Here is a 72,089-nt window from a genome sequence, read left to right on the forward strand (position 1 = left end):
GGGATTATGAGCTTGATGGACATGGAGGGAAGATTTCCAGAGGAGATGAGGTCAGTGACAGTCTTGGAAACAATGGCTTGATCTTTGGTAGTGGGGTCATGGTCCAGGGGGAGGTAGGAGGAGATGTCAGAGTTGGCATTCAGCCTTCACACAGTAGAGGTTGATTTGCCAAACAACAACAGCACCACCCTTGTCAGCAGGTTTAATGACAATGTTAGGGTTGGATCGGCGAGAACAGAGTGCTGCAAGTTCAGAAGGAGGTTGGTTGGAGTGAGTGAGGGGAGCAGAGAAATTGAGACGGCCGATGTCACACCAGCAGCTCGCAATGAAAAGATCTAGAGAGAGTGAGAGGCCAGAGGGAGAGGTCCAGGTAGAGCGTGAATTCTGAAAGTGGGAGAAAGAGTCCACTGTGCAGAGGGAAGACTCCTGGCCAAAGAAGTGGGCAGGGAGACAAAGGCAATGGAAAAAGAGCTCAACATCATTGAGGTGGGGGCGTAAGGGGATGAAGCTCAGGCTTTTGCTGAGGACTTGCCGTTCAGCATCAGAGAGGGGAAGGCCAGAGCGGATAGTGAAAACACGGCAGGGAGTGAGATTGGAAGAAGGGATGGTGTCAGAAGAAAGTGAAGGGGAAGAAGGTTCCGGAGGGGCATTGGTGTCCAAGAGTTGTTGAAGCTTGTGATCCCTGACAGCTGAAAGGAAGAAAAAAAGTTTCTTATTGAAGCACCAGATGAGGCAAAGGATGAAATGGAACTGTGGACCAGTACAGCTCTGAGATAGAGTGAGTCGGTGCTGCTGAAGAGAGAGGTCGAGAGTGTTCATGTGGCAACGCATGGCGTTGAGCGTGGATCTCAGGATGCGGTGAGAGCAGTGGTTCAACATTGAGTTCAACAGTTTCAGACTACAACCTCTGCCTGTATTTTTTCAGGCAGCCGGTGTTGATGATTCTGCCATCCCCATTTGTAACATTTAACCACTCCTGCCTTCCACCCAATCACAGACCGTCCCTTTTATTCTTTCCTCCCCTCCGCCTTCCCCTGCCTCTGCACCTGCTTAAAGTCTGTTACATCTCTAACTTTTTCCAGTTCTGACGAAGGGTCACAGACCTGAAATGTTAACTCTGTTTCTCTCTCCACGGATGCTGCCTGACCTGCTGAGTATTTCCAGCATTTTCTGTTGTTATTGAATACACTGTGTATGAAACAAAGCTGATTTATTCAATATTTATACAGAATATTAATCTCCAGCCCAGGTATAGGGGTTATTAAGATCAGCAGAAACACACTCTAACTGCCAGAATGAACATGGTTCAGTGCTCAATGTAATCCCAGTAAATCCTGTTCTATTCACTAATGTGGCCTTTCAATGGTTTTTACCCAGCATTCCCCGCGGGGGAGAATGTGCCGCACCCAGACTACAGGAGCCCAGGGCGCAGGCGCGGGACCGCCTGGCTTTGGAGCATGCGCGGTGCGTGTCACCCAGCAGGTAGTTGATGTAGATCAGGTTCTGATAAATTATTGAGAAACGGCCGGACGGAGCGCAGTAATAGACCGGCAAGTGGGCGGGGAGGCTTCATAAACAGCTAATGTAGGTCGGAATCCCCGAATAATAATCCGAAAGTCCCGCGTTTGCAGCTTCGATGCTTCTCCCGGTCACAGGCCCAGGATAACTACCGTCATCTTGATTCAGTGAGTAGCAACGCGCATGCGCAGACATTTTGGTCAGGAACAAAGAGTGGGCGGGGCTTCAGTGTCTGTTCCCAACCGGGTCCTAGTGCCCGGGATAGTAAATCATTCACTCCGTTATTTGATTCTCACTCGCCATACTTCGGATTTCTCACCATCTCTCCTGAAGGCGCTGGTAAAAGCAGAGCATACTGTTAACATCCCACACAATTGTAACAGAAGAGCCCAGAGCTGGGCCCCCCCTTGTACAGTCCCAGGGTTGGAATCCCTATCTACAGTCCCAGGGGTAGAATCCCCATGTACAGTCCCAGGGCTGGAATCCCCATGTACAGTCCCAGGGGTAGAATCCCCGTGTACAGTCCCAGGGTTGGAATCCCCATGTACAGTCCCAGGGCTGGAATCCCCATGTACAGTCCCAGGGCTGGAATCCCCATGTACAGTCCCAGGGGTAGAATCCCCATGTACAGTCCCAGGGTTGGAATCCCCATGTACAGTCCCAGGGTTGGAATCCCCATGTACAGTCCCAGGGTTGGAATCCCCATGTACAGTCCCAGGGTTGGAATCCCCATGTACAGTCCCAGGGCTGGAATCCCCATGTACAGTCCCAGGGCTGGAATCCCCATGTACAGTCCCAGGGCTGGAATCCCCATGTACAGTCCCAGGGGTAGAATCCCCATGTACAGTCCCAGGGTTGGAATCCCCATGTACAGTCCCAGGGTTAGAATCCCCATGTACAGTCCCAGGGCTGGAATCCCCATGTACAGTCCCAGGGTTAGAATCCCCATGTACCGTCCCAGTGTTAGAATCCCCACGTACAGTCCCAGGGTTGGAATCCCCACGTACAGTCCCAGGGTTGGAATCCCCATGTACAGTCCCAGGGTTGGAATCCCCCTGTACAGTCCCAGGTTTAGAATCCCCCTGTACAGTCCCAGGGTTGGAATCCCCACGTACAGTCCCAGGGTTGGAGTCCCCATGTACAGTCCCAGGGTTGGAGTCCCCATGTACAGTCCCAGGGTTGGAGTCCCCATGTACAGTCCCAGGGTTGGAGTCCCCATGTACAGTCCCAGGGTTGGAGTCCCCATGTACAATCCCCGGGTTAGAATCACCATTTACATTCCCAGGGTTGGAATCCCCATGTACAGTCCCAGGGTTGGAGTCCCCATGTACAGTCCCAGGGTTGGAGTCCCCATGTACAATCCCCGGGTTAGAATCACCATTTACATTCCCAGGGTTGGAATCCCCATGTACAGTCCCAGGGTTGGAATCCCCCAGCAACACCGAGTGTGGTTCTCAGGCCCTGAGTCAGAGCTGGCAGGCCCGGGGCAACACAATTCAATTCAATTTTATTCGTCATTGTGCAGTACACAGTCTGCTGCATATATGAAATGTTGATTTTTACGAGTCCTCCCAACACCGAGTCGGAACGGCGATACATGCCCAAGTCAGGATAGTGTGTGACTTGGAGGGGAGCTGGGAGGTGATGGTGTGCCCATGCACCTGCTGCCCTTCTCCTTCTAGGTGGTGGAGGTCGCGTGTTTGGGAGGTTCCGTCAAAATTCTAGTCGAGTTGCAGATGTATAAAGTCACTCTCCTTCACTCCTCCCCCTCCCGCCTCGTTCGCTCTCCTCCCATAGAGGCCAGAGTCTTGTGTAGGCCCAGACCGGGTGGCGGGTTCCCTTCCCTGAAGGACATTAGTGAACCAGTTGGGTTTTTACGACAATCCGGCAGCTTTCATGGTCACTTTATTCTAGTGCCGGCCCCACAAATTCCCAGATTCATTCAGCTCAATTTCACAACCTGTCTGTGTTTTTGTGAGTTTTCTCTCACCCTCCCTTTTTCCTGTTTTAAATTCATTTTACAGGGTGTTAGAAGGGGAGGATTTGCAGACGGGAAACTCAAACGAAACATCACTTCAAGATCTGACAGAGTCACTCGATTCATCAGGACCTTTGAGCATGGAATCAGAAAGCACCGTTCAGAGCGAGGAGAAACCGTACACGTGTTCTGTGTGTGGACGAGGCTTCAGCCGATCCTCTGGCCTGTCGAGACACGAGCGCAGTCACACCAGGGAGGGGCCGTTTACCTGCACTGTGTGTGGGAAGGGATTCACCCAGTCATGCAATCTGCTGCAGCATAGGCGAGTTCATACTGACGAGAGACCTGTTGAATGTCAGGACTGTGGGAAGTGCTATAAAAGTTGCGGGGAACTGACACACCATGAACGTGTTCAAACTGATGAGAGACCGTTCAAGTGCTCTCACTGCGGGACTGGGTTCGGGCGATCATCTAACCTCATTGCACACCAGCGCACTCACACTGGGGAGAGGCCGTTCACCTGCTCTGAGTGTGGGAAGCGATTCACTCATTCATCCAACCTGCTGACACACCAGCGAGTTCACACAGGGGAGAGGCCATTCACCTGCTCCGTGTGTGAGAAGGGATTCACTCGTTCATCCCACCTGCTGATACACCAGCGCACTCACACTGGGGAGAGACCGTTCACCTGCTCCAAGTGTGGGAAGGGATTCACTCAGTCATCCGACCTTCTGACACACCAGCGAGTTCACACTGGGGAGAGACCATTCACCTGCTCTGAGTGTGGGAAGGGATTCACTCAGGCATCCAACCTGCTGATACACCAGCGCACTCACACTGAGGAGAGGCCGTTCACCTGCTCTGAGTGTGGGAAAGGATTCACTCAGTCATCCCACCTGCTGACGCACCAGCGAGTTCACACTGGGGAGAGGCCGTTCACCTGCTCTGAGTGTGGGAAGGGATTCACTCAGTCATCCAGCCTACTGAGACACCAGCAAGTTCACACTGGGGAGTGACCGTTCACCTGCTCAGTGTGTGGGAAGGGATTCACTCAGTCATCCCACCTGCTGAGACGCCAGGTGTCAAACTGCGATCTGTTCCTGACTGAAAGTGAAACGGCAGGGTTAAGCTTCCAGTCTAAAAATGACTGTTAATTATTCTATGAAGGTTTAATGTGTTCGTAGAATCATAGAATGGTTACAGCACAGAAGGTGGCCATTCGGCCCGTTGAACCCGTGCCAGCTCTCTGCAAGAGCACTTCAGCTAGTCCCACTCCCCCACCCTTCCCTCGTAGCCCTGCAAATTTTTGTCTTTCAGGTACTCATCCAATTCCCTTTTGAAAGCCACGATTGAATTTGCCTCCACCACCCTTTCAGGCAGTGAATTCCAAATCCTAACCACTCACTGCGTAAAAAGTTTTTCCCCGTGTCACCTTTGTTTCTTCTGCCAATCACCTTAAATCTGTGTCCTCTGGTTCTCGACACTTCCACCAATGGGAACAGTTTCTCTCTATCTACTCTGTACAGACCCCTCATGATTTTGAGCACCTCTATCAAATCTACTCTCAATCTTCTCTGCTCTAAGGAGAACAACCCCAGCTTCTCCAGTCTATCCACGTAACTGAAGTCCCTCATTCCTGGAATCATTCTTGTAAATCTTTTCTGCACCCTCTCTAAACCTTCACATCCTTCCTAAAGTGCGGTGCCCAGAATTGGACACAATATTGCAGTTGAGGCCGAACCAGTGTTTTATAAAGGTTCATCATAACTTCCTTGCTTTTGTACTCTATGCCTCTACTTATAAAGCCCAGGATCCCGTAAGCTTTTTTAACCACTTTCTCAACCTGCCCTGCCGCCGTCAACGATTTGTGCACATAAACCCCCAGGTCTCTCTCTTCATGCACCCCCTTTAGGATTCTACCCTTTAGTTTATATTGCCTCTCCTCGTTCTTCCTACCAAAATGTATCACTTCGCATTTTTCTGCGTTAAATTTCATCTGCCACATGTCCGTCCATTCCACCAGCCTGTCTATGTCCTCTTGAAGTCTGTCACTATCCTCCTCACTGTTCACTATACTTCCAAGTTTTGTGTCATCTGCAAATTTTGAAATTGTGCTCTGTACACCCACGTCCAAGTCATTAATATATATCAAGAAAAGCAGTGGTCCTAGAACCGACCCCTGGGGAACACCACTGTTTAACTTCCTCCAGTCTGAAAAACAACCGTTCACCACTACTCTCTCTTTCCTGTCACTTAGCCAATTTCCTATCCATGCTGCCACTGTTCCTTTTATTCCATGGGCTTCAACTTTGCTGGCAAGCCTATTATGTGGCACTTTGTCAAACGCCTTTTGGAAATCCATGTACACCACATCAACTGCATTGCCCTCATCAACCCTCTGTTACCTCATGAAAAAACTTGATCAAGTTGGTTAAACACGATTTGCCTTTAACAAATCCATGCTAGCTTTCCTTAATTAAACTACACTTGTCCAAGTGACTCTTAATTTTGTCCTGGATTATCATTTCTAAAAGATTCCCCACCATCGAGGTTAAACTGACTGGCCTGTAGTTGCTGGGTTTATCCTTACACCCTTTTTTGAACAATGGTGTAACATTTGCAATTCTCCAGTCCTCCGGCATCTCCACCGTATCCAAGGAGGATTGGAATATTATGGCCAGTACCTCTGCAATTTTCACCCTTACCTTCTTCAGCATCCTGGGATGCATCCCATCTGGTCCTGATGACTTAGCTAGTTTAAGTACAGCCTTTCTAGTACCTCCTCTTTATCAATTTTTCTCCCATCCAGTATCTCAACTACCTCCTCTTTCACTGTGACTTGGCAGCATCTTCTTCCTTGGTAAAGACAGATGCAAAGTACTCATTTAGTACCTCAGCCATGTCATCTGCCTCCATGCATAGGTCTCCTTTTGGTCCCTGATCAGCCCCACCTCTCCTCTTGCTACCCATTTATTATTTATTATATGCTATAGAAGACTTTTGGATTCCCTTTATGTTAGCTGCCAGTCCATTCTCTTACTCTCTCTGCCCCTCTTATTTCCTTTTTCACTTCCCCTCTGAACGTTCTATATTCAGCCTGGTTCTTGCTTGTATTCTCAATCTTACAACCTTACATCTGTCATACTCCCCCTTTTTCTGCTTCATCTGCAGATGGAATCCCCGCCGAGGCACTAAAGCATGGCGGAGAAGCACTACTGGTACGAATTCATGAACTCGTTTCTCTTATCTGGAAAGAGGAGAGCATGCCAGGGGATCTCAGAGACGCCGTAATTGTGACCATCTTCAAGAAAGGTGACAAGTCCGATTGCGGTAATTACAGAGGAGTTTCCCTGCTATCTGCCACAGGGCAAGTCATCGCAAGAATCCTCCTCAATCGCCTTCTCCCAGTGGCCGAAGAGCTCCTCCCAGAGTCGCAATGCAGATTCCGCCCACTAAGGGGCACAATGAACATGATCTTCACTGCACGTCAATTACAAGAGAAATGCAGGGAACAGCACCAGCCACTGTACATGGCCTTCTTTGATCTCACAAAGGCCTTCGACACTGTCAACCGTGAGGGATTATGGAGTGTCCTCAAATTCGGCTGCCCTCAAAAGTTTGTCACTATCCTCCGCCTGCTTCATGACGACATGCAAGCCATGATCCTGACCAACGGTTCCACCACAGACCCAATTCACGTACGAATCGGGGTCAAGCAAGGCTGTGTCATCGCACCAACGCTATTCTCAATCTTCCTTGCTGCAATGTTCCATCTCACCCTCAGTAAGCTCCCCACTGGAGTGGAGCTAATTTACAGAACAAACGGGAAACTGTTCAACCTCCGTCGCCTCCAATCCAGATCCAAGGTCATCCCATCCTCTGTCATCGAATTACAGTATGCAGACGACGCTTGCATCTGCGCTCACTCGGAGGTCGAACTCCAAACCATCGTAAACACCTTCACCGAAGCATACGAGAGCATGGGCCTTACACTAAACATCCGTAAGACAAAGGTCCTCTACCAACCTGCCCCCGCCACACAGTGTTGCCCCTCGATTATCAAAATCCACGACAAGGCCTTGGACAACGTGGACCACTTTCCATACCTTGGGAGCCTACTGTCAAAGGCAGATGTCGACGACGAAGTCCAACACCGCCTTCAGTGTGCCAGTGCAGCCTTCGGTCGCCTGAGGAAGAGAGTGTTTGAAGACCAGGACCTCAAACCCGGCACTAAGCTCATGGTCTACAGGGCAGCAGTGATACCTGCCCTCCTGTATGCCTCAGAGACATGGACCATGTACAGCAGGCACTTCAAAGCACTGGAGAGGTACCACCAACGCTGCCTCCGCAAGATCCTGCAAATCCATTGGCAGGATAGGCGCACCAACGTCAGTGTTCTTGCTCAGGCCAACATCCCCAGCATCGAAGCTCTGACCACGCTCAATCAGCTCCGATGGACGGGTCACGTTGTCCGCATGCCCGATACGAGACTCCCAAAACGAGCGCTCTATTCGGAGCTCCGGCACTGCAAGAGAGCCCCAGGTGGGCAGAGGAAACGCTTCAAGGACACCCTCAAAGCCTCCTTGAAAAAGTGAAACATCCCCACTGACACCTGGAAATCCCTGGCCCAAGACCGCACAAAGTGGAGGAGAAGCATCCGGGAAGGCGCCGCACACCTCGATTCTCTTCGCCGGGAGCAAGCGGAAGCCAAGCGCAGGCAGCGCAAGGAGTGCACGTCAACCCAAGCAACCCACCCACCCGCCCCTTCACCGTCTGCCCCACCTGTGACAGAGACTGTAGGTCCCGCATTGGACTCGTCAGTCACCTGAAAACTCATTTTTAATGTGGAAGCAAGTCATCCTCGGTTCCGAGGGACTGCCTTAGAGAAGAAGAAGACATCTGTCATACTCCCCCTTTTTCTGCTTCATCTTACTCCCTATCTCTTTCATCATCCAGGGAGTTCTGGCTTTGGTTGCCCTACCTTTCCCCCTCGTGGGAATGTACATCGACTGTACCCGAACCATCTCTTTTAAAGGCAGCCCATTGTTCCAGTACAGTTTTGTCTGCCAATCTTTGATTTCAATTTACCCGGGCCAGATCCATTCTCAACTCACTGAAATTGGCCCTCCTCCAATTAAGTATTTTTACTCTAGATTGCTCCTTGTGCTTTTCCATAGCTAATCTAAACCTTATGATACTATGATCACTGTTCCCTAAATGTTCCCCTCCTGACACTTGCTCCACTTGACCCACCTCATTCTCCAGAACCAGATCCAGCAATGCCTCCTCCCTCGTTGGGCCAGAAACGTACTGATCAAGAAAGTTCTCCTAAGCACACTTCAGAAATTCTTCCCCCTCTCTGCTCTTTACACTATTACGATCCCAGTCTATATTAGGATAGTTGAAGCCCCCCATTATCACTACTCTATAGTTCTTGCACCTCTGTGTAATTTCCCTGCAAATTTGCTCCTCTATATCTTTCCCACTATTTGGTGGTCTATAGAACACACCTAGCAGTGTAATGGCACCTTATTGTTTCTCAACTCTAACCAAATAGATTCTGTCCTTGACTCCTCCAGGACATCCTCTCTCTTATATCTTATAGAATCATAGAGTCATAACGGCACAGAATGAGGTCATTCGGCCCATCGGATCCGTGCCGGCTCTCTGTACAGCAACCCAGTCAGTCACATTCCCCCGCTCTATCCCCGTAGCCCTGCAAGTTTATTTCCCTCAAGTGTCTATCCAGTCTCCCCTTGAAAACATCGAGTGTCTCCGCTTCCACCACTTCTGTCGGCAGCGAGTTCCAGGTCCTCACATCCCCCTGTATTTCTTGCCCAAAACCTTAAATCTGTGTCCCCTAGTCCTTGTACCATCAACTAGTGGGTACAGCCTTTCCCCATCTAGCCTATCCAAACACGTCATAATCTTGTACACCTCTAACAAGTCACCCATCAACCTCCTTTGCTCTAACGAAAACAAATCCATCTTCTCCAACCTGACCTTGTAACTAAGATCCCCATCCCTGGAACCATTCTGGTAAATCTCCTCTGCAGCTTCTCAAGGGCCTTCACATCCTTCCTAAAGAGTGTTGACCAGAACTGGACACAGTACTTCAGTTGTGGCCTAACCAGTGCTTTATAAAGGTTCAGCATAACTTCTCTACTTTTGTACTCAATCCCTCTATTTATGAAGCCCAAGATCCCATATGCTTTGTTAACCACTCTCTCAATATGTCCTGCCACCTTCAGGGACCTATGCACATGAACTCCCAGGTCTCCCTGTCCCTGCACACTCTTTAAAACTGTGCCATTAAGTGTATATTGCCTCTCCCTGTTCTTTCTGCCAAAATGCATCACATCACACTTCTCTGTATTAAATTCCATCTGCCACTTGTCTGTCCATTCTGCTAGCCTTTCTATGTCCTGCTGCAGTCGATTGATATCATCATCACTGTTTGCCACACCCCCAAGTTTGGTGTCATCAACAAATTTAGAAATTCTACTCTGTATTCCAATAGCCGGGTCATTTGATATATATATATATATATCAAAGAATGCAGTGGCCCCAGCACTGACCCTTGGGGAACACCACTGTCTACCATCCTCCAATCTGAAAAACAGCCATTTACCACAACTCACTGTTTTCTGTCCTTAAGCCAATTCCTTATCCAAGCTGCCACTGACCCACCTATTCCATGAGTCTCCATTTTGTTAACCAGCCTTCTATGTGGTACTTTGTCAAACGCCTTCCTAAAATCCATGTAGACAACATCCATTGCATTCCCTTCATCAATCCTCCCTGTTACTTCATCAAAAAAATCAATTCGATTAGTCAAACACGATCTGCCGTTTACAAATCCGTGTTGGCTATCCTTAATTAGCTTAAACCTCTCCAAGTGCCCGTTATATCCAGGAATATTTAGGACCCAATCCTGCCCTTTTTTGAGCCAGGTCTCCGTTATCTCCATGACACCATATTTCCATGTGGCTATCTGCGCCTGCAGCTCACCAACCTTATTTACCACACTTCGTGTGTTTACACACATGCACTGTAAACCTATCTTAGACCTTCTTGTATTCTCTTAGTCTGATCCCATCTATTACCTTACTCTGTCTTACTATAATGCTATCTGTCTCTCCCAATCCTTTGTTTCTCCTTTCTAATGCTACATCCTGGTGCCCATCCCCCGCCAAATTAATTTAAACCCTCCCCAACAGCACTAACTTCCCGACTCTTCAGCCAGGGGGGAAAAACCTCTCAATCCCCCCTCAGAATTATGTTTCAATGAGATCACCTCTCATTCTTCTAAATTCCAGAGAGTATAGGCCCAATCTACTCAATCTCTCCTCATAGGACAAGCCTCTCATCCCAGGGATCAATCTAGTGAACCTTCGTTGCACCGCCTCTAAGGCATGTCTGTCCTTCCTCAGATAAGGAGACAAAAGCTCCAGGTGTGGTCTCACCAAGGCCCTGTACAATTGTAGCAAGACTTCCTCACTCTTGTACTCCAGCCCCCTTGCAATAAAGGCCAACATGCCATTTGCCTTCCTAATTACTTGCTGTACCTTCATGCTATCTTTGTGTGTTTCTGTACGAGGACACCTAAATCTCTCTGAACTCCAACATTTAATAGTTTCTCACCGTATAAAAAGTATTCTGTTTTTCTCTAGTTCCTAACAAAGTGAATAACCTCACATTTCTCCACATTATACTGCATCTGCCACCTTATTGCCCACTCACTTAACCGGTCTATATCCCTTTGCAGGCTCTTTGTGTCCTCCTCACAGCTTACTGTCCCACCTAGCTTTGTATCATCAGCAAACTTGGATACATTGCACTCGGTCCCTTCATCAAAGTCATTGATACAGATTGTAAATAGCTGAGGCCCAAGCACTGATCCTTGCAGCACCCCACTAGTTACAGCCTGCCAAACGGAAAATGACCCACTTATCCCCACTCCCTGATTTCTGCCCATTAACCAATCCTCTATCCATGCTAATATATTACCCCCAACCCCATGAGCCCAAATCTTGTGTAGCAACTTTTTATGTGGCACCTTATCGAATGCCTTTTGGAAATCCAAATATACTACATCCACTGGTTCCCCTTTATCCTCAAAAAACTCTAATAAATTTGTTAAACACGATTTACCTTATAAAACCATGTTGACTCTGCCTAATCATGTTATTATTTTCTCAGTGTCCTGTTACCGCTTCCTTAACAGTGGATTCCAGCATTTTCCCGATGACATGTCAGGTTAACTGGCCTGTAGTTCCCTGTTTTCTCTCTCCTTTCTTGAATAGCGGTGTTACATTTGCTACCTTCCAATCTGCTGGGGCTGTTCTAGAATCTGGGGAATTTTAGAAGACCACAACCAATGCATCCACTGTCTCTGCAGCCACCTCTTTTAGAACCCTCAGATGTAGGCCGTCAGGTCATTGGGATTTGTCAGATTTTAGTCCCATTAGTTTCTCAAGTACTTTTTCTCTACTGATATTAATTACTTTAAGTTCCTCACTCTTATTAGCCCCTTGGTTCCCCACTATTTTGGGTCTGCTTTTTGTGTCTTCCACTATGAAGACAGATATACAATATTTGTTTAAAATCTCTGCCATTTTCTTGTTCCCCAATATAATTTCTCTTGTCTCAGCCTCTAAGGGACCAATGCTTACTTTTGCTTCTCTCTTCCTTTTTACTTGTAGAAGCACTTACAATCTGTTTTCATATTTCTTGCTAGTTTACTCTCATTCTATTTTCACATTCTTGAAGAGGACTAATTTGCAATGATATGGGAAAAAGCTGGAGTGTGGGACTACACAGGATAGGAGCAGGAGTAGGCCATACGGCCCCTTGATCCTGCTCCGCCATTCAATAAGATCATGGCTGATCTTTGAACTCGACTCCACTTTCCCACCCGCTCCGTATATCCCTTGATTCCCTTAATATCCCAAAATCTATTGATCTCAGCCATGAATATACTCAACGACTGGGCATCGACGGCCTTCTGGGGCAGAGAATTCCAAAGATTCACAACCCTCTCATCTCAGCCCTAAATGGCCTCCCCTTATCCTGAGACAATGCTCCCTAGTTCTAGACTCTCCAGCCCGGGGAAGCAGCCTCTCAGCATCTACCCTGTCAAGCCCTCTCAGAATCTTGTATGTTTCAATGAGATCAGCTCTCATTCTTCTAAACTCCAGAGAGTATCGGCCCAATCTACTCAATCTCTCATCAAAGAACAAGCCTCTCACCCCAGGAATCAATCTAGTCAACCATCGTTGCACCCTCTCTAAGGCCTGTATATCCTTCCTTAGGTACAGAGACCAAAACTGTCCACAGAACTCCAGGTGTGGTCTCACCAAAGCCCCGTACAATTGTAGTAAGACTTCCTTACTCTTCTATTCCAACACCCTTGCAATAAAGGCCAACATGCCATTTGCCTTCCTAATTACTTGCTGTACCTGCAGGCTAACTCTCTGTGATTTGTGTACAAGGAAACCCAAATCCCTCTGAACAACATTTGATAATTTCTCACCATTTAAAAAATATTCTGTTTTTCTATTCTTCCTACCAAAGTGAATAACCTCACATTTCTCCACATTATACTCCATCTGCCACCTTCTGTGTGATGGTGAGGCGATCACTGGACAATAAAGTGCAGAGACTGGTGGGTGGCTGCTCATTATCCTCGGTGTGATTTAATCCCCTTTCCCACTGAACACTGCGGACAGACAGGCTCACCTTGGGAACGGAATGGTCATTGTGACATCACTTTCTAAACAACAGCCCACAAGACAATGGGTTATCAATAAATGTTAAAGGGACTCAACCCTCGGAAGTTACACTGTGAATAAAGGAAATAAAATGCTGATCAATAATGTCTGAAGATAATGATTTCTCTGTGTGGAATGTGCTTGCACACATTAAGAATGACGAGCTTTGTACACACACAGCAAACACTGTGAGGCTCTTTTCAGTTGTTGCTCTAAACCCGCTGAGAGCTGGTGCACCCGGTGGGCATTAGGACCCTGCGGCCGCCCATCCGGCGGTGCTGCGAGGTCACGATTCCAGGCTCTGTCTCACCCAATCAGTGGGTCCCGCCAAAGCTCAATAGAAAATACTGCAGCAAAAACAATCCTGACCATTCACAAACTGGGAGTAATCGGCACAGCACAACACAAGTGTGAATTAGTAAACTTTAACACACAGAGTCTGTCACTAATTAGTGCAAAGTGCAGGGCACTATTGCTCACCTTCAGTCCTGTCCCTCAATCCCAGCTCATCTCTGGGGGATTGTTACAAGGTTCACCCCGTCCTTTCAACACAGATATTACCCACATAATCCCACATCAATTAGACATTGCATGCAGCTTCTGACAGTTATTAACAAGACTAGACCGATGCTTCAAACCATTAAATAAATCAATCATCCCATCTCATCCCAGTGGATAAAACCTCAGATGGTTCCTCAGTAAGGATTCCTCTGGTTCCTCAGCATATATGTGTCAGGATACTGAAACCCAGCTTTCTCACAGTCCACTCCTGGAGGCCCCACTCCCTGAGCCTACAACCTTCAGCAGGGTCAGTGGTGGAGTTCCGCAGTGGGAGTGATCGCTCCCCGTGGATGTTCCGGGTCGTGTATTTTTAGTTATCCTGGTGTCTAACATGCACACACCAATAAAACAGGGAATTCCTGGAAACACGCTGCAGGTTCTTCTTTATCTGGAGATCAAATGTCTGTTGTATAATTGTACCAGCAGTTAACAAGCTCCTGTGAACTCCTCCCTCTGCTATTTTAATGCAGACTTTAACCAATTTATTTTAAACAGATTTAATTTAAATGAGCTAAAATGGTAGACTCAGGACTGTCACACACACATATTAAATCCTCGTGGAATAATTACCAGTCATTTTTAGACTGGAAACTTAACCCTGCCGTTTCACTTTCAGTCAGGAACAGATCGCAGTTTGACATCAATCTCTGATTTGACAGCACGTTTCCAGCATTCACCATTGTTCTTCCTGACTCTAAACACAGTTGTAAAGGAGCCTTCTGTTCCATGCCTAGGAGCTGTGACCCATGGAAGAGCGCGGCTGGGACACATTCCTTAGCGGCCTCAAGATTAAAGGGATATAGGTCTGCAAAGGGATATAGATAGACTAAGTGAGTGGGCAGTAAGGTGACAGATGGAGTATAATATAGGAAAATGTGAGATTATTCACTTTGGTAGGAAGAATAGAAAAACAATATTTTTTAAATGGTGAGAAACTTTCAAATGTTGGGTGTTCAGAGCGATTTGGGTGTCCTCGTGCAAGAAACACAGAAAGCTAGCATGCAGGTACAGCAAGCAATAAGGAAGGCAAATGGTATGTTGGCCTTTATTGCAAGGGGATTGGAGTATAAGAGTGAGGAAGTCTTGCTACAATTGTACAGGGCCTTGGTGAGACCACACCTGGAGTACTGTGCACAGTTTTGTTCTCCTTATCTAAGGAAGGATATACTTGCCTTGGAGGCGGTGCAACAAAAGTTGACTAGATTGATTCCTGGGATGAGAGGGTTGTCCTATGATGAGAGATTGTGTAGAATGGGCCTATACTCTCTGGAGTTTAGAAGAATGAGAGGTGATCTCATTGAAACATACAAGATTCTGAAGGGGATTGACAGGGTAGATGCTGAGAGGTTGTTTCCCCTGGCTGGAGTGTCGAGAACTAGGGGGCACAGTCTCAGGATAAGGGGTCGGCCATTTAGGACTGAGATGAGGAGGAATTTCTTCACTCAGAGGGTTGTGAATCTTTGGAATTCTCTGCCCCAGAGGGCTGTGAATGCTGAGTCTTTGAGTATATTCAAGGCTGAGATAGGTAGATTTTTGGACTCTAGGGGAATCAAGGGATATGGAGACCGGGCGGGAAAGTGGAGTTGAGGTGGATGATCAGCCATGATCTTATTGAATGGTGGAGCAGGCTCGAGGGGCCGTGTGACCTACTCCTGCTCCTAATTCTTATGATCTTTTCTTATGTTCTTAATCTGCCCGGCAACTTTCCTTTCAGTGAAGAGAGACGAGAAAGACCAAAGTGCCATTTGGCCCTCTCAGTGTGGCCCTGACGGACTGTGTCCAGGCTGTAGTTCTGTTCCCGCCGTACAATCCTCCCCCAGATTGACCTTTCTGAGCTCCAGCCAGGTGATGCTAAACACTCAGGTGGGAACGAAAAAATCCACAACAATTTATTTGACATATATCCAGAAATTTAAACTCCAGCATAGTTACAGGGGTTATTAACATCAGCAGAAACAAATCCTAGCTGTCAGAATGAACATGATTCATTCCGGGGTGTAATTAACAGCAGCAAAAACAGCAGAATCCAACCTCTGCAGTCACTTGTGAACTCGCTGGTGTCTCAGCAGGTGGGATAGCTGAGTGAATCCCTTCCCACACTCAGAGCAAGTGAATGGTCTCTCCCCAGTGTGAAGTCTCTGGTGTGTCAGCAAGTTGGATGACCGACTGAATCCCTTCCCACACTCAGAGCAGGTGAACGGTCTCTCCCCGGTGTGAACTCGCTGGTGGGTCAGCAGGGTGGATGACTGAGTAAATCCCTTCCCACACTCAGAGCAGGTGAACGGTCTCTCCCCGGTGTGTACTCGCTGGTGTCTCAGCAGGTTGGATGACTGAGTGAATCCCTTCCCACAGTTGGAGCAGGTGAACGGCCTCTCCCCAGTGTGAGTGCGCTGGTGTACAGTGAGCTCAGATGATCGCCTGAACCCAGTCCCGCAGTGAAAGCACCTGAACGGTCTCTCATCAGTGTGAACACGTTGATGACACATCAGTTCCCCGGAACTTTTATAACACTTTCCACAGACCGGGCATTTAAAAGGTCTCTTGTCGGTGTGCACTCGCTGGTGTATCAACAGGTCGGATGATGAAGTGAATCCCTTCCCACACTCAGAGCAGGTGAACGGCCTCTCCCCGGTGTGAACTCGCTGGTGTGTCAGCAGGTTGGATGAACACGTGAATCCCTTCCCACACTCAGAGCAGCTGAACGGCCTCTCCCCGGTGTGAACTCGCTGGTGTGTCAGCAGGGTGGATGACTGAGTAAATCCCTTCCCACACTTGGAGCAGGTGAACGGACTCTCCCCAGTGTGAACTCGCTGGTGATTCAGCAGGTGGGATGACTGAATGAATCCCTTCCCACACTCAGAGCAGGTGAACGGCCTCTCCCCAGTGTGAAGTCGCTGGTGTTTCAGCAGGTGGGATGACTGAATGAATCCCTTCCCACACTCAGAGCAGGTGAACGGTCTCTCCCCAGTGTGAACTCGCTGGTGTGTCAGCAGATGGGATGAATTAGTGAATCCCTTCCCACACTCGGAGCAGGTGAATGGCCTCTCCCCGGTGTGACTGCACTTGTGTCTCGACAGGCCATAGGATCGGCCGAATACTCGTCCATACACAGAACACGTGTACGGTTTCTCCCCGCTCTGAACGGTGCTTTCTGCTTCCATGCTCAAACGTCCTGATGAATTGAGCGACTCAGTCAGATATTGAAGTGATGTTTGGTTTGAGTTTCCCGTCTGCAATTCCTCCCCTTCGAACACCCTGTAAAATGAATTTGAAACAGGAAAAAGGGAGGGTAAGAGAGAACCCACAAAAACACAAAGGCCGGTTGTGAAATTGAGCCGAGAGAATCTGGGAATTTGTGGGGCCGGCACTAGAAAAAAGTGACGATGAAAACCCAACTGGTTCACTAATGTCCTTCAGGGAAGGGAACCCGCCACCTGGTCTGGGCCTACACAAGACTCTGGCCTCTATGGAAGGAGAGAGAGCGAGGTGAGGGGGGGAGGGGTGAAGGAGGGCGACTTTATACATCTGCAACTTGACCAGAAGTTTGACAGCACCTCCCAAACACGCGACCTCCACCAACTAGAAGGACAAGGGCCGCAGGTGCATGGGAACACCATCACCTCCCAGTTCCCCTCCAAGTCACACACTATCCTGACTTGGGCATATATTGACGTTCCTATATCGTCGCTGGGTGAAAATACTGGAACTCCTCACCTAACAGCATTCTGAGAGTACCTTCACCTCACGGACTGCAGAGGTTCAAGAAGAAGGCCCAGCATTACCTTCTCAGCGGGCAACTGGGGACTGGCAATATCTACTGGCCCTGCTCGTGACACCCACAACAAATGAATTTTAAAAATCTGTACCTATAAAATGGATTGAAAGCCTCGACAGAAATACTTGTTCCTAAAACGATAATCTTCTACACTGTGCGGACAATGTCTGTTTAGTAACTTAATCTCCCCTGGAATCCACATCCCTTCACAGTCCCACATTGGAAATTGTTGGGTCCCACTGGGCTCAGAAGTACTGGGGGTTAAACCCAGCAGCTTCTCCCCCCTCTCGACTCCAGCTCAAACTGATGCAACAAGAAAGCCCAACACAGGAGGCCAGGGACCGAGTTCCACATCCACCGCCCACCCTGATGCAAACTGGCTCTGAATTGCTCCCTCTGCTGTATAAATGCAAGTTGTTGTGTTTCTTGTCTGGGGGAGGCGCTGCGCCGTGGGGTTAATGGTGCCGGGGTCCTGGCCGCACGTCCGCCGGCTCTGACTCGGGGCCTGAGACCCGCACTCGGTGTTGCTGAGGGATTCCAACCCTGGGGCTGTACATGGGGATTCCAGCCCTGGGACTGTACATGGGGATTCTAACCCTGGGACTGTACATGGGGATTGCAACCCTGGGACTGTACAAGGGGTTTCCAACCCTGGGGCTGTACATGGGGATTCTAACCCTGGGACTGCACATGGGGGTTCTAACCCTGGGACTGCACATGGGGATTCCAACCCTGGGACTATACATGGGGATTCTAACCCTGGGACTGCACATGGCGATTCTAACCCTGGGACTGTACATGGCAATTCTAACCCTGGGACTGCACATCGGGAATCCAACCCTGGGACTGTACATGGGGATTCCAACCCTGGGACTGCACATGGGGATTCTAACACTGGGACTGTACATGGGGATTCGAACCTTGGGACTGTACATGGGGATTCCAACCCTGGGACTGTACATGGGGATTCCAACCCTGGGACTGTAAATGGTGATTCCAACCCTGGGACTGTACATGGGGATTCCAACCCTGGGACTGTACATGGAGATTCCATCCCTGGGACTGTACATGGGGATTCCAACCCTGTGACTGTACACGGGGATTCTAACCCTGGGTCTGTACATGGGGATTCCAACCCTCGGACTGTACATTGGAATTGCAACCCTGGGACTGTACATGGAGATTCCAGCCCTGCGACTGTACATGGGGATTCTAACCCTGGGACTGCACATGGGGATTCCAACCCTGGGACTGTACATGGGGATTCTAACCCTGGGATTGTGCATGGCGATTCTAACCCCGGGACTGTACATGGAAATTCCAAACCTGGGACTGTACATGGAGATTCCAACCCTGGGACTGTACATGGGGATTCCGACCCTGGGACTGTACATGGGGATTCCAACCCTGGGAATGTACATGTGGATTCCAACCGTGGGACTGTACACGGGGATTCCAACCCTGGGAGTGTAAATGGGGATTCTAACCCTGGGACTGTAAATGGGGATTCTAACCCTGGGACTGTACATGGGGATTCCAACCCTGGGACTGTACATGGGGATTCTAACCCAGGGACTGTACATGGGGATTCCAAACCTGGGACTGGACATGGGGATTCCAACCCTGGGACTGTACATGGGGATTCTAACCCAGGGACTGTACATGGGGATTCCAACTCTGGGACTGTACAAGGGGATTGCAACCCTGGGACTGTACAAGGGGATTCCAACCCTGGGACTGTACATGGGGATTCCAACCCTCGGACTGTACATGGGGATTCCAACCCTGGGACTGTACATGGGGATTCCAACACTAGGACTGTACATGGGGATTCCAACCCTGGGACTGTACATGGGGATTCCAACACTGGGACTGTACATGAGGATTCTAACCCTGGGACTGTACATGGCGATTCCAACCCTGGGACTGTACATGGGGATTCTAACCCTGTGACTGTACATGGCGATTCCAACCCTGAGACTGTACATGGGGATTCCAACACTGGGATGGTACATGGGGATTCTAACCCTGGGAATTTACATGGGGATTCCAACCCTGGGACTGTACATGGGGATTCCAACCCTGGGACTGTACATGGGGATTCCAACCCTGGGACTGTACATGGGGATTCTAACCCTGGGACTGTACATGGCGATTCCAACCCTGGGACTGTACATGGGGATTCCAACCCTGGGACTGTACATGGCGATTCCAACCCTGGGACTGTACATGGAGATTCCAACTCTGGGACTGTACAAGGGGATTCCAACCCTGGGACTGTACAAGGGGATTCCAACCCTGGGACTGTACATGGGTATTCCAACCGTGGGACTGTACAAGGGGATACCAACCCTGGGACTGTACAAGGGGATTCCAACTCTGGGACTGTACATGGGGATTCCAACCCTGGGACTGTACATGGGGATTCCAACCCTGGGACTGTACATGGGGATTCCAACCCTGGGACTGTACAAGGGGATTCCAACCCTGGGACTGTACAAGGGGATTCCAACCCTGGGACTGTACATGGGTATTCCAACCGTGGGACTGTACAAGGGGATACCAACCCTGGGACTGTACAAGGGGATTCCAACTCTGGGACTGTACATGGGGATTCCAACCCTGGGACTGTACATGGGGATTCCAACCCTGGGACTGTACATGGGGATTCCAACCCTGGGACTGTACATGGGGATTCCAACCCTGGGACTGTACATGGGGATTCCAACACTGGGACTGTACATGGGGATTCTAACCCTGGGACTGTACATGGCGATTCCAACCCTAGGACTGTACATGGGGATTCCAACCCTGGGACTGTACATGGGGATTCCAACCCTGGGACTGTACATGGGGATTCCAACCCTGCGACTGTACATGGGGATTCCAACCCTGGGACTGTACATGGGGATTCCAACACTGGGACTGTACATGGGGATTCCAACACTGGGACTGTACATGGGGATTCCAACCCTGGGACTGTACATGGGGATTCCAACCCTGGGACTGTACATGGGGATTCCAACACTGGGACTGTACATGGGGATTCCAACCCTGGGACTGTACATGGGGATTCCAACACTGGGACTGTACATGGGGATTCTAACCCTGGGACTGGCTAACCGGGTAAAGGCTGTTCCCAGTAGTTGATGGTACAAGGACGAGGGGACACAGATTCAGGTTTTGGGCAAAAGATACAGGGGGATGTGAGGAAAAACATTTTTACAAAGTGAGTGGTGAGGACCTGGAACTCGCTGCCAATGGAAGTGGTGGAAGCAGAGACACTTAATGTTTTCAAGGGGAAACTGGATGGGCACTTGAGGGAAATAAACTTGCAGGGCTACGGGGACAGAGCGGGGGAATGGGACTGATTGGATTGCTCTACAGAGAGCCGGCACGGACTCGATGGGCCGAATGGCCTGCTCTGTGCCATCATGACGCCCTCTCCTCCCCTGAAGGTGCTGACTCTGGCTGGGTTCAGTTCTACACTCACTGGTTCCCTGCCCTCTCCTCCCCTGAAGGTGCTGACTCTGGCTGGGTTCAGTTCTACACTCACTGGTTCCCCTCCCTCTCCTCCACTGAAGGTGCTGACTCTGGCTGGGTTCAGTTCTGCACTCACTGGTTCCCCTCCCTCTCCTCCCCTGAAGGTGCTGACCCTGGCTGGGTTCAGTTCTACACTCACTGGTTCCCCTCCCTCTCCTCCCCTGAAGGTGCTGACTCTGACTGAGTTCAGTTCCAGACTCACTGGGAAATGAAGCTCCGCCCACTAGTTGTTCCTTTACAAAGATGGCCGCGCATGCGCTCTATCACATTACCAAGATAGGTGGCGACGCACAAACCCTCAGCTGTCCTTTACAAAGATGGCGCCCGTTAACCTGGGCCTGTTCCTGGGGAAAAGCTCCCGAACTGGAAACGCGGAACCTGAAGCTTCTCATTTGGGGCTTGCGGCCTACACCAGGTGCTTATGAAGTCCATCCGCCGGGTATATTACCTTCCTGCGCCCCGCTGATTCATAATCAGCATAAATCGCGTCCACAACTTTTGTGCGCTTGTAGCATTCGCTGTTCTGGATCACAGTGGCACTGCGCATGCGCCAAACGGCACAGGCACTGCGCATGCGTACTGGACTCCTCCAGTGTGAGGAGAGCACATTCTCTCCCGCAGCGCATTCTGGCGAAGAACCCCGCCATTGAACGACCAAATTAGTGAATGGAGAATGAGTTTCTGTGACCCCATTGAGAGAAAATTCATCAATAATTCACACTGAAACCCAACTGCACGGGCACTCTGCCATGGTTCAGTCCTGGATGTGATTAATAACAGATTCCAAACCCCTGCAGTCACGTGTGAACTCACTGGACTCTCAGCAGGCGGGGTGAATTTCTTCCCAGACACAGGATATTGAAACAGGCTCTCTCCAGTATCAATGCGCTGATCGTGTATCAGCCGCTTTGAACTTTGAAAGCTTTTCTCGCAGTCAGAGTATTTAAAGCAACAATTCTCAATGTGGACACTCTGGAGTATCAACAGGTGGGACAATGGAGTGAATCCCTTCCCACACGTGAAGTATCTAAACGGTCTCTTTGTGGTGTGACTGTGCTGGTGTGTCAGTAAATGGGATGATCGATTGAATCACTTTCCACATACAGAGCAGTGAATGGATTCTCCCCCTTAAGAATATGTTAGGGTGGGAAAGATGAGATAAGCGAGTTACCCTCTTTCCACACTAAGCTGGTGAACGGTCTCTCCCCGGTCTGACTGTATGAATGAGTTTGCACCTCAGACAGGCAACTGAATCCGCTCCCACATTCCCCACATTTACACTGTTCATTCAGGTGGGCGCACAAGTCTCACAGGCTAGACGATTTGTTAAATGTGGTTCCAGGCACAGAACACTTGTCCTGTTTCTCCCCGCTGTGATTGCTGCTTTTTCCTTCCATATCCAAAGGCCTGATGAATCCAGTGAATCTGTCAGATCTTGACGCAATGTTAGGATTCAGTTTCCATCTGCAGATCCTCCCCTTCTAATACCCTCATTAGTGTTTACAACAGGATAGAACTTCAGGACAGACAAGTCTAGTTTCTATACAACATCCTTTTCCCTCCTGTCCCTCATAAGCTGTAAATTCCCCATTCTACACACTCTCCCTTCATCCTTACTGCCTAAAAACAACATTCATTACATTGTCTGGGATTTTGTGTCTCCCCTTCTCTCCAGAAGGAACTGAATCTGGCTGGGTGCAGTTAGTTAACCTCTACATTTCGGTAGGAAGAACGAGGAGAGGCAATATAAACTAAAGGGTACAATTCTATAGGTGTTGCCTGAACAGAGAGACCTGGGGGTATATGTGTACAAATAGTTGAAGGTGGCAGTGCAGGTTGAGAAAATGGGTTAAAAAAGCTTATGGGATCCTGGGCTTCATAAATAGAGGCATAGAGTACAAAAGCAAGGAAGTTATGATGAACTTTTATAAAACACTGGTCTCTCTGGAGTTTAGAAGAATGAGAGGTGATCTCATTGAAACATACAAGATTCTGAAGGGGATTGACAGGGCAGATGCTGAGAGGTTGTTTGCCCTGGGTGGAATGTCGAGAACTAGGGGTCATTGTCTCAGGATAAGGGGTCGGTCATTTAAGACTGAGATGAGGAGGAATTTCTTCACTCAGAGGGTTGTGAATCTTTGGAATTCTCTGCCCCAGAGGGCGGTGAATGCTGAGTCTTTGAGTATATTCAAGGCTGAGGTATAGATTTTTGGACTCTAGGGGAATCAAGGGATATGGAGATCAGGCGGGAAAGTGGAGTTGAGGTCAATGAGCAGCCATGATCTTATTGAATGGCGGAGCAGGCTCGAGGGGCCGTATGGCTGACTGCTCTTGTTCTTATGTTCTTATGACCTCAGCTGGAGTATTGTGTCCAATTCTAGGTACCACAATTTAGGAAGGATGTGAAGGCCTTCGAGATAGTGCAGAAAAGATTTGTTCCGGAAAAAGTGGTTCCAGGGACGAGAGACTTCAGTTACGTGGATAGACTAGAGAAGCTGGTGTTGTTCTCCTTGGAACAGAGAAGGTTGAGAGGAGATTTGATAGAGGTGCTCAACATCATGAGGGGTCTAGACAGAGTAGATAGAGAGAAGCTGTTCCCATTGGCTGAAGGGTTGAGGACACAGATTTAAGGTGATTGGCAGACGAACCAAAGGTGACATGAGGAAAAACTTTTTTACGCAGCAAGTGGTTAGAATCTGGAATTCACTGCCTGAAAGGGTGGTGGGGGCAGATTCAACTGTGGCTTTCAAAAGGGAATTGGATAAGTACCTGAAGGAAACATGTTGGCAGGGCTACGGGGAAAGGGAGGGGGCGTGGGACTAGCTGAAGTGTTCTTGCAGAGAGCCGGCACGGGCTCGATGGGCCTCCTGCTGGGCTCTAACGAGTCTATGATTCTATGATTCTCGAGCCTCACCATCAGCCGACTCAGTGAGTGTCAGCAGTGACAGCAGTCCAATCCTGCCCTCAATTGACATCCATACACTTCCCAGTTGATGTCACTGGATCTCCATCAAGAGCAGGGGCAGTGGCTGATTCTTACTCTTAGTTAGCCCAGTGGTACTGAGGATAATTATAGCCCCTGAACTGCTGCCTTGTCAGAGATCAACTCACAGCACAGATCAAGGATTGAACTTGGTACCTTCCTAGTCAGTAGTGCAGAGTGTTTTAAAGTGGAAGGGGGAGGGGGAGAACAGAATATTTAGAAATAAATATCACTCCACCTTTAAACAAAACCTTCATCACTCTGCAAAATTCTGAGGACTTTCAATATTAAACAAGCAAGTCAAATGGATCATCAAAAATAGTGGGATATTTTAGAAAGGCTCAAGTCACTGAAACAGACAGGTTTACAATCACTGCACAGTACAGAAGGGAGCGACTGTGTGGTAAACCACTGTTATTGTTGTTCACCGTTGTGGTTGTTGTTGCACACTGTTGTACCTATGCATGCCTCAGCATGTCTCTGCTGGCTCCGCCCCTGGCTCCACCCACAGGCCCAGGTATAAAGTTGACTGCTCTGCAGCCCCCTGCCTTCTTGGAACCCAGTCAACCACGAGAGGCATGCTCTGTTCTTTGCTAATAAAAGCCTTTTAGTTACTCTCCTAACTCTCCGTCTTTTATGAGTAATTGATAGCGCATCAATTTTATTAGCAAAAACAAAATGTTGACAACAAACGCTGAGCAACAGGCTGCTGCACCAAACGCTGAGCAGCAGGAGCTGCTGCGAGCCCTCAGACCAACATGCCTGGACCTAGACCCCCAAGAAGCGGGTTCGGCTACCAAATTCGCGCATTGGCTGCGTTGCTTCGAGGCCTACCTGCAAGCCTCAACTGTGACCCTGGACGAAAACAAGCTGGAAATCCTGGGCTCAAAGGTGAGCCACCAAGTTTATACAATAATCCAGGACGCGACGACCTACGCGGCGGCTATCGATCTGCTAAAAGGGCAATACGCACGCCCGGTAAATACAGTCTATGCCAGGCACCTCTTAAGATCCTGCAGACAGCAGCCTGGGGAATCGGTGGAGGCCTTCCTATGGGCACTATGGATACTCGGCCGAGGCTGCGATTGCAAAGAAGTATCAGCCACAGCACACACGGAGGGACTGATCCGAGATGCTTTCGTTGCGGGTGTAAGGTCCGACTACTCCCGGCAGAGACTGTTGGAAAAGGGAGAAATGGACCTGAGAAAGGCAGTGTCCCTCGCGCTCTCGCTCGACGCGGCCCACAGGAATATGGACGCCTTCTCCCCTAACCGCTCCGCAACGTGGACGCCACAACCTTGGGTCATGGGACCGCCACCTTCAACTGCTGCTGCAATGTCCAAGGCACAGAATGGCCAGGCAAAACACCCCAGAGCACGCTGCCCGGTGAGAAACGCTACCTGCTCCGGCTGCGGGAAGAAAGGACACTATGTCAGCGCCTGCAAAGGTAAAACCGCTAACACCAGCAGCGCCGCGTGCAAACCGTTGGGGCAGCCATCTTGTCCGCCATCTTGGGCTCCCCCAGCCGCGTGGGGATCGGGATCATGGGTGCCGCCATTTTGTCCACCATCTTGGACGTCTCCAACTTCAACCACGGGGGACCCGGACTCAACCACCGCCTCATCTGATGACCACATCGACTCGCTCGACCATATGCTGGCCTCCGTGACGCTGGACCAATCTCTCCCTCATCAACTGTCCAGGTCCATGATGGACATTACGGTAAACGGCCGTGCCACTACCTGCCTTTTTGACAGCGGGAGCACGGAGAGCTTTATCCACCCCGACACGGTGCGCAGTTACTCTCTCCCGGTCCTGCCGACGCGCCATCGGATCTCTTTGGCTTCCAAAGCCCAGTCAGCGGACGTCGTTGGCTACTGTGTAGTGACCCTTTCAGTACGGGGCACAGAATACAAAAATTTTAAACTTCTGGTCATGCCACATCTCTGCGCTGCCGTTCTACTGGGGTTGGATTTTCAGTGCCACCTTAAGAGTGTCACATTAGCGTACGATGGACCCCTCCCCCCACTCACAGTCTGCAGCCAGCAGCTTTTAAATTGCCCGCCGCGCGCCATTTGCAGCCTCTCCACCCTTAAAGTTCCCCCCCCTCCTTGTTCGCTAACCTCACCCGCGACTGTAAGCCCATCGCTACCAAAAGCAGGCGTTACAGTGCCGGGGATAGGAGCTTCATTAAATCCGAGGTAGCGAGACTCCTGAAGAAAGGGATTATTGAAAGTAGCACCAGCCCATGGCGAGCACAAGTGGTGGTAGTGAAGACTGGCGAAAAACAGCGCCTAGTTATTGACTACAGCCAGACGATCAATCGCTACACCCAGCTAGATGCATACCCACTCCCCCGCATATCTGACATGGTCAATCAGATAGCACAATACCGGGTGTTCTCGACGATTGATCTGAAGTCGGCATACCACCAGCTCCCCATCAGGGCTGAGGACTGCCAGTACACAGCTTTTGAAGCTGACGGTCGTCTCTACCACTTCCTCAGAGTTCCCTTCGGCATCACCAACGGGGTTTCAGTCTTCCAACGGGAGATGGACCGGATGGTTGACCAGAACGCGCTCCAGGCCACTTTCCCCTATCTAGACAATGTCACCATCTGCGGTCATGACCAGCAGGACCATGATGTTAACCTAGAGAAATTCCTCCGTACGGCCCAGCGGCTGAACCTAACATACAACAAGGACAAGTGTATGTTTCGTACCACGCGCCTTGCCATTCTTGGCTGTGTAGTGGAGAACGGAGTCATCGGCCCCGACCCCGACAGGATGCGCCCCCTTATGGAGCTCCCCCTCCCCCACTGCCAAAAAGCACTGAAGAGATGCCTAGGGTTTTTCTCATACTATGCTCAGTGGGTGCCCAACTATGCGGACAAAGCCAGACCCCTCATCAAGTCCACCTCCTTCCCCCTGACAGCAGAGGCCTGTGCAGCCTTCACTCTCATAAAAAGAGATATTGCAAGGGCCACGATGCACACAGTGGATGAGTCTATCACTTTCCAAGTGGAGAGCGACGCATCCGACTTTGCCCTAGCTGCAACCCTTAACCAGGCAGGGAGACCCGTGGCCTTTTTCTCAAGGACCCTCCAGGGCCCTGAGATTCAACACTCCTCTGTCGAAAAGGAGGCCCAGGCCATTGTGGAAGCTGTGTGACATTGGAGGCATTACCTGGCCGGAAAACGATTTACCCTGCTCACTGACCAGCGTTCAGTAGCTTTTATGTTTAATAATAAGCAGAGGGGCAAAATCAAGAATGACAAGATCTTGAGGTGGAGAATCGAATTCTCCACCTACAATTACGATATCTTGTACCGGCCCGGGAAACTCAATGAGCCCCCAGATGCCCTATCACGTGGTACATGCGCCAACGCACAGGTTGATAGACTGAAGACCCTCCACAATGACCTCTGCCATCCGGGGGTCACCAGGTTTTTTCACTTCATCAAATCCCGTAACCTGCCCTACTCCATCGAGGAGGTCAGGACCATGACCAGGAACTGCCAAATCAGTGCCGAGTGCAAACCGCATTTTTATAGGCCAGACAGAGCAAGCCTGATCAAATCCATGCACCCCTTTGAACGGCTGAGCGTCAATTTTAAAGGGCCCCTCCCCTCCTCCGACCGCAATGTGTACTTCCTCAACATAATTGACGAGTACACCCATTTCCCGTTTGCCATCCCTTGCTCAGACATGGCCAGTACCACGGTCATTAAATGTCTGAATGACCTTTTCGCCTTGTTCGGTTTCCCTAGCTATATTCATAGCGACAGGGGCTCATCCTTTATGAGCGACGAACTTCATCAGTACCTGCTCGCGAGAGGTATTGCTGCAAGCAGGACCACCAGCTACAACCCCCGGGGGAATGGCCAGGTGGAAAGGGAGAATGCGACGGTCTGGAAGGCAATCCTTTTAAACTTGAAATCTAAGGGCCTTCCGACCTCTCGCTGGCAGGAGGTCCTCCCTACGGTGCTCCATTCCATTCGGTCACTGCTCTGTACAGCCACCAATGCCACCCCTCACGAGAGAATGTTCTCCTTCCCCAGGAAGTCCACATCGGGGATCTCGTTACCGACATGGCTGACTTCTCCAGGACCCGTCCTACTGCGGAAGCACGTGAGGTCCCATAAGACGGACCCCCTGGTCGAGAGGGTGAGCCTCCTCCATGCCAACCCTCAGTATGCTTACGTGGTGTACCCGGACGGGCGGGAGGACACAGTCTCCATACGAGACCTCGCACCTTCGGGTGCTCCCGAAACACCTCCCTCGCCACCCACCACTACCCACGCCTACCCCCAGTATGCTTACGTAGCGTACCCGGGCGGGTGGGAGGACACAGCCTCCACACGAGATCTCGCACCTTCGGGTGCCCCTGAAACACTACCATTGCCATCCACCACTACCCACAACCCAACCCCGCTAGACGGCATACCGCAGCCCCAGGACCCGTCATTGACCACCCAACCACTCAATGAGACGCCAGATTCAACGTTGGATACTGCACCATCACCGCCGCCACCATGACGATCAGGACGGCATACAAGGCCACCTGATAGACTTACTTACACGAACCTTTAGTACACTTCACCCCGCCGGACTCAATTTTAAACAAGGGGTGAATGTGGTAAACCACTGTTATTGTTGTTCACCGTTGTGGTTGTTGTTGCACACTGTTGTACCTATGCATGCCTCAGCATGTCTCTGCTGGCTCCGCCCCTGGCTCCACCCACAGGCCCAGGTATAAAGTTGACTGCTCTGCAGCCCCCTGCCTTCTTGGAACCCAGTCAACCACGAGAGGCATGCTCTGTTCTTTGCTAATAAAAGCCTTTTAGTTACTCTCCTAACTCTCCGTCTTTTATGAGTAATTGATAGCGCATCAATTTTATTAGCAAAAACAAAATGTTGACAACAAACGCTGAGCAACAGGCTGCTGCACCAAACGCTGAGCAGCAGGAGCTGCTGCGAGCCCTCAGACCAACATGCCTGGACCTAGACCCCCAAGAAGCGGGTTCGGCTACCAAATTCGCGCATTGGCTGCGTTGCTTCGAGGCCTACCTGCAAGCCTCAACTGTGACCCTGGACGAAAACAAGCTGGAAATCCTGGGCTCAAAGGTGAGCCACCAAGTTTATACAATAATCCAGGACGCGACGACCTACGCGGCGGCTATCGATCTGCTAAAAGGGCAATACGCACGCCCGGTAAATACAGTCTATGCCAGGCACCTCTTAAGATCCTGCAGACAGCAGCCTGGGGAATCGGTGGAGGCCTTCCTATGGGCACTATGGATACTCGGCCGAGGCTGCGATTGCAAAGAAGTATCAGCCACAGCACACACGGAGGGACTGATCCGAGATGCTTTCGTTGCGGGTGTAAGGTCCGACTACTCCCGGCAGAGACTGTTGGAAAAGGGAGAAATGGACCTGAGAAAGGCAGTGTCCCTCGCGCTCTCGCTCGACGCGGCCCACAGGAATATGGACGCCTTCTCCCCTAACCGCTCCGCAACGTGGACGCCACAACCTTGGGTCATGGGACCGCCACCTTCAACTGCTGCTGCAATGTCCAAGGCACAGAATGGCCAGGCAAAACACCCCAGAGCACGCTGCCCGGTGAGAAACGCTACCTGCTCCGGCTGCGGGAAGAAAGGACACTATGTCAGCGCCTGCAAAGGTAAAACCGCTAACACCAGCAGCGCCGCGTGCAAACCGTTGGGGCAGCCATCTTGTCCGCCATCTTGGGCTCCCCCAGCCGCGTGGGGATCGGGATCATGGGTGCCGCCATTTTGTCCACCATCTTGGACGTCTCCAACTTCAACCACGGGGGACCCGGACTCAACCACCGCCTCATCTGATGACCACATCGACTCGCTCGACCATATGCTGGCCTCCGTGACGCTGGACCAATCTCTCCCTCATCAACTGTCCAGGTCCATGATGGACATTACGGTAAACGGCCGTGCCACTACCTGCCTTTTTGACAGCGGGAGCACGGAGAGCTTTATCCACCCCGACACGGTGCGCAGTTACTCTCTCCCGGTCCTGCCGACGCGCCATCGGATCTCTTTGGCTTCCAAAGCCCAGTCAGCGGACGTCGTTGGCTACTGTGTAGTGACCCTTTCAGTACGGGGCACAGAATACAAAAATTTTAAACTTCTGGTCATGCCACATCTCTGCGCTGCCGTTCTACTGGGGTTGGATTTTCAGTGCCACCTTAAGAGTGTCACATTAGCGTACGATGGACCCCTCCCCCCACTCACAGTCTGCAGCCAGCAGCTTTTAAATTGCCCGCCGCGCGCCATTTGCAGCCTCTCCACCCTTAAAGTTCCCCCCCCTCCTTGTTCGCTAACCTCACCCGCGACTGTAAGCCCATCGCTACCAAAAGCAGGCATTACAGTGCCGGGGATAGGAGCTTCATTAAATCCGAGGTAGCGAGACTCCTGAAGAAAGGGATTATTGAAAGTAGCACCAGCCCATGGCGAGCACAAGTGGTGGTAGTGAAGACTGGCGAAAAACAGCGCCTAGTTATTGACTACAGCCAGACGATCAATCGCTACACCCAGCTAGATGCATACCCACTCCCCCGCATATCTGACATGGTCAATCAGATAGCACAATACCGGGTGTTCTCGACGATTGATCTGAAGTCGGCATACCACCAGCTCCCCATCAGGGCTGAGGACTGCCAGTACACAGCTTTTGAAGCTGACGGTCGTCTCTACCACTTCCTCAGAGTTCCCTTCGGCATCACCAACGGGGTTTCAGTCTTCCAACGGGAGATGGACCGGATGGTTGACCAGAACGCGCTCCAGGCCACTTTCCCCTATCTAGACAATGTCACCATCTGCGGTCATGACCAGCAGGACCATGATGTTAACCTAGAGAAATTCCTCCGTACGGCCCAGCGGCTGAACCTAACATACAACAAGGACAAGTGTATGTTTCGTACCACGCGCCTTGCCATTCTTGGCTGTGTAGTGGAGAACGGAGTCATCGGCCCCGACCCCGACAGGATGCGCCCCCTTATGGAGCTCCCCCTCCCCCACTGCCAAAAAGCACTGAAGAGATGCCTAGGGTTTTTCTCATACTATGCTCAGTGGGTGCCCAACTATGCGGACAAAGCCAGACCCCTCATCAAGTCCACCTCCTTCCCCCTGACAGCAGAGGCCTGTGCAGCCTTCACTCTCATAAAAAGAGATATTGCAAGGGCCACGATGCACACAGTGGATGAGTCTATCACTTTCCAAGTGGAGAGCGACGCATCCGACTTTGCCCTAGCTGCAACCCTTAACCAGGCAGGGAGACCCGTGGCCTTTTTCTCAAGGACCCTCCAGGGCCCTGAGATTCAACACTCCTCTGTCGAAAAGGAGGCCCAGGCCATTGTGGAAGCTGTGTGACATTGGAGGCATTACCTGGCCGGAAAACGATTTACCCTGCTCACTGACCAGCGTTCAGTAGCTTTTATGTTTAATAATAAGCAGAGGGGCAAAATCAAGAATGACAAGATCTTGAGGTGGAGAATCGAATTCTCCACCTACAATTACGATATCTTGTACCGGCCCGGGAAACTCAATGAGCCCCCAGATGCCCTATCACGTGGTACATGCGCCAACGCACAGGTTGATAGACTGAAGACCCTCCACAATGACCTCTGCCATCCGGGGGTCACCAGGTTTTTTCACTTCATCAAATCCCGTAACCTGCCCTACTCCATCGAGGAGGTCAGGACCATGACCAGGAACTGCCAAATCAGTGCCGAGTGCAAACCGCATTTTTATAGGCCAGACAGAGCAAGCCTGATCAAAGCCATGCACCCCTTTGAACGGCTGAGCGTCAATTTTAAAGGGCCCCTCCCCTCCTCCGACCGCAATGTGTACTTCCTCAACATAATTGACGAGTACACCCATTTCCCGTTTGCCATCCCTTGCTCAGACATGGCCAGTACCACGGTCATTAAATGTCTGAATGACCTTTTCGCCTTGTTCGGTTTCCCTAGCTATATTCATAGCGACAGGGGCTCATCCTTTATGAGCGACGAACTTCATCAGTACCTGCTCGCGAGAGGTATTGCTGCAAGCAGGACCACCAGCTACAACCCCCGGGGGAATGGCCAGGTGGAAAGGGAGAATGCGACGGTCTGGAAGGCAATCCTTTTAAACTTGAAATCTAAGGGCCTTCCGACCTCTCGCTGGCAGGAGGTCCTCCCTACGGTGCTCCATTCCATTCGGTCACTGCTCTGTACAGCCACCAATGCCACCCCTCACGAGAGAATGTTCTCCTTCCCCAGGAAGTCCACATCGGGGATCTCGTTACCGACATGGCTGACTTCTCCAGGACCCGTCCTACTGCGGAAGCACGTGAGGTCCCATAAGACGGACCCCCTGGTCGAGAGGGTGAGCCTCCTCCATGCCAACCCTCAGTATGCTTACGTGGTGTACCCGGACGGGCGGGAGGACACAGTCTCCATACGAGACCTCGCACCTTCGGGTGCTCCCGAAACACCTCCCTCGCCACCCACCACTACCCACGCCTACCCCCAGTATGCTTACGTAGCGTACCCGGGCGGGTGGGAGGACACAGCCTCCACACGAGATCTCGCACCTTCGGGTGCCCCTGAAACACTACCATTGCCATCCACCACTACCCACAACCCAACCCCGCTAGACGGCATACCGCAGCCCCAGGACCCGTCATTGACCACCCAACCACTCAATGAGACGCCAGATTCAACGTTGGATACTGCACCATCACCGCCGCCACCATGACGATCAGGACGGCATACAAGGCCACCTGATAGACTTACTTACACGAACCTTTAGTACACTTCACCCCGCCGGACTCAATTTTAAACAAGGGGTGAATGTGGTAAACCACTGTTATTGTTGTTCACCGTTGTGGTTGTTGTTGCACACTGTTGTACCTATGCATGCCTCAGCATGTCTCTGCTGGCTCTGCCCCTGGCTCCACCCACAGGCCCAGGTATAAAGGTGACTGCTCTGCAGCCCCCTGCCTTCTTGGAACCCAGTCAACCACGAGAGGCATGCTCTGTTCTTTGCTAATAAAAGCCTTTTAGTTACTCTCCTAACTCTCCGTCTTTTATGAGTAATTGATAGCGCATCAGACTGTTAATGGGAACTCTGTTAGTGAAGTCCGCCGACACTCCAAAGATAAACGGGTCTGCCCCTTTAACTATAAATAGACAGAGAAAGGGGATTCCCTGTCCCTTTAAATATCTGGCCCATTCCCCCAGGCACTGGGAGGAGGAACAGCGCGCGGTCTCATTATATCCTGACCCAGTGGGAACCCGATCTGTGCAGGGGCGGGTTCTGGGGAAAACGCTCTGTGTGGGCGGGGCCTGGGGAACCCGCTCTGTGTGGAGGTGGGGCCTGGGGAACCCACTCTGTGAAGGGACCACTTACATCGAGACACCAGATTCCGGGACAACTTACATTGAGACACCAAATCCAACTACCACTTACACTGTGACACCAAATCCAGGGACCACGTACACTGTGACACCAAATCCAGGGACCACTTGCTCTGAGAGACCAAATCCAGCGACCACTTACACTGTGACACCAAATCCAGGGACCACTTACACTGAGTCTATAAAATGTGAATCAGAAAGCCTCAGTCTGGGGAATGGTCATGGGGGTGAAACCAGCTCCAGTGAGGGTGAAAGGTGGGTAATGGATGAAGATATGATGGTGGAATCAGATGGTGACTGGTGGGGCCTGGTGACAGATGATTCTCACAAGACCTTTTCAGGCAGGCCGATGATTGGATGTAACCAGAACAACACCTGGATCCACCTTTTCCTGTCCAAAGTCTAATGACCCTGGTGTCTTTTTTGTGGCAAATGTAGAGATGTGAAAGAAGAGAGGAAATCAGGCTCGGGCCAGAAAGAAGGTTCCTTGAATGAACAATTCATGAGGCTGTTTTCTGACTCAACTGCATGAGGTTAAAACACCATGAAATGAAAGAGTACATGTCTAGTGACACTGGCGTTGTCATAGCCTAACATCCTAACCCGAACCCCAGCCCCTAAACCCTAAGCAAGGATTACTGAGAGGGTTCAATGGAGGAGCTAAAGACCTGATAAAGGATGTATTTGAAACAATTATCTCGAATAAAGAAATAGGACAAGGTATGTTAGTAACAAGAGATTAAATCAAAGAAACCATCAAAATCAGCAATGGCAATTACAAAGATCAGAACATTTTAAAGGCGATCACATGCAATATGTGTGAAGGAGTTTTTACTAAATCGGATTCAAAAAGGGTTAAATGATACAGAAAATAACGGATTTCAAATCTTATGCAGGATAGTTCTATAAAGGGGTGGACACTGCAGTTCAGTCTATGACACCCACAAGCCGTGTACTCAAAAGGAACAAGCTTGGGGTTAGATGTGGTAGAAAGTGAACTAGGTGAGAATTGTTATAATCGAGAGTAAGAAATGCCCCAAAATGAAACAGTCGGTAACAGAACATCAATGTGTCTCCTCTTATCATGGAGAAATCAAATATTCAATGCACTGTACAATAGCAAAATACTGCGGATGCTGGAAATCTGAAATAATGACAGAAAATGCTGGAAATACTCAGTAGGTCAGGCAGCATCCATGGAGAGAGAAACAGAGTTAACATTTCAGGTCTGTGACCCTTCGTCAGAACTGGAGAAAGTTAGAGATGTAACAGACTTTAAGCAGGTGCAGAGGCAGGGGAAGGCGGAGGGGAGGAAAGAATAAAAGGGACGGTCTGTGATTGGGTCAAAGGCAGGAGTGGTTCAATGTTACAAATGGGGATGGCAGAATCATCAACACCTGCCACCTGAAAAAATAGGGGCAGAGGTTATAGTCTGAAACTGTTGAACTCAATGTTGAATCCAGAAGGCTGTAATGTGCCTAAACAAAAGATGAGGTGCTGTTCCTCGAGCTTACGTTGAGCTTCTTTGGAACAGTGTAAGAGGCCGAGGACGGAGAGGTCAGAGTGGGAGTGGAGTGGAGAGTTAAAGTGACAAGCGACCGGAAGCTCGGGGTCACCCTTACGGACTGAACAGAAGTGTTCTGCAATGCAGTTACCCAATCTGCATTTGGTCTCCCCAGTGTAGAGGAGATCACATCGTGAGCAGCGAATACAGTATACTAAATTGCAAGAAGTACATGTAAATCACTGTTTCACCTGAAAGGAGTGTTTGTGGCCCTGGACAGTGGGAAGGTAGGAGGTAAAAGGGCAGGTGTTGCATCTTCTGCGCTTGCATGGGAAGGTACCGTGGGGAGGGGAGGGGCTGTTGGGGGTGATTGAGGAGTGGACCAGGGTGCTGCGGAGGGAGCGGTCCCATCGGAATGCTGAAAGGGGAGGTGAGGGGAAGATGCATTTGGTGGTGGGATCACGCTGGAGGTTGTGGAAATGGCGGAGGATGTTCTGTTGAATGTGGAGGCTGGTAGGATGAACCTGAGGACAAGGGGAACCCTATCGTGGTTCTGGGAGGGAGGGGATGGGGTGAGAGCAGAAGTGCTGGAAATGGACGGATACGGTTGAGGGCCATGTCAACCACGGTAGAGGGGAATCCTCAGTTGAAGAAAAAGGAAGGCATATCGGAAGCATTGGTATGGAAGGTGGCGTCGTCAGAACAGATGCAGCGGAGACGGAGAAACTGTGAGAATGGAATAGAGTCCTTACAGAAAGTGGGGTGGGAGGAAGTGTAGTCCAGTTAGCTGTGGGCTTATAGCAGATGTTTGTCGCTAGCCTATCCTCAGAAATGGAGACAATGAAGTCGAGGAAGGGAAGGGAAGAGTCAGAGATGGACCATGTGAAGGTGAGTGAAGGGTGGAAATTGGAAGCAAATTGAATGGAATTTTCTAGCTCAGGGTGAGAGCAGGAAACAGCAACAATACAGTCATCAATGTACCAGAAAAAGAGGTGAGGGAGGGGATCTGAGTAGGACTGGAGCAAAGATTGTTCCACTTATCCCATGAAAAGACAGGCATAGCTAGGGCCCATGTGGGTTCCCATAGCAACACCTTTAATTTGGAGGAAGTGAGTAGAGTCAAAGGAGAAGTTGTTCAATGTGAGAACAAGTTCAGCCAGGCGGAGGAGGGTGCTGGTGGATGGGAACTGGTTGGGCCTCTGTTCAAGGAAGAAGCGGAGCGCCCTCAGGCCATCGTGGTGGGGGATGGAGGTGTAGAGGGATTGGACGTCCATAGTGAAAAGGAGACGTTTGGGGCCAGCAATCCGGAAACTGTTCAAATGATGGCGGGCTTTGGAAGAGTCGCAAATGTATGTGGGAAGAGACTGGACAAGGGGAGCAAAAATAGAGTCGAGATAGGAAGAAATCAGTTCCGTGGGGCAAGAACAGGCTGAAACAATGGGTCTACCAGGGCAGCCCGGTTTGTGGATCTTGGGAAGGAGGTAGAAACAGGCTGCGCAGGGTTGGGGGATTATGAGGTTGGCGGCCATGGAGGGAAGATTTCCAGAGGAGATGAGGTCAGTGACAGTCTTGGAAGCAATGGCTTGACCTTTGGTAGTGGGGTCATGGTCCAGGGGGAGGTAGGAGGAGATGTCAGAGTTGGTGTTCAGCCTCCACACAGTAGAGGTCGATTCGCCAAACAACAACAGTGCCACCCTTGACAGCAGGTTTAATGACAATGTTAGGGTTGGATCGGCGAGAACGGAGTGCTGCAAGTTCAGAGGGAGGTAGGTTGGAGTGAGTGAGGGGAGCATAGAAATTGAGACGGCCGATGTCACGCCAGCAGTTCACAATGAAAAGATCTAGAGAGAGTGAGAGGCCAGAGGGAGGGGTCCAGATAGAGCATGAATTCTGAAAGCAGGAGAAAGAGTCCACTGTGCAGAGGGAAGACTCCTGGCCAAAGAAGTGGGCAGGGAGACAAAGGTGATGGAAAAAGAGCTCAGCGTCATTGAGGTGGGGGCGTAAGGGGATGAAGCTCAGGCTTTTGCTGAGGATTGATCGTTCAGCATTAGAGAGGGGAAGGCCAGAGCGGAAAGTGAAAACACGGCAGGGGGTGAGACTGGAAGAAGGGATGGTGTCAGAAGAAAGTGAAGGGGGAAGAAGGTTCTGGAGGGGTGTTGGTCTCCAAGAGTTGTTGAAGCTTGTGATCCCTGACAGCTGAAAGGAAGAAAAAAAGTTTCTTATTCAAGCACCAGATGAGGCAAAGGATGAAATGGAACTGTGGACCAGGACAGCTCTGAGATAGAGTGAGTCGGTGCTGCTGAAGAGAGAGGTCGAGAGTGTTCATGTGGCAACGCATGGCGTTGAGTGTGGATCTCAGGATGTGGCGAGAGCAGTGGTTCAACATTGAGTTCAACAGTTTCAGACTATAACCTCTGCCTGTATTTATTCAGGCAGCAGGTGTTGATGATTCTGCCATCCCCATTTGTAACATTTAACCACTCCTGCCTTCCACCCAATCACAGACCGTCCCTTTTATTCTTTCCTCCCCTCCCCCTTCCCCTGCCTCTGCACCTGCTTAAAATCTGTTACATCTCTAACTTTCTCCAGTTCTGACGAAGGGTCACAGACCTGAAATGTTAACTCTGTTTCTCTCTCCACGGATGCTGCCTGACCTGCTGAGTATTTCCAGCATTTTCTGTTGTTATTGAATACACTGGGATTGAAACAAAGCTGATTTATTCCATATTTATACAGAATAGTAATCTCCAGCCCAGGTATAGGGGTTATTAAGATCAGCAGAAACACACTCTAACTGCCAGAATGAACATGGTTCAGTGCTCAATGTAATCCCAGCAAATCCTGTTCTATTCACTAATGTGACCTTTCAATGGTTTTTACCCAGCATTCCCTGCGGGGGAGAATGTGCCGCACCCGGACTACAGGAGCCCAGTGCGCAGGCGCGGGACCGCCTGGGTTTGGAGCATGCGTGGTGCGTGTCATCGCGGAAGATGGTGTGTACGGACTAGATCCCGATAAATTATTGAGAAACGGCCGGGCGGAGTGGAGTAATGGACCGGCAAGTGGGCGGGGAGGCTTCATAAACAACGAGTGTAGGCCGCAAGCCCCGAATAATAACCTGAAGGTCCCGCGTTTGCAGCTTCGGGGCTTCTCCCAGTCACAGGCCCAGGATAACGGCCGCCATCTTGATTCAGTCAGTAGCAATGCGCATGCGCAGACATTTTGCTGAGGCGGGGATTCAGTGTCTGTTCCCAACTGGGTCCTCCTGCCCGGGAGAGTAAATCATTGACTCAGTTATTTGACTCAGACTCTCCACACTTCGGATTTCTCACCATCTCTCCTGAAGACGCTGGTAAAAGCAGAGCACACGGTTAACATCCCACACAATTGTAACAGAAGAGCCCCAGAGCTGGGGCCGCCATATACAGTCCCAGGGTTGGAATCCCCATGTACAGTCCCAGGGTTGGAATCCCCATGTACAGTCCCAGGGTTGGAATCTCCATGTACAGTCTCAGGGTTGGAATCCCCATGTACAGTCCCAGGGTTGGAATCTCCATGTACAGTCTCAGGGTTGGAATCTCCATGTACAGTCTCAGGGTTGGAATCCCCATGTACAGTCTCAGGGTTGGAATCCCCATGTACAGTCCCAGGGTTGGAATCCCCATGTACAGTCCCAGGTTTGGAATCCCCATGTACAGTACCAGGGTTGGAATCCCCATGTACAGTCCCAGGGTTGGAATCCCCATGTACAGTCCCAGGGTTGGAATCTCCATGTACAGTCTCAGGGTTGGAATCCCCATGTACCGTCCCAGGGTTGGAATCCCCATGTACCGTCCCAGGGTTGGAATCCCCATGTACAGTCCCAGGGTTGGAATCCCCATGTACAGTCCCAGGGTTGGAATCCCCATGTACAGTCCCAGGGTTGGAATCCCCATGTACAGTCCCAGGGTTGGAATCCCCATGTACAGTCCCAGGTTTGGAATCGCCACTTACAGTCCCAGGGTTGGATCCCCACGTACAGTCTCAGGGCTGGAATCCCCACGTACAGTCCCAGGGTTGGAATCCCCATGTACAGTCCCAGGGTTGGAATCCCCATGTACAGTCCCAGGGTTGGAATCCCCATGTATAGTCCCAGGGTTAGAATCCCCATGTACAGTCCCAGGTTTGGAATCCCCACTTACAGTCCCAGGGTTGGAATCCCCATGTACAGTCTCAGGGTTGGAATCCCCATGTACAGTCCCAGGGTTGGAATCCCCATGTACAGTCCCAGGTTTGGAATCCCCATGTACAGTCCCAGGGTTGGAATCCCCATGTACAGTCCCAGGGTTAGAATCCCCATGTACAGTCCCAGGGTTGGAATCCCCATGTACAGTCCCAGGGTTGGAATCCCCATGTACAGTCCCAGGGTTGGAATCCCCATGTACAGTCCCAGGGTTAGAATCCCCATGTACAGCCCCAGGTTTGGAATCCCCATGTACAGTCCCAGGGTTGGAATCCCCATGTACAGTCCCAGGGTTGGAATCCCCATGTACAGTCCCAGGGTTAGAATCCCCATGTACAGTCCCAGGGTTGGAATCCCCATGTACAGTCCCAGGGTTAGAATCCCCATGTATAGTCCCAGGTTTGGAATCCCCATTTACAGTCCCAGGGTTGGAAGCCCCATGGCGATTCCAACCCTGGGACTGTACATGGGGCTTCCAACCCTGGGACTGTACATGAGGATTCCATCCCTGGGACTGTACATCGGGATTCCATCCCTGGGACTGTACATGGGGATTCCAACCCTGGGACTGTACATGGGGATTCTAACCCTGGGACTGTACATGGGGATTCCAGCCCTGGGACTGTACATGGCGATTCCAACCCTGGGACTGTACATGTACAGTCCCAGGGCTGGAATCCCCATGTACAGTCCCAGGGTTAGAATCCCCATGTACAGTCCCAGGGTTGGAATCCCCATGTACAGTCCCAGGGTTGGAATCCGCATGTACAGTCCCAGGGATGGAATCCCCATGTACAGTCCCAGGGATGGAATCCTCATGTACAGTCCCAGGGTTGGAATCTCCATGTACAGTCCCAGGGTTGGAATCCCCATGTACAGTTCCAGGGTTGGAATCCCCATGTACAGTTCCAGGGTTGGAATCCCCATGTACAGTCCCAGGGCTGGAATCCCCATGTACAGTCCCAGGGTTGGAATCCCCATGTACAGTCCCAGGGTTGGAATCCCCATGTACAGTCCCAGGGTTGGAATCCCCATGCACAGTCCCAGGGTTGGAATCCCCATCTACAGTCCCAGGGTTGGAATCCCCATGTACAGTCCCAGGGTTGGAATCTCCATGTACCGTCTCAGGGTTGGAATCGCCATGTACCGTCCCAGGGTTGGAATCCCCATGTACAGTCCCAGGGTTGGAATCCCCATGTACAGTCCCAGGGTTGGAATCCCCATGTACAGTCCCAGGGTTGGAATCCCCATGCACAGTCCCAGGGTTGGAATCCCCATCTACAGTCCCAGGGTTGGAATCCCCATGTACAGTCCCAGGGTTGGAATCCCCATGTACAGTCCCAGGGTTGGAATCCCCATGTACAGTCCCAGGTTTGGAATCCCCATGTACAGTCCCAGGGTAGGGATCCCCATGTACAGTCCCAGGGTTGGAATCCCCATGTATAGTCCCAGGTTTGGAATCCCCACTTACAGTCCCAGGGTTGGAATCCCCATGTACAGTCTCAGGGCTGGGATCCCCACGTACAGTCCCAGGGTTGGAATCCCCATGTACAGTCCCAGGGTTGGAATCCCCATGTACAGTCCCAGGGTTGGAATCCCCATGTATAGTCCCAGGGTTAGAATCCCCATGTACAGTCCCAGGGTTGGAATCCCCATGTACAGTCTCAGGGTTGGAATCCCCATGTACAGCCCCAGGTTTGGAATCCCCATGTACAGTCCCAGGGTTGGAATCCCCATGTACAGTCCCAGGGTTGGAATCCCCATGTACAGTCCCAGGGTTAGAATCCCCAGGTACAGTCCCAGGGTTAGAATCCCCATTTACAGTCCCAGGGTTGGAAGCCCCATGTACAGTCCCAGGGTTGGAATCGCCATGTACAGTCCCAGGGCTGGAATCCCCATGTACAGTCCCAGGGTTAGAATCCCCATTTACAGTCCCAGGGTTGGAATCCCCATGTACAGTCCCAGGGTTAGAATCCCCATGTACAGTCCCAGGGTTAGAATCCCCATTTACAGTCCCAGGGTTGGAAGCCCCATGTACAGTCCCAGGTTTGGAATCCCCATGTATAGTCCCAGGTTTGGAATCCCCATGTACAGTCCCAGGGTTAGAATCCCCATTTACAGTCCCAGGGTTGGAATCCCCATGTACAGTCCCAGGGTTGGAATCGCCATGTACAGTCCCAGGGCTGGAATCCCCATTTACAGTCCCAGGGTTAGAATCCCCATGTGCAGTCCCAGGGTTGGAATCCCCATGTACAGTCCCAGGGTTAGAATCCCCATGTACAGTCCCAGGGATGGAATCCCCATGTACAGTCCCAGGGTTGGAATTCCCATGTACAGTCCCAGGGTTAGAATCCCCATGTACAATCCCAGGGTTGGAATCGCCATGTACAGTCCCAGGGTTGGAATCCCCATGTCTAGTCCCAGGGTTGGAATCCCCATGTACAATCCCAGTGTTAGAATCCCCATGTGCAGTCCCAGGTTTGGAATCCCCATGTTCAGTCCCAGGGTTGGAATCGCCATGTACAGTCCCAGGGTTGGAATCCCCATGTCTAGTCCCAGGGTTGGAATCCCCATGTACAATCCCAGTGTTAGAATCCCCATGTACAGTCCCAGGGTTGTATCCCCATGTACAGTCCCAGGGTTGGAATCCCTCAGCAACACCGAGTGCGGGTCTCAGGCCCCGAGTCAGAGCCGGCGAACGTGTGCCCAGGATACTGGCACCATTAAACCCAGGGTGCAGCGCCTCCCCCAGACAAGAAACACAACAACTTGCATTTATACAGCAGAGGGAGCAATTCAGAGCCAGTTAGCATCACGGTGGGTGGTGGATGTGGAACTCGGTCCCTGGCCTCCTGTGTGGAGCTTTCTTGTTGCATCAGTTTGGGCTGGAGTGGAGAGGGGGGAGAAGCTGCTGCGTTTAACCCCCAGTACCTCTGAGCCCAGTGGGACCCAACAATTTCCAATGTGAGACTGTGAAGGGAGGTGGATTCTAGGGGAGATTAAGTTACTGAACAGACACTGTCTGTACAGTGTAAAAGATTATCGTTTTAGGAACAGGTATTTCTGTAGAGGCCTTCAATCCATTTTATATATACAGATTTTTTAAATTAATTCGATGTGGGTGTCACTAGCAGGGCCAGCAGATATTGCCAGTCCCCAGTTGCCCGTTGAGAAGGTGATGCTGGGCCTTCTTCTTGAACCTCTGCAGTCCGTGTGGTGAAGGTACTCTCAGAATGCTGTTAGGTGAGGAGTTCCAGGATTTTCACCCAGTGACAATGTAGGACCGGCGATATATGCCCAAGTCAGGATAGTGTGTGACTTGGAGGGGAACTGGGAGGTGATGGTGTTCCCATGCACCTGCTGCCCTTGTCCTTCTAGGTGGTAGAGGTCGCGTGTTTGGGAGGTGCTTTCAAAGTTCTAGTCGAGTTACAGATGTATAAAGTCGCTCTCCTTCACTCCTCCCCCTCCCACCTCACTCTCTTTTCCCATAGAGGCCAGAGTCTTGTGTAGGCCCAGATCGGGTGGTGGGTTCCCTTCCCTGAAGGACATTAGTGAACCAGTTGGGTTTTTACGACAATCCGGCAGATTTCATGGTCACTTTTTTTTAGTGCCGGACCCACAAATTCCCAGATTCATTCAGCTCAATTTCGCAACCCGCCATTATGTTTTTGTGGGTTCTCTCTCACCCTCCCTTTTTCCTGTTTTAAATTCATTTTACAGGGTGTTCGAAGGGCAGGATTTTCATACGGGAAACTCAAACCAAACATCACTTCAAGATCTGACAGAGTCACTCAATTCATCAGGACCTTTGAGCATGGAAGCAGAAAGTACCGTTCAGAGTGGGGAGAAACCGTACACGTGTTCTGTGTGTGGACAAGGCTTCAGCCGATCCTCTGGCCTGTCGAGACACAAGCGCAGTCACACGGGGGAGAGGCCGTTCACCTGCTTTGAGTGTGCGAAGAGATTCACATGTTCATCCTGCTGACACACCAGCGAGTTCATACTGGGGAGAGGCCGTTCACCTGCTCTGAGTGTGGGAAGGGATTCACTCAGTCCTCACACCTGCTGACACTACAGCGAGTTCACACCGGGGTGAGGGCGTTCACCTGCTTTGAGTGTGGGAAGAGATTCACGTGTTCATCCATCCTGCTGACACACCAGCGAGTTCATACTGGGGAGAGGCCGTTCACCTGCTCTGAGTGTGGGAAGGGATTCACTCAGTCATCCCATCTGCTGACACACCAGCGAGTTCACAAGTGACTGCAGAGGTTGGATTCTAATGTTATTGCTGCTGTTAATCACATCCAGGACGCAATCGTGTTCACACTGACAGCTGGGGTTTGTTTCTGCTGATGTTAATAACCCCTGTGACTGGGCTGGAGTTTAATATTCTGGATATATGTCAAATTAATCCGTTTGCTTTAAACACATTGTTGTGGATTTTTGTCATTCCCACCTGAGTGTTTAGCATCACCTGGCTGGAGCTCAGAAAGGACAATCTGGGGCAGGATCGTACGGCGGGAACAGAACTACAGCCTGGACACAGTCCTTCAGGGCCACACTGAGAGGGGCAAGTGGCACTTTAGGCTTTCTCGTCTCTCTTCACTGACAGCAATGTCCCTGTGCAGGTTAATCTTGAGGCCTGTAAGGAATGTGTCCCAGCCGCTCTCTCCCATGGGTCAGAGCTCCTGGGCATGGAACAGAAGGCTCCTTTACAACTGTGTTTAGAGTCAGGAAGAACAACGGTGAATGCTGGAAACATGCTGTCAAATGAGAGATTGGTGTCAAACTGCGATCTGTTCCTGAGTGAAAGTGAAACGGCAGGGTTAAGTTTCCAGTCTACAAATGACTGGTAATTATTCTATGAAGGTTAAACGTGTTCATAGATTCATAGAATGGTTACAGCACAGAAGGTGGCCATTCGGCTCATTAAGCCTGTGCCGGCTCTCTGCAAGAGCACTTCAGATCGTCCCACTCCCCCACCCTTCCCTCGTAGCCCTGCAAATTTTTGACCTTCAGCTACTCATCCAATTCCCTTTTGAAAACCACGATTGAATCTGCCTCCACCACCCTTTCAGGCAGTGCATTCCCGATCCTAACCACTCACTGCATAAAAAGTTTTCCCCATGTCACCTTTGGTTCTTCTGCCAAACACCTTAAATCTGTGTCCTCTGGTTCTCAACCCTTCCGCCAATGGGAAGTTTCTATCTACTCTGTCTAGACCCCTCATGATTTTGAACATCTCTATCAAATCTCCTCTCAATCTTCTCTGCTCCAAGGAGAACAACCCCAGCTTCTCCAGTCTATCCACGTAACTGAAGTCCCTCATTCCTGGAATCAGTCTCATAAATCTTTTCTGCACCTTCTCTAAGGACTTCACGTAGGAGCAGGAGTCGGCCATTCGGTCCTTCGAGCCTGCTCCACCATTCAATATGATCATGGCTGATCCTCTATCTCAATACCATATTCCCGCTCTCTCCCCATACCCCTGGATGAATTTTGGGTCTAGAAATCTATCTCTCTCCTTCTTCAATATATTCAGTGACTTGGCCTGCACAGCCTTCTGTGGTAGATAATTCCACAGGTTCACCACCCACTAAGTGAAGAAATTCCCCCTCATCTCAGTCCTAAATGTCCTACCCAGTATCCTCAGACTGTGACCCCTCGTTCTAGACCCCCCAGCCAGGGGAAACATCCTCCCTGCATCCAGTCTGTCTAGCCCTGTCAGAATTTTATACATTTCAATGAGATCCCCTCTCATTCTTCTAAACTCTAGTGAATACAGGCCTAGTCGACCCAATCTCTCCTCAGACGACAGTCCTGCCATCCCAGGAATCAGTCTGGCGAACCTTCGCTGCACTCCCTCTATGGCAAGTATATCCTTTCTTAGGTAAGGAGACCAAAACTGCACACAGTACTCCAGGTGTGGTCTCACCAAGGCCCTGTACAACTGTAGTAAGACATCCTTGCTCCTGTACTCAAATCCTCTTGCAATGAAGGTCAACATACCATTTGCCTTCCTAACTGCTTGCTGCATCTGCATGTTTGCTTTCAGTGACTGGTGTACAAAGACACCCAGGTCCCTCTGTACATCAACATTTCCCAATCTATCACCATTTAAATAATACTCTGCCTTTCTGTTTTTCCTACCGAAGTGGATAACTTCACATTTATCCACGTTATACTTCATCTCCCATGTATTTGCCCACTCACTCAACTTGTCTAAATTGCCTTGAGGCCTCTTTGCATCCTCCTCACAACTCACAATCCCAACTAGTTTTGTGTCCTCAGCAAACTCGGAAATATTACATTTGGTTCCCTCATCCAAATCATTGATATGTATTGTGAATAGCTGGGGCCCAAGCACTGATCCCTGCGGTACCCCACTAGTCACCGCCTGCCACCCTGAAAAAGACCCATTTATTCCTACTGTTTCCTGTTTATTAACCAATTTTCAATCCATGCCGGTATATTACCCCCAATCCCATCTGCTTTAATTTTGCACACCAACCTCTTATGTGGGACTTTATCAAAGGCCTTCTGAAAATCCAAATAAACCACATCCACTGGTTCTCCCTTATATATTCTACCAGTTACATCCTCAAAAAACTCTAGTAGGTTTGTCAAACACGATTTCCCTTTCATAAATCCATGTTGACTTGTCTAATCCCGTTGATATTTTCTAAGTGTCCTGTTATCACATCCTGTATAATAGACTCTTGCATTTTCCCTACTACTCATGTTAGGCTAACCGGTCTGCAGTTCCCTGTTTTCTCTCTCCCTCCTTTTTTAAATACCCCGTCTTTATCAATTTTTATCCCATTCAGTATCTCCACTACCTCCTCTTTTACTATGTCTATGGCAGGATCCTCTTCCTTGGTGAAGATAGATGCAAAGTACTCATGTAGTACCTCAGCCATACCCTCTGCCTCCATGCATAGGTCTCCTTTATGGTCCCTAATCGGCCCCACCCCTCCTCTTACTACCCGTTTACTATTTATATGCCTGTAGTAGACTTTTGGATTACCTTTTATGTTGGCTGCCATTCTATTCTCATAACCTCTCTTTGCCCCTCTTAGTTTCTTTTTCACTTCTCCTCTGACCTTTCTATATTTAGCCTGATTCTCAGATGTATTTGCAACCTGACATCTGTCATACGCGCTGTTTTTCTGTTTCATCATATTCTCTATCTCTTTTGTCATCCAGGGAGCCCTGACTTTAGTTGCCCTGCCTTTCCGCATTGTGGGAATGTACCTCAACTGTACCTGAACTATTTCCTCTTTAAAGGCAGCCCATTGTTCCATTACTGTTTTGCTGCTAATCTTTGATTCCAGTTTACCCGGGCCAGATCCGTTCTCATCCCACTGAAATTGGCCTTCCCCAGTTAAACATTTTTACTCTAGATTGCTCCCTGTCCTTTTCCATAGCTAATCTAAACCTTATGATACTATGATCACTGTTCCCTAAATGTTCACCTACTGACACTTGCTCCACTTGACCCACCTCATTCCCCAGAACCAGATCCAGCAATGCCTCCTCCCTCGTTGGGCCGGAAACATACTGATCAAGAAGGTCCTGCTTTTTAATCTCTTTCCGAGCTCCGTAAAATCTGTCTGCAGGACCTCATCCCTCTTTCTACCTACCCTGTTGGTACCGATATGGACAACAACCTCTGGCTGCTCACACTCCCCCCTCAGAGTATCCTGCAGCCACTCAGTGACATCCTTAACCCTGGCACCAGGGAGGCAACATACCATCCTGGAGTCAGGTCTGCAGCTGCAGAAACACCTGTCTGCTCCCCTAACTATTGAATCCCCTCCCACTATTGCTTTCCCTGTCTTCCTCCTCCACCCCTGTGCAGCTGAGCCACCCGTGGTGCCATGGCCTTGGCTCTGGCAGTACTCCCCAGAGGAACCATCACCCTCACCTGTACTCAGCACAGAATACTGGTTGGAGAGCGAGATGCACTCCAGGGACTCCTGCACTACCTGCCTGGTCCTCCTCTTCTGTCTGGCAGTCACCCATTCCCTCTCTGCCTGCGCACTCATTAGCTGTGGGGTGACCACCTCCTGAAACGTGCTATCCACGTAGCTCTCAGCCTCGCGGATGCACTGCAGTCACACCAGCTGCTGCTCAAGCTCCGAAACCCGGAGCTCGAGCTCCTCCAGCTGACGACATGGTTGTCCAGGACACAGGAAGCGTGGCAGTGCTGATTAAGGAAGACATTGTAGTGTTGGAAAGGGAGGATGTTCTTGAGGGGACAAGGACAGAATCCATTTGGTTAGAGTTGAGGAGCAAAACGGGTATGATCACACTATTGGGGGTATTCTACAGGCCTCCAAATAGTGAGAGGGAGGTAGAGGAGCAAATCTGCAGGGAAATCGCAGAGATATGCAAGAGCTAAAGAGTGGTGATATTGGGGGACATTAATTACCCAAATATCGATTGGGATAATGCTCGGGTAAAGGGAAAGGAGGGGGAGGAATTTCTGAAATGTGTTCAGGAGAAATTCCTTGACCAGTATTCTCTTGGCCTAACTAGGGAGGAGGCATCGCTGGATCTGGTGCTGGGGAATGAGGTGGGCCAGGCCGACCAAGTGTCTGTGGGAGAACACTTGGGTACAAGTGATCATCGTATCATAAGATTTAGATTAGCAATGGAGAGGAGCAAGGAACAATCTAGAGTGGAACTTTTAAACTGGAATAGGGCTAACTTTAATGGGATGCAAAAGGATCTAGCCAGGGTCAAATGGAACCAAAGACTGACAGGCAAAACTGTAACGGAACAATGGGTGATCTTTAAGGAGGAGATGTTCCAAGTACAATTTCAAAACGCACTTCATTATAAAATACATTTCCTGATTCAATTACTTCTAGTCCAGATAATCAATTTTAATTTCACAAACAAATTATGCTCAGACTTTGTGATTTTACAAAGAAGATAAAAGTAACAATTGTGTTTGGATGCAAGTCATTTATCCTCCCCTTTGAGCAATGTGTCTTGGAAAATAGGATTACACAGGATATAGAAACATAGAAGATAGGAGCAGGAGTAGGCCATTTGGCCCCTCGAGCCTGCTCCGCCATTCAATGAGATCATGGCTGATCATCCAAATTCAGTACCCTGTCCCTGCCTTCTCCCCATATCCCTTGATCGCTTTAGCCATAAGAAATATATCCAACTTATTCTTGAATATATTTAATGAACTGGCCTCCACCGCCCTCTGTGGCAGAGAATTCCACAGGTTCACCACTCTCTGGGTGAAGGAATTCCTCATTTCAGTCCTAAATGGCTTACCCCTTATCCTTAGACTATGACCCCTGGTTCTGGACTCCCCGGCCATCAGAAACATCCTTCCTGCATCTAGTCTGTCCAGGCCTGACAGAATTTTATAGGTTTCGATGAGATCCCCTCTCAATCTTCTAAACTCCAGTGAGTATAAGCCCAATCGACACAATCTCTCCTCATACATCATTCCTGTCATCCCAGGTATCAGCCTGGTGAATTTTCGCTGCACTCCCTCCATGGCAAGAACGTCCTTCCTCAGATAAGGCGACCAAAACTGCACACAATACTCAAGGTGCGGTCTCACCAAGGCCCTGTACAACTACAGCAAGACATCCTTGTTCCTGTACTCGAACCCTCTTGCTACGAAGGCCAACATACCATTTGCCTTCTTAACCGCCTGCTGCACCTGCATGCTTATCTTCAGCGACTGGTGCACAAGAACACCCAGGTCTCTTTGCACTTCCCCTTCTCCCAATCTATTGCCATTCAAATAATAGTCTGCCTTCCTGTTTTTGCCACCAAAGTGGATAGCCTCACATTTATCCACATTATAGTGCATTTGCCATGTTTCTGCCCAATCACCCAACCTGTCCAAATCGTACTGGAGTTTCACGACAACCTCCTCACAGCATACCCTCCCACCCAGCTTTGTGTCGTCTGCAAATTTGGAGATATTACATCCAATTCCCTCGTCCAGATCATTAATATATATTGTGAACAGCTGGGGTCCTAGGACCGATCCTTGCGGTACCCCACTAGTCACTGCCTGCCACTCGGAAAATGACCCGTTTATTCCAACTCTTTGCTTTCTATCCGCCAACCAGTTCGCTATCCAAGTCAATACCTTGCCCCCAATCCCATGTGCCATAATTTTGCACGATAATCTCTTATGTGGGACCTTATCGAAAGCCTTCTGAAAGTCCAAATATACCACATCCACTGGTTCTCCCTTATCTATTTTACCAGTTACATCCTCAAAAAATTCCAGTAGGTTAGTCAAGCACGATTTACCTTTTGTAAATCCATGCTGACTTTGTCCGATCCCGTCACTGCTTTCCAAGTGCTCTGCTATTACATCTTTTATAATGGACTCTAGCATTTTCCCCACTACCGATGTCAGGCTTACCGGTCTATAATTCCCCGCTTTTTCTCCACCACCTTTTTTGAATAGTGGAGTAACATTAGCTACCCTCCAATCCATGGGTACTGAGTTCTGGAAGATGACCAGCAATGCATCTACTATTTCTAGGGCCACTTCCTTAAGTACCCTAGGATGTAGATTATCAGGCCCTGAGGATTTATCGGCCTTCAGTCCCATCAATTTTCCTAACACTATTTCCCTACAAATACTGATTTCTTTCAGTTCCACTCTTTCATCAGACCCTATGTTCCCCGGCATCTCTGGGAGGTTATTTGTGTCCTCCTTTGTGAAGACAGAACCAAAATATGTATTTAGTTGGTCTGCCATTTCTTTGTTCCCCATTATAAATTCCCCTGATTCTGACTGCAAGGGACCTACGCTTGACTTCACCAATCTTTTTCTCTTCACATATCTATAAAAGCTTTTACAGTTATATACGGCACAGAAACACACCATTTGGCCCAACCAGTCCATGCCGGCGTTTATGCTCCACTCGAGCCTCCTCCCGTCTTTCCCCATCTAACTCTATCAGTATAACCCTCTATTCCCTTCTCCCTCATAGGCTTGTCTAGCCTCCCCTTAAATGTATCTATACTATTCGCTTCAACCACTCCCTGTGGTAGCGAGTTCCACATTCTCCCCACTCTCTGGGTAAAGAAGTTTCTCCTGAATTTCCTATTTGATTTCTTGGTGACTATCTTATATTGATGGCCTCTAGTTATGCTCTTCCCCACAAGTGGAAACACTCTCTCTGTATCTACTCTATCAAAACCTTTCATCATTTTAAAGACCTCTATTAGGTCACCACTCAGCCTTCTTTTTTCAAGAGAAAAGAGACCCAGCCTGTCCACCCTTTCCTGACAGGTATACCCTCTCATTTCTGGTATCATCCTTGTAAATCCTCTCTGCACCCTCTCCAGTGCCTCTATATCCTTTTTATAATATGGTGACCAGAATTGTACGCAGTGCTCCAAGTGTGGTCTAACCAAGGTTCGATACAAGTTTAGCATAACTTCACTACTTTTCCATTCTATAACAATTCAATTCTATAACAATCGATCCCAATAATTTAACCCAATAGGTTAAAGTCTTAAGTCCAGTTTTGTCAGCACGCTGCGACATTCGATGTCTGCAGATAACGGGAGATAAATTCTTAAAACTGCTGGATCTCTTGGTCTGCCATCAACCTCTTATCAAACTGGAGCTGGCATTGCCTAATATGGTCGTCTCTGGCTACTGCACAGTCCAGAGACACAAGTCTGCATTTTCTTCAACACACATCAACAACATTAGAAGCAGGTAAAAACACTGGCCTTCCTGGGGCAGCACAAACCACTAGTCTCCAGACTTTTCTTATCCCAACATCATATTTCTGATCGAAACATTCTATGATGAAAATATCCAAGGCCAGTTGGTTGCAAACACCAGCTGTTGCTCAGTGAAATCTCTCTTTCTCTAATGATACCAACCACATTTTCCCCGATATCGAATGAACTAAACATGAACACCTTTCAGAAGCTGAATTAACCGAGGTCCATATGCCAACACCCCTCTCATCTTCCATTCACTTCAATTGAAAGGAAACTGACAGATTGGACCAGTCAGGATTTGAAAGATATTTACAACAGATTCTAGATGTTCTTAGAGTTGGGATCTTTCTCTATTCTGTCCACTCGAGGAGTTAGATAACAGACTTTCTCCTGTGAATATAGAGCTGGGGTATTGGGCCGTGATATGTTCACTTGTTCATCTTGTTGACTCTAAACCTTTGCCAATTATTTGATGTGATCTGTTTACTTGTATGTATTTTTTTAAATACACTTGCTGAGTGGATTCAAATTTAAATTGAAAGCAGGTTTGAAGGCGTGATGCTCTATTCACACATCGAAGGTGAGAGAGATGCTGTGGGACACACGCTGAGTCCAGTAGCTGAACGTGATTAACAGACTGGGTTTTGTGTTTAGTAATCCCGGGCGTGTTACCGAGACCTTCCCTGGATACCAAGGCTAGGAGAGGCACTCTGGAAGGTATGGGGAGCTGGGACTTGTCCATGAGTGTAACCAAAGGTGTGCGAACTGAAATAATCTCGAGTTAGAAAGGAGAAAGGCCCAAAAATGGAGCAGTCGGTAACAGGACATCAATTAGGCTCCTCTTATCTTGGAGACATCAATATATCAACATACTGTGTTATTTGAAATATGAAAATATTAAATTCCAGTCCAGTTACATGGGTTATTAACATCAGCACGATTCAGTCCGGAATGTGATTAACAGCAGCAATAACAGCAGAATCAAACCCCTGCAGTCACTTGTGAACTCGCTGGTGTTTCAGCAGATCGGATGACTGAGTAAATCCCTTTCCACACTCAGAGCAGGTGAACGGCCTCTCCCCGGTGTGAGTGCGTTGGTGTCTCAGCAGGTCGGATGACCGAGTGAATCCCTTCCCACACTCAGAGCAGGAAAACGGCCTCTCCCCGGTGTGACCTCGGCGGTGAGTTACAAGGTGGGATGAACAAATGAATTTCTTCCCACACACTGAGCAGGTGAACGGCCTCTCCCCGGTATGACCTCGGCGGTGAGTTACAAGATGGGATGAATAAGTGAATTTCTTCCCACACACGGAGCAGGTAAACGGTCTCTCCCCAGTGTGAACTCGCTGGTGTGTCAGCAGATCGGATGACCGAGTGAATCCCTTCCCACACACAGAGCAGGTGAATGGCCTCTCCCCAGTGTGAACTCGCTGGTGTGTCAGCAGGTCGGATGACCGAGTGAATCCCTTCCCACAGACGGAGCAGATGAATGGCCTCTCCCCAGTGTGAACTCGCTGGTGTGTCAGCAGGTCGGATGACCGAGTGAATCCCTTCCGACACACAGAGCAGGTGAATGGCCTCTCCCCAGTGTGAACTCGCTGGTGCGTCAGCAGGTCGGGTGACCGAGCAAAATCCTTCCCACACACGGAACAGGTGAACGGTCTCTCCCCAGTGTGAACTCGCTGGTGTGTCAGCAGGTTGGATGACTGAGTGAATCCTTTCCCACACACGGAGCAGGTGAACGGCCTCTCCCCAGTGTGAACTCGCTGGTGTGTCAGAAGATCGGGTGACCGAGTGAATCCCTTACCACACTCGGAACATGTGAATAGTCTCTCCCCAGTGTGACCTCTCTGGTGTGTCAGCAGGGTGGATGAATTAGTGAATCCCTTCCCACACACGGAGCAGGTAAACGGCCTCTCCCCAGTGTGAACTCGTTGGTGTGTCCGCAAGTCGGATGACTGAGTGAATCCCTTCCCACACATGGAGCAGGTGAACGGTCTCTCCCCAGTGTGAACACGCTGGTGTCTCAGCAGGTCGGATGACTGAGTGAATCCCTTCCCACACTCAGTGCAGGTTAACTGCCTCTCCCTGGTGTGACTGCGCCGATGAATTTCCAGCCCAGACACGGAACTGAATCCCTTCCCACAGTCCCCACATTTCCACCGATTCTCCATGGTGCAGGTGTCCTTGTGTCTCTCCAGGTTGGACGATCAGTTGAAACCTTGTCCACACACAGAACACGTGTACAGTTTCTCCCCACTGTGAATGGTGCAATGTTTTTTCAGGCTGTGTAACGGGTTAAAGGTCTTTCCACAGTCAGTGCACTGGAACACTCTCACTCTGGTGTGTGTGTCTCGGTGCTTTTCCAGTCACACTGATGTTTGAAATCTTTTCCCACAGACAGAACAGACAAACATTTCTCCTTCCACATTCAAAGGCCGATGATATTCAGGTCCTGAGTATTCGAGTGACTCTGTCAGATCTTGACATGATGGTTGGTTTGTGTTTCTCATCTGCAAATCCTCCACTTCCAATACCCTGTAAAAGGAGTTTACAAAACTAATTTCTGTAACTACAGGACAAAAATTCAGAACAGACAATTCTAGTTTCTATTTAACATTCTTTCCTCTCTTGTTCCTCCAAAGCTGTAAATCCATATCCCACACATTGTATCTCCTCGCTGTGCTAAAATCCAAACACATCACACGTCTCAAGACAGTTGGTCCTCTGCTCCCAATTTTCTCCAACTCTGGCTGAGTTCAGTTCTACACTCACTGGTTCCCCTCCCTTTCCTCCCCTGAAGGTGCTGATTCTGGCTGGGTTCGGTTCTACACTCACTGATTCCCCTCCCTCTCCTCCCCTGAAGGTGCTGACTCTGGCTGGGTTCAGTTCTACACTCACTGGTTCCCCTCCCTCTCCTCCCCTGAAGGTGCTGACTCTGGCTGGGTTCAGTTCTACACTCACTGGTTCCCCTCCCTCTCCTCCTCTGAAGGTGCTGACTCTGGCTGGGTTCAGTTCTACACTCACTGGTTCCCCTCCCTCTCCTCCCCTGAAGGTGCTGACTTTGCTGGATTGAGTTCTGCGGTCACTGGGACCGTGAAGCCCCGCCCACTAACGGGTCCTTTACAAACACGGCGGCGCATGCGCTCTACTGTACCATGAAGCAAGAGGGCGGCGCACAATCCGTCAGCTTTCTTTTACAAAGATGGCCGCCGTTAACCCGGGCCTTTTACCGGGAAAAAGCCTCCGAGCTGCAATCGTGCAACCTGTAGGTTCTCATTCGGGGCTTGCGGCCTACACCAGGTGTTTAGGAAGCCCACCCGCCGAGTGCGTTACCTTCCTGCACTCGCCGATTCGTAATCGACATAAAATCTCAACACCTACACTTGACCACTCCCTGCACTCGCCCGTCTCTGATCACTGTGACACTGCGCATGCTCCAAATGCAGGCGGGCGCTGCGCCTGCGCACTGGGCTCCTCCAGTGTGCCTAGGGCACATTCTCCCCCGCGGGGCATGCTGGGGAATAACCCCGCCATTGAAAGTCCCAATTAGTGAATGGAGAATGAGTTTCTGTGATCCTATTGAGAGAAAATTCCTCAATAATTCACACAGGAACCCACGGGCACTCCGCCATCGTTCAGTCCTGGATGTGATTAATAACAGAATCCAAACCCCTGCAGTCACATGTGAACTCACTGGAGTCTCAGCAGGTGGGGTGAGTTTCTTCCCACACACAGGTTATTGAAAAAGCCTCTCTCCAATATCAATGCGCTGATCGTTCATCAGCTGCTTTGAACTTTGAAAGCTTTTCTTGCAGTCAGAGTATTTACAGCATCTGTTCTCAATGTGGATACTCTCGAGAGTCAACAGTTTGGACAACAGAGTGAATCCCTTCCCACACGTGAAGTATCTAAACGGTCTCTCTCGGGTGTGACTGTGCTGGTGTGTCAGTAAATGGGATGATTGATTGAATCACTTTCCACATACAGAGCAGTGAATGGATTCTCCTCCTTACGAACATGTTAGTGTGGTAATAGATGAGATAAGCGAGTGACTCACTTTCCACACTCAGCTGGTGAACAGCCTCTCCCCGGTGAGACTGTATCCATGAGTTTCCACCTCAGACAGGCAACTGAATCCATTCCCACAGTCCCCACATTTACATTGTTGATTCAGGTGGGCGCACGAGCCTCACAGGCTAGACGATTTGTTAAATGTGGATCCACCCACAGAACACATGTCCTGTTTCTCCCTGCCATGATTGGTGTTTTTTTCCTTCTATATCCAAAGACCGATGATATTCAGGTCCTGGTGAATCCAGTAAATCTGTCAGATCTTGAAGCGATGGTTGGTTCAAGTTTCCATCTGCAGATCCTCCCCTTCTAATACCCTGCAAATGGTGGTTACAACATGATAGAAGTTCAGAACAAACAAATCTAGTCTCTATAGACAATTTTTCCCTCCAGTCACTCCTAAGTTGTAAATTCGCCATTCTACACACTCTCCTTCCATCCTTACTGTCTAAAAACAACATTCATTACATTGTCTGGGATTTTGTGTCTCCCCTTCTCTCCAGAAGGTGCTGAATCTGGCTGGGTGCAACAACAACAACTTGTATTTATACAGTACCTTTAACGTAGTAAAATGTCCCAAGGCGCTGCACAGGAGTATTGTAAGACAAAAATTTGACACAGAGCCACATAAGGAGAAATTAGGGCAGATGTATGTCGGACAAGCAGTCTGACAATTTAGACACCGTGGAGGGGATGAGAGAAGAGTTAGAGAGGTAGAGCTGGGTGTCATCAGCGTGCATGTGGAAACTGACGCTGTGTTTTTGGATGATGTCACCAAGGGGCAAATTGTAGATGCAAAATAGGAGGGGCCAAGGCTAGATCCTTGGGGGACACCAGAGGTAACAATGCGCGAGTGGGAAGAGAAGCCGTTGCAGGTGATTCTCTGGCTATGATTTGATAGATAAGAATGGAACCAGGTGAGTGCAGTCCCACCCAGCTGGACGACGATGCAATTAGTTCACCTCTACATTTTGGTATGAAGAATGAGGAGAGGCAATATAAACTAAAAGGTACAATTCTATAGGGGTTGCGTGAACAGAGAGACCTGGGGGTTTATGTGCACAAATCGTTGAAGGTGGCAGGGCAGGTTGAGAAAATGGTTAAAAAAGCATATGGGATCCTGGACTTCATAAATAGAGGCAGAGAATACAAAGGCAAGATGAACCTTTAGAAAACACTGGTTCAGCCTCAACTGGAGTATTGTGTCCAATTCTGTGCACCGCAGTTTAGGAAGGAGAGAGGGTGCAGAAAAGATTTACAAGAATGGTTCCAGGGATGAGGGACTTCAGTTACGTGGATAGACTGGAGAATCTAGACTGCAGGAAGGTATCAATAGATTGGTCAGGTGGAATGGAATTCAATCCGGGGAAGTGTGAGGTCATGCATTTGGGGAGGGCTAACAAGGCAAGGGAATACACAATAAATGGTAGGACACTGAGAAGTGCAGAGGATCAGAGAAACCTTGGAGTGAATGTCCACAGATCCCTGAAGGTAGCAGGACAGGTAGATAAGGTGGTTAAAAGGGCATACGGGATACTTGCCTTTATTAGCCGAGACACAGAATATAAGAGCAGGGAGGTTATGCTTCAACTGTATAAAACACTAAATAACAACAGAAAACGTTGGAAAAACTCAGCAGGCCAGGCAACATCTGTGGAGAGAGAAATAGAGTCAATGTTTCGGGTCAAAAAGTTAGGCCGCAGCTAGAGTACTGCGTGCAGTTCTGGTCACCACATTATAGGAAGTGTTATAAATCTCATCATCATGAAGAAACTACTCATGAAATAACGCTGGATGGTCAGCTGGTGGCGCCGTCCAAGGAGTATAAATACTCGGGCGTGGGCCCAGCTACCCAGGACATTTTGTAAGACAGGAACTAGTGATGTACAACTAGACCTCCATGTTTTGAAACAAGTTGATTAAAGCCTTGCTTTATACTCAAACCAAGTGCGTAGTGAGTTTTATTATGTCAGGAAGGATGTGATTGCACTAGAGGGGGTGCAGAGGAGATTTATGGGGATGTTACCTAGGCTGGGGAATTTTAGCTATGAGGACAGATTAGATAGGCTGATGTTGTTCGCTTTGGAACAGAGAAGGCTGAGGGGAGATCTAATTGAGGTGTATAAAATTATGAGGGGCCTAGATAGAGTGGATAGGAAGGACCTATTTGCCTTAGCAGAAGGGTTAATAATCAGGGGACATAGATTTAAAGAAATTGGTCGGAAGTTTAGAGGGGATTTGAGGAGAATTTTTTTCACCCAGAGGGTGGTGGGGGTCGGGAACTCACTGCCTGAAAGGGTGGTAGAGACAGAGACCCTCATCACATTTAAAAAGTACTTGGATATTCACTTGAAGTTCCGTAACCTATAAGGATACGGATCAAGTGCTGGAAAGTGGGATTAGGGTGGATAGCTCTTTGTCGGCCGGCACAGACAAGATGGGCTGAATGGCCTCCTTCTGTGCTGTAAATGTCTATGATTCTATGATTCTAAGCTGGGATTGTTCTCCTTAGAGCAGGGAAGTTTGAGAGGAGATTTGATAGAGGTGTTCAGAATCATGAGGGGTCTAAACAGAGTAGATAGAGAGAAATTCAGAAGAATGAGAGGGGATCTCATTGAAGCATACAAAATTATTAAAGGGTTTGATAGGGTGAATGCTGGGAGAATGTTTCCCTTGTCTGGGGAGTCTAGAACCAGGGGCCACAGCTTCAGGATAAAGGGTAGGCCATTCAGGACTGAGATGAGAAGAAATTTCTTCACACAGAAGGTGGTGAATCTTTGGAATTCTCTACCCAGAGGGCTGTGGAGGCTCAGTCATTGGGTATATTCAAAACAGAAGTCGATAGATTTCTGACTAGTAAGGACATCAAGGGATATGGCGATAGTGCCGGTGAATGGAGTTGAGGCAGAAGATCAGCCATGATCTCATTGAATGGCGGAGTAGGCTCGAAGGGACGAATGGCCGACTCCTGCTCCCATTTCTTATGTCCTTATGTTCTTAAAGTGTTCCCATTGGTGGAAGGGTCGAGAACCAGAGGACACAGATTTAAGATGATTGGCAGAAGAACCAAAGGCGACATGAGGAAAATCTTTTTATGCAGTGAGTGGTTAGGATCTGGAATGCACTGCCTGAAAGAGTGGTGGAGGCAGATTCAATAGTGGCTTTCAAAAGGCAATTGGATAAGAACTTGAAGGAACAAAATGTCAAGGCTCTGGGGAAAGGGCGGGGGAGTGGGACTAGCTGAGGTGCTCTTGCAGAGAGCCGGCACGGGCTCAACGGGCCGAATGACCACATTCTGTGCTGCAACCATTCTATGATGCGAAGTATCGATATAGTTTGTCTTCATTTATTCCTATTTTAATAAATTTTGCTGAATGTGGCCCTCACCAAGGGCCAGGATATCGGATTCGACCCACCATGGAAAATGAGATTGACACCCCTGAGGTAGAAAATGTCAACCAGATTCCCCTCATCCCCCAACCCAGCAACTTTTTCACAAAACTCAAGCAAGTTGGCCTTGTTTTCTGGAAGCCATGTTGAATATCTCTAACGGCTCCTTCCCTTTTCCCATGATGGAAAACAGCATCTCTTAGTGTCCCTGCAGGCACCTTCCCTGTGATCGATATCACACTGATGGGCCTTTAGTTCTCTTAGGATCCCTTCAGGCACCTTCCCTGTGATCGATATTGTGGTGTATGTAACCTGTTCCACCTTAAGAGAACTACCTTAAGAGATGTACTACTTTCTCTTCGTTGCTGTATACTGTAATACCGGTGGTGACCACACCGGTATATAAGTGTTGTGTAGGGATTTGCTGGGCAGTTCAGCCCTGACCTCCGAATAGTAAAGACCTGTTAAAAGTTATTCTTGTTGTCTGTGTCCAGTGATTGATCATACGCATAACTGGGACACACAGACTCAACAGATATCACACTGATGGGCCTCGAGTTCCCTGGCTCTGATTTCTCCCCAATTTGGAAAATGGGAACTATGTAAGCTACCTTCCAATCTCAGGGAGCAATCCCTGACTCTACTGAGCTGAAGACACGGGCAAGGGGCTCACAGAGCACCCGTCTGGTCATTTTAACCCCCTTGGGTGGCAATTACCTGGACCTTACAGGCCTCGAGATTAACCTGCACGGGGACATTGCTGTCAGTGAAGAGAGATGAGAAAGAACAAAGTGCCGTTTGCCCCTCTCAGTGTGGCCCTGAAGGACTGTGTCCAGGCTGTAGTTCTGTTCCCACCGTACGATCCTCCCCCCAGATTGTCCTTTCTGAGCTCCAGCCAGGTGATGCTAAACATTCAGGTGGGAACGACAAAAATCCACAAGAATGTGTTTAAAGCAAAGCTGATTTATTTGACATATATCCAGAATATTAAACTCCAGCCCAGTTACAGGGGTTATTAACATCAGCAGAAACAAGCCTCAACTGTCAGAATTAACATGATTCAGTCCAGGATGTGATTAACAGCAGCAAAAACATCAGAATCCAACCTCTGCAGTCACTTGTGAACTCGCTGATGTTTCAGCAGGGTGGATGACAGAATGAATCCCTTCTCACACACGGAGCAGGTGAACAGTCTCTCCCCAGCGTGAAGTCGCTGGTGTTTCAGCAGATCCCTTTTGCTTTTAAATCTCTTCTCACAGTCAGAACATTCAAAAGGTCTCTTATCAGTGTGAACTCACTGGTGTGTCAGCAGGGGCTGTTTGCACGTCTCAAGATAGTTTGTCCTCCGCTCCCAGTTTTCACTATGATCACTGGCTGGGTTCAGTTCTACACCCATTGGTTCCCCTCCCTCTCCGCCCCTGAAGGTGCTGACTCTGGCTGGGTTCAGTTCCACACTCACTGGTTCCCCTCCCGCTCCTCACCTGAAGGTGCTGACTCTGGCTGGGTTCAGTTCCACACTCACTGGTTCCCCTCTCTCTCCTTCCCTGAAGGTGCTGACTCTGGCTGGGTTCAGTTCTACACTATCCCTTTGGAGATTCGTTGCCTCCTCCATACAATTTGCTTTCCCACCTATCTTTGTATCATCAGCAAATTTTGCTACATTACACTCAGTCCCTTCATCAAGTCATTAATATAGATTGTAAATAGTTGAGGCCCCAGCACTGATCCCTGCGACACCCCACTAGTTACAGTTTGCCAACCTGAAAATGACTCATATATTCCGACTTTCTGTTTTCTGTTAGTTAACCAATCCTCTATCCATGCTAATATATTACCCCCAACCCTGTGAGCTCTTATCTTGTGTAATAGCTTTTTACATGGCACCTTATTGAATGCCTTCTGGAAATCCAAATACACAACATTTACTGGTTCCCCTTTATCCAGCCTGCTTAAAGAACTCCAGCCAATTTGCCAAACATGATTTCCCTTTCATAAAACCATGCTGACTCTGTTTGAATATATTTTGATTTTCTAAATGTCCTGCTATAACTTCCTTAATGATGGACTCCAGCATTTTCCCAATGACAGATGTTAGGCTAGCTGGTCAATAGTTGCCTGCTTTTTGTCTCCCTCTTTCTTAAATAGGGGCGTTATATTTATGGTTTTCCAGACCGCTGGAACCTCTCCAGAATCCAGGGAAGCTTGGTAGATTATAACCAATGCATCCACTATCTCTGCAGCCACCTCTTTTAAGAATCTGGGATGCAGGCCATCGGGTGCAGGGGACTTGTTCACCTTTAGTCCCATTAGTTTGCCTAGTACTTTCTCTCTAGTGATAGTGATTGTTTTAAGTTCCCCCCGCCCCCCCCCCACCCCAATAGCCCCTTGATTATCCATTATTGGGATGCTTTTAGCGTCTTCTACTGTGAAGACCGATACAAAATATTTGTTCAAAGTCTCACAATAAGAAAACAATACAGCCTTAAAAAACAGCTTTATGGTTAACAATATAAATGCAATGATAATTGTTTACAAATAAATCAATAATATTTACAGTACAAATTACCACTATTTCATTAAACCAAGAAGGTTGGGGATGGCATTAAACGGGAAATTACAGAAGCGTGCAATAAGGGCACAGCAGTTATCATGGGTGACTTTAATCTACATATAGATTGGGCTAACCAAATTAGTAACAATATTGTGGAGGAAGAATTCCTGGAGTGTATCCAGGATGGTTTCCTGGACCAATATGTTGAGGAACCATCATAGACTTGGTATTATGTAACGAGAAACGATTAATTAGCAATCTTGTTGTGTGAGGCCCCTTGGGGTGGAGCAATCATAATATGATAGCATTCTTCATTAAGATGGAGAGTGAAATAGTTGACTCAGAGACTTGGGTCCTGAATTTAAATAAAGGAAACTACGATGGTATGAGGCACGAGTTGGCTTGGATGGATTGGGGTACATTACTTAAATGGTTGATGATGGATAGGCAATGGCAAACATTTAAAGATCGCATGGATGAACTACAGAATTTGTTCATCCCTGTTTGGTATAAAAATGAAACAAAAAAGGTGACTCAACTGTGGCTAACAAGGGAAATTAGGGATAGCATAAGATCCAAGGAGAGGACATATAAATTGGCCAGAAAAAGCAGCAAACCTGAGGATTGGAAGCAGATTAGGATTCAGCAAAGGAGGGCAAAGGGATTAATTAAGAGGGGGAAAATAAAGTATGGCTGTAAGCTTTCAGGGAACATAAAAACTGAATGTAAAAGCTTCTATAGATATGTGAAGAGAAAAAGATTGGTGATGTCAAGCGTAGGTCCCTTGCCGTCAGACTCAGGGGAATTTATATTTGGGAACAAAGAAATGGCAGACCAATTAAATACATACTTTGGTTCTGTCTTCACAAAGGAGGACACAAATAACCTCCCAGAAATGTCGGGGAACATAGGGTCTAATGAGAGGGAGGAACTGAATGAAATCAGTATTTGTAGGGAAATGGTGATGGGGAAATTGACGGGATTGAAGGCCGATCAATCCCCAGGGCCTGATAATCTACATCCTAGGGTACTTAAGGAAGTGGCCCTAGAAATAGTAGATGCATTGCTGGTCATCTTCCAAAATTCTACAGACTCTGGAACAGTCTCCATGGATTGGAGGGTAGCTAATGTGACTCCACTATTCAAAAAAGGTGGTAGAGAAAAAACAGGGAATTATAGACCGGTAAGCCTGACATTGGTAGTGAGGAAAATGCTAGAGTCCATTATAAAAGATGTAATAGTAGAGCACTTGGAAAACACTGATAGGATCGGACAAACTCAATATGGATTTACAAAAGTTAAATCGTGCTTGACTAACCTACTGGAATTTTTTGAGGATGTAACTGGTAAAATAGATAAGGGAGAACCAGTGGATGTGGTGTATTTGGACTTTCAGAAGGCTTTCGATAAGGTCCCGCATAACAGATTAGCGTGTAAAGTTAAAGTACATGGGATTGGGGGGTAAGGTACTGACTTGGATAGAGAACTGGTTGGCAGACAGGAAGCAAAGAGTTGGAATAAACGGGTCTTTTTCCGAGTGGCAGGCAGTGATTAGTGGGGTACCACAGGGGTCGGTGCTAGGACCCCAGCTATTCACAATATATATTAATGATCTAGACGAGGGGACTAGATGTAATATCTCCAAGTTTGCAGATGACACAAAGCTGGGTGGGCGTGTGTGCTGTGAGGAGGATGCAGAGAAACTCCAGTATGATTTGGACAGGTTGGGCAATTGGGCAGATGCATGGCAGATGCAGTATAATGTGGATAAATGCGAGGTTATCCACTTTGGTGGCAAAAACAGGAAGGCAGATTATTATCTGAACGGCAATAGATTGGGAGAAGGGGAAGTGCAACGAGACCTGGGTGTTATTGTGCACCAGTCACTGAAGATAAGCATGCAGGTGCAGCAGGCGGTTAAGAAGGCAAATGGTATGTTGGCCTTTGTAGCGAGAGGATTCGAGTACAGGAACAAGGATGTCTTGCTGCAGTTGTACAGGGCCTTGGTGAGACCACACCTTGAGTATTGTGTGCAGTTTCGATAACCTTATCTGAGGAAGGATGTTCTTGCCATGGAGCGAGTGCAGCAAAAATTCACCAGACTGATACCTGGGATGGCAGGAATGACGTATGAGGAGAGAGTGGGTCGATTGGGCTTTTGTCGCTGGAGTTTAGAAGAATGAGAGGGGATCTCATTGAAATTTATAAAATTCTAACAGGACTAGACAGACTAGATGCAGGAAGGATGTTCCTGATGGCGGGGGAGTCCAGAACCAGGGATCACACTCTAAAGAAAAGGGGTAAGCCATTTAGGACCGAGATGAGGAGGAATTTCTTCACCCAGAGAGTGGTGAACCTGTGGAATTCTCTACCACAGAAGGCAGTTGAGGCCAATTCGTTAAATGTATTCAAGAAGGAGTTAGAGATATTTGTTAAGGCTAAAGGGGTCAAGGGATATGGGGAGAAAGCAGGGACAGGGTACTAAATTTGGATGATCAGCCATGATCTCATCAAATGGCGGAGCAGGCTTGAGGGGCCGAATGGCCTACTCCTGCTCCTATCTTCTATGTTAACACAGAAACATAGAAACAATGAGTCAGAGTTTCAGCCAATGAGGGAGATCCAGCCTAACAACAGAAAATGCTGGAAAAACTCAGCAGGCCAGGCAACATCCGTGGAGTGAATATAGAGTCAACGTTTCGGGTGAAAACCCTTTGTCAATACTAAAGAAGCACAGGAAATGAAATAGATTAAGTGGCCAGGCTGGGAGAGAACAAAAGAGTAGAAGAGACATTAAGAGGTATTCAAAACGAGACGAGATGGTGATAGGACTAGTGGAGACAAAAGACAGCTGTAGATTAGGTGTGAAATGCGCTGGCAGAATGGGAGACAGCTGCCATGTGGGAGAGAAAAAAATGCAAGTGCGGGGGGCGGGGTGGAAACGAAAACAAAGGTGTGGATAAAAAATATAAGTAAAAATGTAATAGGGGCCGAGGTTATGATCTGAAATTGTTGAACTCGATATTGAGTCCGGAAGGCTGTAAAGTGCCTAATCGGAAGATGAGGTGCTGTTCCTCGAGTTTACGGTGAGCTTCCGTGGAACAATGCAAGAGCCCGAGGACGGTGAGGTCTGAGTGGGAATGGGACGGTGAATTAAAATAACAGGCGACCGGAAGCTCGGGGTCACCCTTACGGACTGAACGGAGGTGTTCCGCAAAGCGGTCACCCAACCTGCGTTTCATCTCCCCAATGTAGAGGAGACCACATCGTGAGCAGCGAATACAGTATACTAGATTGCAAGAAGTACAAGTAAATCACTGTTTCACCTGGAAGGGGTGGTTAGGGCCCCAGACAGTGGGAAGGGGGGAGGTATAAGGGCAGGTGTTACATCTCCTGCGCTTGCACGGGAAGGTGCCAGGCAAAGGGGAAGAGGTGCTGGGGTGATAGAGGAGTGGACTAGGGTGTCTCGGAGGGGGCAGTCCCTATGGAATGCTGAAAGGGGAGGGGAGGGGAAGATGCATTTGGTGGTGGGATCACTTTGGAGGTGGCGGAAATGGCGAAGGATGATCCATTGAATGTGGAGGCTGGTGGGGTGAAAGGTGAGGACAAGAGGAACCCTATCGTGGTTCTGGGAGGAAGGGGCAGGGGTGAGGGCAGAAGTGCGGGAGATAGAAGTCCGGTCGCCTGTCATTTTAATTCACCACCCCATTCCCACTCGGACCTCACTGTCCTCGGGCTCTTGCATTGTTCCACGGAAGCTCACCGTTAGCTCGAGGAACAGCACCTCATCTTCCGATTAGGCACTTTACAGCCTTCCGGACTCAATATCGAGTTCAACAATTTCAGGTCATAACCTCGGCCCCTATTACATATTTACTTATATTTTTTATCCACACCTTTGTTTTGGCATTCCCCCCACTTCTTTTTTTTTTCTCTCTCCCACATGGCAGCTGTCTCCCATTCTGCCAGCGCATTTCACACCTAATCTAGAGCTGTCTTTTGTCTCCACTAGTCCTATCACCATCTCGTCTCGTTTTGAATACCTCTTAATGTCTCTTCTCTTTTGTTCTCTCTCAGCCTGGCCTCTTAATCTATTTCATTTCCTGTGCTTCTTTAGTCTTGACAAAGGGTTTTCACCCGAAACATTGACTTTATTTTCTCTCCACGGATGTTGCCTGGCCTGCTGAGTGTTTCCAGCATTTTCTGTTGTTATTTCGGATTTCCAACATCTGCAGTATTTTGCTATCATACTAGTGTTTGGTTCACTGCCACACCTCTTCTAGGAATGCCTACCTTGAAGAAGTTCTGCTCTTCTCTTCGACAGGATCTCTGTTTGGCTCTTCAACCTTGTTCATCTTCATTACTTTCAGTTTCCCTTCTCGTGTTTGATCAGGTATCTGCCAAGACTCGGTTTCACAGCCACATCATTTTCCTCAGCAACTGTCTCTGGTTCTGACTTATTCCACGTGGATTCTAACTAAACTTCCACCCTTCGTGTTTTGGATCCACCCAGTATTACAAATATCTCCAAGATATTCATCGTTCCTCGAGCTACTGCTCTCGTCACATCTTGAGATCCATGCTCAATGCCATGTGGTGCCACATGAACACTCTCGACCTCTCTCTTCAGCAACACCGGCGCACTCTATCTCAAAGCTGTCCGGGTCCACAGTTCCATTTCATCCTTCGACTCATCCGACGCTTCAACAAAAATCTTCTTTTCATCCTTTCTGATGTCAAGGATCGCAAGCTTCATCAACTCTTAAACACCAACGCCCCTCCAGAACCTTCTTCCCCTTCACTTTCCTCTGACCCCCCTTCTCCCAATCTCATCCCCTGCCGCGTTTTCACTATCCCCTCTGACCTTCCCCTCTCTGACTCCGAATGATGAGTCCTCAGCAAAGGCCTGAGCTTCATCCCCTTATGCCCCCAGCTCAATGAATTTCGAGCTCGACACGATGTTGAGCTCTTTTTCTACCGCCTTCGTCTCCGTGCCCACTTCTCTGGCCAGGAGTCTTCCCCTCGCATGGCTGACCCTTTCTCCCGCTTTCAGGATTCCTGTTCTACCTGGGCCCCTCCCCCTGGCTTCTTACCCTCTCTAGATCTTTTCATCGCTAACTGTCGCCGTGACATCGGCCGTCTCCATTTCTCTGCTCCCCTCACTCACTCCAACCTACCTCCCTCTGAACTTGCAGCACTCCACTCTCTTAGATCCAACCCTGACATTGTCATTAAACCTGCTGACAAGGGTGGCGCTGTTGCTGTTTGGCGAACTGACCTCTAGCTAGCGGAAGCTGAACGCCAACTCCGACATCTCCTACCTCCACCTGGACCATGGCCCCACTACCGAACATCAAGCCACCGTTTCCAAGAGTGTCACTGACCTCATCTCCGCTGGAGATCTTCCCCACATGGTCAGCAACCTCATAGTCCCCCAACCCCACACAGCCCGCTTCTACATCCTTCCCAAGATCCACAAACAGGACTGCCCTGGAAGCCCAATCGTTTCAGCCTGTTCTTGCTCCAGGGAACTTATCTCTCCCTATCTTGACTCTATCTTTGCTCCCCTTGTCCAGTCTCTTCCCACCTACATCTGCGACTCTTCAGACACCCTCCGCCACTTTAATAGTTTCCAGTTTCCTGGCACCAACCGCTTCCTTTTCACCATGGACGTACAATCCCTCTACACCTCCATCCCCCACCAGGATGGCCTGAGGGCGCATCGCTTCTTCCTTGAACAGAGGCCTGACCAGTCCCCATCCACCACCACCCTCCTCCGCCTGGCTGAAATTATTCCCACATTGAACAACTCCTTTGACTCCACTCATTTCCTCCAAATCAAAGGTGTTGCTATGGGTACCCGCATGGGTCCTAGCTATGCCTGCCTTTTCATGGGATATGTGGAACACTCTTTGTTCCAGTCTTACTCGGGTCCATCCTTCACCTCTTTTTCCAGTACAATGATGACTGTATTGGTGCCGTTTCCTGCTCTCGCCCTGAACTAGACAATTTCATTCACTTTGCCTCCAATTTCCACCCTTCCCTCACCTTCACATGGTCCATCTCTGACTCTTCCCTTCCTTGACTTCTCCGTCTCCATCTCTGGGGATAGGTTATTGACCAACATTCATTACAAGCCCACTGACTCCCACAGCTACCTGGACTACACTTCCTCCCACCCTGCCTCCTGTAAGGACTCTATTCCATTCTCCCAGTTTCTCCGTCTCCGCTGCCTCTGCTCCGACGATGCCACCTTCCACACCAGTGCTTCCGACATATCTTCCTTTTTCCTCAATCGAGGATTCCCCTCTACCATGGTTGACATGGCCCTCGACCATGTCCGTTCTATCTCCCGCACTTCTGCCCTCACCCCTGCTCCTCCCTCCCGGAACCACGATAGGGTTCCCCTTGTCCTCACCTTTCACCCCACCAGCCTCCACATTCAACGGATCATCTTCCGCCATTTCCGCTACCTCCAAAGTGATCCCACCACCAAATGCATCTTCCCCTCACCTCCCCTTTCAGCATTCTGTAGGGACCGCTGCCTCCGAGACACCCTAGTCCACTCCCCTATCACCCCCAGCACCCCTTCCCCTTTGCCTGGCACCTTCCCGTGCAAGCGCAGGAGATGTAACACCTGCCCCTATACCTCCCCTCTTCCTACTGTCCAGGGCCCCAAACAGCCCTTCCAGGTGAAACAGTGATTTACTTGTACTTCTTGCAATCTAGTATACTGTATTCGCTGCTCATGATGTGGTCTCCTCTACATTGGCGAGACCAAACACAAATTGGGTGACCGCTTTGCGGAACACCTCCGTTCAGTCTGTAAGGGTGACACCGAGCTTCCGGTCACCTGTCAGTTTAATTCACCGCCCCATTCTCACTCGGACCTCACCATCCTCGGCCTCTTGCATTGTTCCACGGAAGCTCACCGTAAACATGAGGAACAGCACCTCATCTTCCAATTAGGCACTTTACAGCCTTCCGGACTCAATATCGAGTTCAACAATTTCAGATCATAACCTTGGCCCCTATTACATTTTTGCTTATATTTTTTATCCACACCTTTGTTTTGGCGTTCACCCCCGCCCCCCCGCACTTGCATTTTTTTTCTCTCTCCCACATGGCAGCTGTCTCCCATTCTCCCAGCACATTTCACACCTAATCTAGAGCCGTCTTTTGTCTCCACTAGTCCTATCACAATCTCGTCTCGTTTTGAATACCTCTTAATGTCTCTTCTCTTTTGTTCTCTCCCAGCCTGGCCTCTTAATCTCTTTCATTTCCTGTGCTTCTTCAGCCTTGACCAAGGGTTTTCACCCGAAACGTTGATTCTATTTTCTCTCCACGGATGTTGCCTGGCCTGCTGAGTTTTTCCAGCATTTTCTGTTGTTATTTCGGATTTCCAGCATCTGCAGTATTTTGCTATAGTACGAGGGAGATCCAGGCTCAGCCCCGCCCACTGGGTGCCGCAAGTCCAACCCCTCACAAATCCGATTGGTTGGAAGACCAGTCACCCGTTCGGTTCTCCAGCCCTGCCTCGCTCTTCCTATTGGTCGGGAGCTCCCGTCATTCACCCGAGCAGCGTGAGCTGAGCATGCGCGGGAGAGGCTCATTGTTGGGCAGTGGCGGAGACTGAGTGACCCGACAGGACAAACAACAAGTGGCCTTGACACAGCAGAGGGAGCAACTCAGAGCCAGTTAGCATCAGGGTGGGCGGTGGATGTGCAACTCGGTCCCTGGACTCCTGTATAGGGCTTTCTTGTTGCATCAGTTTGAGCTGGAGTGGAGAGGGGGGAGAAGCTGCTGGGTTTAACCCCCAGTGCTTCTGAGCCTAGTGGGACCCAACAATTTCCAATGTGGGACTGTGAAGGAAGGTGGATTCTTGGGAAGATTAATGTGCTAAACAGGCACTGTCCGTACAGTGTAAAAGATGATCATTTTAGGAGCAAGTATTTCTGTAGAGGCTTTCAGTCCATTTTATATATACAGATTTTTAAAAATTAATTCGATGTGCTGTCACTAGCAAGGCCAGCATATATTGCCAGTCCCCAGTTGCCCGTTGAGAAGGTGATGCTGGACCTTTCTCTTGAACCTCTGCAGTCTGTATGGTGAAGGTACTCTCAGAATGCTGTTTGGTGAGGAGTTCCAGGATTTTCACCCAGCGATGATGTAGGAGCGGCGATATATGCCCAAGTCAGGATAGTGTGTGACTGGGATGGGAACTGGGAGGTGATGGTGTTCCCATGCACCTGCTGTCCTTGTCCTTCTAGGTGATGGAGGTTGCGTGTTTGGGAGGTGCTGTCAAAGTTCTAGTCAATTTGCAGATATATAAAGTCGCTCTCCTTCACCCCTCCCCCCTCCCACCTCGCTCCCTCTCCTCCCATAGAGGCCAGAGTCTTGTGTAGACCCAGACTGGGTGGCGGGTTCCCTTCCCTGAAGGACATTAGTGAACCAGTTGGGTTTTACGACTTTCATGGTCACTTTTTTCTAGTGCCGGCTCCACAAATTCCCAGATTCATTCAGCTCAATTTCACAACCTGTCTGTGTTTTTGTGGGTTCTCTCTCATCCTCACTTTTTCCTGTTTGAAATTTATTTTGCAGTGTGTTCGAAGGGGAGCATTTTCAGATGGGAAACTCAAACCAAGCATCACTTCAAGATCTGACAGAGCTGCTCAATTCATCAGCACCTTTGAACATGGAAGCAGAAAGCACCGTTCAGAGTGGGGAGAAACTGTACACATGTTCTGTGTGTGAATGAGGCTTCAGCCAATCCTCTGGCCTGTTGAGACACCGGCGCAATCACTCCGGGAAGAAACCGTGTAAATGTGGGGACTGTGGGAAGCGGTTCAACTACCCATTTGAGCTGGAAACGCATTGTCGTGTTCACACTGGAGAGAGGTCATTCACCTGCTCTGAGTGTGGAAAGGGATTCACAAGTTCATCCTCCCTGCTGACACACCAGTGAGTTCACACTGGGGAGTGACCATTCACCAGCTCTGAGTGTGGGAAGGGATTCACGTGTTCATCCCACCTGCTGAAACACCAGCGAGTTCATACTGGGGAGAGGACATTCACCTGCTCTGTGTGTGGGAATGGATTCACTCAGTCATCCCGCCTGCTGACACACCAGCGAGTTCACACTGGGGAGAGACTGTTCACCTGCTCTCTGTGTGGGAAGGGATTCACTCAGTTATCTGCCCTGCTGAATTACCAGAGTGTTCACACTGGGGTGAGGCTGTTCACCTGCTTCGAGTGTGGGATGGGATTCATTCAGTCATCCACCCTGCTGATGCACCAGCGAGTTCACACTGGAGAGAGACAATTCACCTGCTCTGAGTGTGGGAAGGGATTCACTCAGTCACCTGCCTTGCTGAAACACCTGCGAGTTCACACCGGGGAGAGGCCGTTGACCTGCTCTGAGTGTCGGAAGGGATTCACTCAGTCATCTAGCCTGCTGACACACCAGCGAGTTGACACTGGGAAGAGGCAGTTCACCTGCTCCAAGTGTGGGAAGGAATTCACTTGTTTATCCAACCTGCTGAAATACCATCGAGTTCACACTGGGGAGAGGCCGCTCACCTGCTCTGAGTGTGGGAAGGGATTCACTCAGTCATCCCACCCGCTGACACACCAACGAGTTCACACTGGGGAGAGGCCATTCACCTGCTCCATGTGTGGGAAGGGATTCATGCTATCATCGAACCTGCTTAAACACCAGCGAGTTCACAAGTGACTGCAGAGGTTGGATAGAGAGCATCCTGACGAACTGTATCGCAGTATGGTATGGCAGCTGTAGCTCCTATGACCGGAAAGCCCTGCAGCGGGTAGTCAAAACTGCCCAACGCATTACCGGCACCCGGCTACCAACCATAGAGCACATATACCAGGAACGCTGTTTACGGAGGTCACTGACCATCATCAAAGACCCTACCCACCCCAGCCACAGTCTGTTTGCCCCCCTGCCATCTGGGAGATGCTACAGATGCATTCGTACCCGAACGACCAGATTTAGGAACAGCTTCTTTCCCAGGGCTGTCATCCTACTGAACTCCACAAATAAACTCTAAAGCCTGCACATCTGCCAATGCACTTTATTATGTTTTTGTTAATGTATTTCAAGCCAAATGAATGTTGAATGTTTAAATGTCTTAATCTAAATGTACAGTCTCGGGAGCCGCAAGCCTACATTTCGTTGCACTGCACTTGTGCACTAACAATGACAATAAAGTTGATTATGATTATGATTATGATCCCGGATTGAATCATGTTCATTCTGATAGTTGGGGTTTGTTTCTGCTGATGTTAATAACCCCTGTAACTGGGCTAGAGTTTAATATTCTGGATATATGCCAAATAAATCAGTTTGCTTTCAAGACATTGTTGTGGATATTTGTCATTCCCACCTGAGTGTTTAGCATCACTTGGCTAGAGCTCAGAAAGGACAATCTGGGGGGAGGATCGTACGGCGGGAACAGAACTACAGCCTGGACACAGTCCTTCAGGGCCACACTGAGAGGGGCAAATGGCACTTTGGTCTTTCTCGTCTCTCCACTGAAACCAAAGGCGCTGTGCGGGTTAATCTTGAGGCCTGTAAGGTCCAGATGATTTCCACCCAAGGGTGTTTAAAGAGATCGGACGGGTGCTCTGTGAGCCCCTTGCCCACGTCTTCAGCTCAGTAGAGTCAGGGATTGCTCCCTGAGATTGGAAGGTAGCTCATGTAGTTCCCATTTTCCAAATTGGGGAGAAATCAGAGCCAGGGAACTAGAGGCTCATCAGTGTGATATCGATCACAGGGAAGGTGCCTGAAGGGAGCCTAAGAGATGCTGTTTTCCATCACAGGGAAAGGGAAGGAGCCATTAGAGATATTCAACATCGCTTCCAGAAAACAAGGCCAACTTGCTTGAGTTTGTGAAGCAGTTGCTGGGTTGGTGGATGAGGGGAATCTGGTTGACCTCAGGAGTGACAATCTCATTTTCCATGGTGGGCCGAATCCGATATCCTGGCCTTTGGCGAGGGCCACATTAAGCAAAAGTTATTAAAATA

The 72,089-nt window shown here is 49.2% G+C and overlaps 2 protein-coding genes and 1 pseudogene across 4 annotated transcripts; 2 read left to right on the forward strand and 1 right to left on the reverse strand.

The window, feature by feature from the left end:
• The first annotated feature begins 1,460 nt into the window (after positions 1 to 1,460).
• Positions 1,461 to 11,662, forward strand: LOC147119588 (uncharacterized). The gene is made up of 2 exons (XM_085985167.1): positions 1,461 to 1,685; positions 3,543 to 11,662. Exon 2 carries the CDS (start codon positions 3,637 to 3,639, stop codon positions 4,510 to 4,512), a length of 876 nt encoding a protein of 291 aa, XP_085841293.1. The 5' UTR covers positions 1,461 to 1,685; positions 3,543 to 3,636; the 3' UTR covers positions 4,513 to 11,662.
• Positions 11,663 to 15,698: 4,036 nt separating this feature from the next.
• On the reverse strand, positions 15,699 to 53,392 carry LOC147119589 (uncharacterized). 3 transcript variants are annotated; one of them, XM_085985174.1, is made up of 3 exons: positions 52,067 to 53,392; positions 44,578 to 44,595; positions 15,699 to 16,899 (listed from the first exon to the last, which is right to left on the reverse strand). In XM_085985174.1, the coding sequence occupies exons 1-3, from the start codon at positions 53,203 to 53,205 to the stop codon at positions 15,870 to 15,872; spliced, it is 2,187 nt and encodes a 728-aa protein (XP_085841300.1). In that variant the 5' UTR covers positions 53,206 to 53,392; the 3' UTR covers positions 15,699 to 15,869. The 3 variants fall into 3 exon arrangements, with proteins under 3 accessions (XP_085841300.1, XP_085841301.1, XP_085841302.1); XM_085985176.1 differs by lacking the exon at positions 44,578 to 44,595 and having other exon boundaries at positions 16,312 to 16,454; positions 16,702 to 16,804; positions 52,290 to 53,392; XM_085985175.1 differs by lacking the exon at positions 44,578 to 44,595 and having other exon boundaries at positions 15,699 to 16,887; positions 52,031 to 53,392.
• Positions 53,393 to 69,686: 16,294 nt separating this feature from the next.
• Positions 69,687 to 71,363, forward strand: LOC147119590 (uncharacterized; annotated as a pseudogene).
• Positions 71,364 to 72,089: the final 726 nt, after the last annotated feature.

This window comes from Somniosus microcephalus, chromosome 4, assembly GCF_052327205.1.
Source record: "Somniosus microcephalus isolate GS21.2 chromosome 4, FLI_Smic_1.0, whole genome shotgun sequence".
Lineage (NCBI taxonomy): Eukaryota > Metazoa > Chordata > Chondrichthyes > Squaliformes > Somniosidae > Somniosus > Somniosus microcephalus.

What these genes read in the sequence shown, in the direction of transcription:
- LOC147119588 (XM_085985167.1), top strand. Translation starts at nt 3,637, where the DNA reads ATGGAATCAGAAAGCACCGTTCAGAGCGAGGAGAAACCGTACACGTGT.
- LOC147119589 (XM_085985175.1), bottom strand. Translation starts at nt 53,205, where the DNA reads ATGGAGAATCGGTGGAAATGTGGGGACTGTGGGAAGGGATTCAGTTCC. An exon ending in AAACACCAGCGAGTTCACAA is followed by an intron (nt 16,888 to 52,030) that starts GTGACTGCAGGG and finishes ACACAAGTGCAG; the next exon opens with TCACACCGGGGAGAGGCCAT.